General features: G+C 42.4%; 1 protein-coding gene across 1 annotated transcript; it reads left to right on the top strand.

Moving 5' to 3' along the window:
- Positions 1–24541: 24541 nt before the first annotated feature.
- LOC126266993 (uncharacterized) lies at positions 24542–58380 on the top strand. Its single transcript, XM_049971736.1, has 4 exons — positions 24542–24633; positions 50648–50718; positions 53487–53584; positions 56043–58380. The coding sequence occupies exons 1-4, from the start codon at positions 24610–24612 to the stop codon at positions 57785–57787; spliced, it is 1938 nt and encodes a 645-aa protein (XP_049827693.1). The 5' UTR covers positions 24542–24609; the 3' UTR covers positions 57788–58380.
- The last annotated feature ends 13709 nt before the right edge of the window (positions 58381–72089 follow it).

Here is a 72089-nt window from a genome sequence, read left to right as displayed (position 1 = left end):
TGCGCTGCTTCCTGGATTCGGGTAGGCGCGCCAACCCCGGATAGAATCCACTCGGCGGATTAATGACGAGGGCCGGTGTGCTGGCCAGCCTGTCTGTGGTTTTTAGGCGGTTTTCCGCATCCTCCTTGGTGAATACCGGGATGGCCCCCACGTCCCGCCTCAGTTACACGACTCGCAGACATTTGTAACACATTCACACTGTTTATGATTTATACTAGACGGAGACAGCTGGGGTACACTAATTCCATCTCAGGGCAGTATGGGGTGACGGCAGGAAGGGCATCCGGCCACACCTTAACATTAACCATGCCAAATCCGTACTTAACCCTGCCGACCCTGCGCAGAAAGGCAGTAGCGAAAGAAGAAGAAAGAAGCGCGTGATAGATACCTCCAAGTTTCATATAGAGATTGTATTTTTGTTCCACATGGAGTGCAATAAACTCTTTAAAATAATCGATCTGAACCGTGTTAAAATCTTTTATTTTGGATAAGAGGGGCCGAGACGCTGACAACACCGGTTGTAGTGCCCTCACTAATTCTACAGGCCCTAATTACTAATTAAGTTGTGGGAAGTTAGCACTAGCTATTGTAACTGATCAATTTACATATGAGTTAATATTGAAACCAAGTAATGAGTGAATAAAAATGTATATACAGCTTGTAACAGACATTGCACTTCTCCATAGAAAAAATTTATATTTAATTCCAATAAAGAAAGATAAATGGAATTTTACCAGCAACGTAATAATGCATCTTCACACAAAGCACTTGTGAACATAGCATTGTTCCACTTGCAAGAAGCCAGAAGAAGCACCTAAATCAGTGCTATAGATTTAAAAAATTATACGTTTCTCAAATTCTCTGAGTACTTCGTTATACTAGGGTGTTATCATTCCCTGTAAAAGCTCAGGATTTTGTAGACTCAGCTCCATTTGTAAATGAACTGTTAAAGCCATTTATTTCTAGTCACTTTAATTTTTATTTTATAATATGTCTTTGTCTATATCTCGCAAAATTATATTGCTGCCAAAGTAGGCAACCTCACGGAGTTCATAATAAACATCAGTAAAATGCATACAAATCTTTCCCACACATATTGTAAGAAGCATCTATTGTTTTCAGCGTGCTCACGGAGTGAGTATAAATGAGTCACTCTCTAAGATTTCTGTGTCATACAATTTTTAATTTTTAAATATAAATTTTGCACAGTAATAAATATCTTTCGAAACTGTTCTTCATATTTAGATATCAGATAATATTTATTAAGGTAAATTGATTATAAAGGAAGTATAAAATCAGTTTGATGTTTTAAGTTTACTTGGACTCCTTTGCAAAATTTTTTACTTGAGAGTAGTGACGTTAATTACATTTATTACTTTCTTTCATAGGCAATAAAAATTTTCAATACTTTTCTGAACGTACAAAATGAAAAATGGTAACGTTGTTTTACATCAGTAGCCAAATATTATGTTTAAAAAATGTGAGAAAAGGACGATGTCAACAAATTTTCAGCTAACGAAAGTCTTTAAATACGAAATATTAAACAAAATTGGAGAGAAAAGATAGTAATTGTTGTCCCATTATGGCTCCGACGCACCCGAAATTTGGTGGAAATGTTATTTTCAAATTCTGATATGTGTATAATAAGTTCATTGCAGTATGGAAGAATCGTACACAGGTTATAGCGCTATTCAGAGTAAGAAGTTATATCAATATAATATCGGTTCTACTTGAACTATCTGCACCTAACTTCAAATAAAAAAAGAAACTAACTGGGTAATGTAAACAAAAGTGCCGCATCGCTAAGATGTTGCAGACACACACCATCAACAAAAATGTTAAATTTGTGTCAGACATCTGAAATTTACCATAAACTAAATTTTTACGCCTAAAGATAGGTAGAACGATGCGCAGTTCCACGTACAGGGTGACACAGAAAAACGCGAACATTTCTACAATCCAATAAAACAAGAAGTGATGACGAAAAGAAATTGCATTCATAGTAACTGAAATTACAACTTTGCTATTTACGAAACATTGATGGCATTTATTATTTTTTTTTAAATTACGTTCTTTAGATGGTGTCCTCCTGTAGGAATACATTCGTGAAATCGCTGCAACATCTCAGCTGGGATACTGTGAATTGCATCCCGAATTCTCTGTTTTAAATCATCCAGGCGTCTTGGTCGACTCGTGTAGACTTTGCTCTTGAGGTAGCCCCACAAGTAAAATCACAAACGGATAAATCTGGCGATCTGAGGGGCCAGGGAATGTTATGGAATCATGAGATTACACAGTTGCCAAACAATTCTCGCACACATGCCACTGATTGCCAATACGGTGTGTGATGTCACTCCGTTCTGTTGAAACCGTGCTTACTGAACGTTTCAAAACTTGTTCAATGCAGGTGTAATGAAAGTTCGTAACATCTCCACGTAACAATTGGCACTGACAGTTACTGTATTTCACTGTTCATTTGCGAAAAAATAATGTCTGTTAATTCCATGTGATGAAACACTACACGATACTGTCACCTTACTAGCGTGTAAAGAGCGCTCATGAACGTCTTTAGGATTTGTGTTTGCCCAGTAGCGGTAGTCTGTTTATTCAATTAGCCTGTGAGATGAAAATGTGCCTTATGTAACATCCACAACTTGTTTAGAAATTCATCGGCATTGTTAATTATTGTTATCATTTGTTGACAGAATCCTAATCGTAACCAGTAATCGTTGCCCTTCAAATGTTGCACCATCTGTAGTTTCCACAGATGAAATTTTAAATCAAGATGAAGAATTCTGCAAACAATCTCCTGGGACATTCCAACCACTGCTCCTTGCTTACGAAATGAACGCCGTGGGCCCTGTAAGACAGACTCTCGTACAACATCAATGTTTGCTGGAGAACGCACACTTTTTGGTCGTCCTGTTGGTTTCTTCTTGAGGGCATATCCAGTGTCTTCAAAGTTATTACTCCAACATTTTATCGCGTGTTTCGACGGAACGCCCATCATGACGTCCTAAATTGTAAAAATGTCGAAATCCCTTCTGCGTACTACGGAACTATAACTCAGTTGCCCGTTCCACTGATCCGTGAGTACTGAAATGGCGGACTGGTTACTCGCTCAACTGTCACGAACCCACAGTGCTGCCACCTGCCCATGGCTCCCACTACTCATTTCAAACATTCCCGTTATTCTGTGTCACCATGTGCATGTGTACGTTATGAGGTTAAAAGGTGCGAAAGCTACGCATTGGTCAAGTCCAGGGTTGTTCCCAGCGCAGGCATGCTTAGCACAGAGGCCAAATAAATGCCGAGCGCGTAGCCGCGGCGTACGTGCAATGGACACCGGCAGTCGCGTAACGACTACGCAACGTCCGAACGAGCCGCGGCGGTGACGAAGGCAGAGTCCGTCCGCCGAGCGCATTCGCCACCTGCTCCCAGACCGCCGTCGCTAAGCCAAACACAGGCAGGCTGCGTCAGTAGAAAGTACGGGCGCCACAGACTACACCGATTGCAGTCATTACATGAAACAGTGACGACAGCTGTGGGATTACAAAGGCAGGGAGAAATTTTCTAGCCCCGGCACATACGGCCTTAATATGACGACTTCACTGATTTGTTATTTTCATTTTGTGGTAAGTTCCTATGGGCCAAATTGCTTATACACTACTTAATCTAACTTACACCAACTTTCGCCAAGGACAATAGACACACTCATGCCCGAGGGAGAGGGGGGGGGGTGGGGGGCTCGAACCTTCGACGGGGTGAGCCGCGTAAACCATGACAAGGCGCCTGAGACCACGCGACTACCCCGCCAAACTGTTTTTGTTATGTTGGTGCACGTTGCGCACATACGTTTTGTCACACGTCCATTTACCGTTGTATATTTGCGTCGAAGCTGAGCAACTAGAATACAGAAATATTTTTCTGTAAACATAGATGTAACCAACATGATAGAGAGTAAAGAAATGGACCGAAGAATTCAAAAGTGATCGTACTTCTTTTGCGTTCATCCATGTGAAGGACGCATCGGAAGAACAATCACGGGTGAAAACAGCGACGAATTATTCAAAACGAAAACTAGTGGCCGATTAAAACTTAGTCCCACACCATGATCCGAACCCGAAACCTTGTCTTCCGCCTGGAACGCTCTTTTCGATTAATTTATAATTTCTTTCGTTAATTACGGTTTTGGTCCAATCTTGTAGCGCAGGAATGACACAGTAGATCTTCAAAAATTGAAACTAAAAAAAAAATTGAAATAATTTGTCCAAAGGTTAGAAATAATACAGATCAGAGATATGACGCGTCTTTGAATGACACATTAAATCGTGGATTAAAAAAAAAGTATAGAGAATTGAAGATTTCAAGGTGCATCTAATTTTTCTCTAAACTATTTTGTTTCTCACTTTTAGACAAATTATTTAGCAAAACATTTGACTTTTCTTTAAATGTTTATTATTGCCCAAAATGTTAGCGGTCTACAACATTATGGAAATGTTGATACAAAGCTTAATGGTTATCGAGACATTATAATTTCTATTCCTCTTTAGTGAAATGGTGAAGATTATTTGTTTTAATTGGCTTGCAAGAAGAGAAAGCGGAATTATGTTAATGACGGGAGCAGATACGTAAATCAATGTTATCAACAACTGAGGGTTCACTGCTAACAGTTTGATGAATGAGCATGGGAATAAATATCAGTATTGCAGTGCCAGTGTTTGCTTTGCATTGCAGTGATTCCTTAAAAGATATCAGATTTTCAAAAAACTGAAACGAGAATAAATGCAGGTTCTTTTATTGACCATGTAATACGCATTGAAGGCTGCAACAATAGTGTCCCATCAATAGCATTACAGAATTAGCAACTCCCAACACAGTTAAAAACTGTAGAAACATTTGAAATCTGCTTAGACAAGAAGTAATGATGATATTAATTAAAAGCATTACAGATTTGAATCAGATGTACTTTATGTAACTTATACAGCAATAAAAGGAGAATACCTCCTTCTTTCCGTGCAGACAAGGAGGCGACAGAAAGAAAAATAAACATAAAGTTGAGCCACACACAGCATTTGTTTTTTAAAACGAATTCATAACAAAAACAATACAAAGATTTTACGTATACATCGGATATTTACTACGTTTGCTCGAAGTTTGGGATGTTCTAGATGCTCTTTTATAATGTTGTATTATAACATCCACCAAATCGTATACATTAAACAAATATCTTTTCTTTTTAAATCGCTGAAATATAAGTAAAATTTTGTATACACAAGATTTTTTTTTCTTTTGAGCAAGTTGTTTTAACTTAGGTATTCAGGCGCGGTCCGACTCAACCACCCTTCCCCCCACTCCCTCTCTGCCTTCTGCCATTGCCTCTTCTTCTATTTTCCACACTATACAGAAGCTCTTCCACCTACCTTGTGGGACTAGCACTCGCGGAGGAAAGAGAGTAGGGGAGATACGGTTTCTCCACAGCTTAGGGGATCTTTTCCAGAACAACCTTTTAGGCAACAGCGGAGAGTCGTGAGTCGTTGGTGAACACAACTGCCTTTGACATATTAGGTTGTGGGTTCCAGAATCACTTTAACAGCCAGGTTAATATGCCAGTAACTTTCATAATAATACACACCCCGCTGCATAGTGAAAATTAATTCTGGTATTCACCAGCGTATTGGAATTAAAGTTTCATCAAATGACCGAACCCATAGACTTGTCACAGAGAAGGCTGGATTACGTTTTAGACGAACATCTAAGTACAAGAAAGCTTTGTTCAGTAATAACTCCGCATTATTTGAATGCTGACCAAACACAATATGGAAAATAATTTCTCATGAATCTTTCGAAACTTTTAGGATGAACACGACTGACTCTTTGAGCGAATGAGCTGCTGCAGGACAAGTATACTACGAGGCTTCAAAGAGTAAGTTACACATTTAGTCCCATGCTAAAGGCCGTTACGCAACGATAGTGGAGCATTGTCAAAAGGGAAGAGGGGCTACGTGGTCCTGGTTACCTGCAGATACAGGTATGCTGAGGGACGGATAACAGGTGGCTCACAGTCCCGAGTTTTAAACGACGCTGCAACTGGACACGTACATCAAAGCCTAAATACGCGGGACAATGCGCTGCTCGTCTACACTCCGCGATTCTGGCGGTACACAGGCCAAATGCAAAGTCGCTTTCAGTCATAGTGAAATGGAACCAACAAGTTGACCGAGGCCGCACAGACATGGGTGACGCTGATGGGAACGAAGGCTATCGACCTCGACTACGGCCTACAATGTCTAGGCAGTCATGTGGAAGGTCTGCAGCAGTCGTGGATTTTCCGACAGTGGCGACGTCTGTCGTCGACGAACTGAACGAGCTGTGTTACGTTCCGAGCGTTGTTTATAGAGAATTGGTTCAAATGGCTCTGAGCACTATGGGACTTAACATCTGAGGTCATCAGTCCCCTAGAACATAGACCTACTTAAACCTAAATAACCTAAGGACATCACACACATCCATGCCCGAGGCAGGATTCGAACCTGAGACCGCAGCGGTCGCGCGGTTCCAGACTGTAACGCCTAAAACCGCACGGCCACTCCAGCCGGCAAACAGGTGTGAATGACGAAGAACGTACTAATAGATAATCTCTCTATGAAGGAGCGAGATTTGCGAGAGAAGTAGAGGCCTTCAGTTTTCGGTATTTTCAACGACCATTTTTTTCATATAGGGTCCCACAGCCGTATATTTGTTAAATAACATTTTACAATTTTTCCCCTCGGCTTTTTTTGACAAGTTGGCTCTTCTCTTTATTGTACACTGAAGGAAAAAAATGACAACACCGCGAACCTGCGACCATAGCAGTCGCGCGGTTCCGAACTGAAGAACCTAGAACCACTCGGTCACCGCGGCCATCTATAGGGAATGGATGACTTTGTTAAATTAGTTATATGTACATGTGCTTCCTGGAAGTGTAGTGCAGCATTCAATAAAATTCACTTGGCCATCTATAATGATGTGTGATGTGCTTTATTGGCCCGCATCTCGTGGTCGTGCGGTAGCGTTCGCGCTTCCCACGCCCGGGTTCCCGGAATCGATTCCCGGCGGGGTCAGGGATATTCTCTGCCTCGTGATGGCTGGGTGTTGCGTGATGTCCTTAGGATAGTTAGGTTTAAGTACTTCTAAGTTCTAGGGGACTGATGACCATAGATGTTAAGTCCCATAGTGCACAGAGCCTTTTGAACCATTTTTTTGCTTTTTTGAAATCCGCCCGTACATTGAATAACACCAGAAATGAAACAATGATTCAGTTAGAGAGTAAAACTCATTGATCCTTCGTCAAGAAAACAAATGTTGAAGAGTTTCTGCTTGTTTATTACCCTAGTGAGGAACAAAACAGTAATGGGTGAACTGTAAAATATTAGACACGTTTTCAGAATTAACTAATTGGGAAAGTAATCCTTCCTCAAGTCCATGAAATTGCTCACATTCTTTGGCAGTGGGACAATTTAAGCATTTCAGGTACAATTTCGACGACAATTCACCTACTCACAAAGATACTTTGACAGTGAAAATGGTTAAGGAGAAATTTGGAAATTTGTGGTAAGGTATTATGAGACCAAACTGCTGAGGTCATAGGTCCCTAAGGTTACACACTATTTAATCTAACTTAAACTAACTTACCCTAAGGACAACACACACACCCATGACCGAGGTAGGGCTCGAACTTCGGAAGGGAGGAGCCGCGCAGACCGCGGCAATGGTTAAGGATTTCAAATACCTAGACCTTGCTGTGTTTAGCAGAGGGTACTTCACCCTTCTCCTTTACCAGGGGTGAGTGGTTCGTGTGAAGAGCTATTGTTGGTAGGACTCCTTATGAGCTGGAATTTCTCTAATTGTATATTCATAGTCCTTTAGCGAGACGTACGCAGGAAAAGCAATATAGTAGTTGAGTCTTCTACGAGCGTGTACTCTCGGAACTTTTACAGTAAACCCCACGGTGATGCAGAACGCCTCTCTTGCAGCATTTGGCACTGGTTTTGTATAACGCTTTTGCGGTTACTGAATAAAAATACAATGAAACACGCTGCTCCTCTTTGTATCTCTCGTATTTCCTATATCAATCCTTTCTCGTACGGATCACAGACTAAAAAACAGTATTAAAGTATCAGTCGAATGAGAATTCTGTAAGCTACTTGCTTTGCTGGTGGACTCCACATTTCCTGAGGATTCTATCGTATAACTGTTATGGGTATTTGGAGCCACTTATCACTATATAATTATATTTTTTATTTTCATAATTATATTTTATGATCTTGGATGGGGTGTCTTTAAATACTGTGGGATACCATGACACTTTTAATTAATTTATACCGCAATAGCACTCGTACGGACATTGGCTCCCCCGAAGTACGTACGTTATAATATTTTTTAAACACAACACGCGGCTCAAAGCCTTCTAATAAATAGTTTGCGTGAGCGCTACTATTTAGAAAAGAAAATATGCGTACTCTTACTCAAACTGTAATTATTAATATGGGTCTCAGGGGTACTCGTTATTTATATACAAACTACACAAAGATTAACTGAGATATTGCGCAACTTACTGAATGGAACGATTTTCTATATTTCTTGTTCATTATTTGCAAGACAAAACTGGAGAGAATCTCATCTTCCGTTAGGCGGCCAAAATGAAACGTACTGAACTCATTCAGTGCTTTGGAAATCTGTCACTACTCTTTTTAACTTTAAAATTAATGAAAGGTCAAAATTGAGAAGTCTCTCGTATTTACATTTAATAACATCAATCGTCAGCGTAATGACCGACCAAATGCTTCTAGGGAAGAAGAGCTCCCTGCAACTCAAACTTCTGAAAAAAGCTTTATTAATTATAGTTGATGATTAATATCACGAGAGGTGCCAGCTAAGTCAATGATACACACTTTCTAACAACAATTATAAGTATATTTTACCGAATTACAACCAAACTTACATTAAATACCGTCCTACTATACAATGGCGACCTCCCGCTAGACGAAACGAAAACAGAAGAGAGCGTTCAATGGAAGCATTCTCTCTGATCTTCATGGCCTATGTTACACAGAGATTATACACAAAACTGTGTTTTGTTACTTACATCGATAGTTGTGCTATTATAATAATAATTTACAATCTTTACTATTTGTTATACATCGCACAGACGTACTTAGTCTTTAGATAATTTATTGTTCACGCGTCTAATAGCAAAAACTTCTTTTCCCTTTCTCCAAATGTCCATTTATGTGACGTACCGTCACAATTCTTCCAGTGGTGCTCCGTCTGCCATCTGCCATACTTGCGCTTAGCTTTTGTAGTCGTTCCACTTTAAATCGCTCCCTATGGATGTGACTACTTGGGGTGAGTGTTCTGCAGTCATGTTATCACACTACAGTGGGTCTTTCTGCCTAGTCATGCGCAGTGCGTTACATTTGTTTCTGTTGTGGGTCAACTATCAATCGTTATACCTATTTTCGATACTCTGAAGGTCTTCCTACATTTTACTACATTCATCTCCTCCGTATACAACAGCTTTATCCGTGAAAACCACATGGAACTTCCGATGTTATCCCTAGGTCATTTATAAATATTGTGAAAAGTAATGATCCATTAACACTGCCTTGTCGTATACTCGAAGCTATTTTTACACATAAAGACTTCTCTACGTTGAGAATGACATGCTTTGCCCGTTTGCTAGAAACTCTTCAGTGCGGTCACACAGCTTGTGTGATGCTCCGTAGGCTTGTAATTTGTTCATTAGGCGGCTGTGGCGGAATTGGCACGATCAGTGTGTTACTCTCGGTTCTTTGAAACTGTTGGTCTCGTTAATAGTAACAGAACTTCTAGTATTGTGGAAAGGTTACCAGATTGAAAGTGTTACTGTTGATGTTGAATAGATTTTTGTGAGAGGGTAAGCTAAACGAAACGTCCCAATTAATAACAAATAAATATCTTGGCAGGATCAGCTAAACGAAACGTAGCTGTTAATATTATCTCTCCTGTGGCAGGGTAAATTAAATGAATGAGCTGTATTTTTAACTAAATGCTTGATTCAAAAATTCAAATGGCTCCAGGCACTATGGGATTTAACATCTGAGGTGGTCAGACCCCTAGACGTAGAACTACTTAAACCTAACTAACCTAAGGACATCACACACATCCATGCCCGAGGGAGGATTCGAACCTGCGACCGTAACACCAGCACGGATCCAGACTCAAGCGCCTAGAACCGCTCCGTCACAACGGCCGTCTAAATGCTTGATTCTACTTTTGATTGTAAACAAGGGTTCCGGATGCGTAAGCGTAAAAAATTAACACAAGAAGACGGAAAATATTCTGTGCCCTGAAGGCGCACTGGAAGCTATCTGTCCGTCATTTGAAAAATAGAAAAATACTTGCACCACGGAACTGTCATGAGAAACAGAGTGTCTCACATTTGACTATGGTTGAGGGCCTTTGTTAATCCAATATCAATGTGTTGTAGGGTTGTCTACCGATATGGTACCAAATGGAATTATTTCACAATAGTCTACACATACGGGAGAAACTAAACACAACAAACAACGTATATGAATGACCTGCAAAATACTAGGAAACGCAGTTTATAACAGTGGTTACTTCGGGAGGTCGCGAATTAATCTAACTTAAATGATATTGCAAACATGTTTGCTTTACCCACAGTATTTGGAGAGGCTCTGTTCAGCGATTCTAGGTAGCTAATACATGTACTTGGCAAGCTGTCAAGTAAGTCGTGGTAACTCAATATTCATTGTAATGAAAGTTCAATCCCTAACAGGAAAAGAACTGAAAGAACAAAATTCCGAATCATGACTAAGATTGTAAGTAACTGTAACGTTATCGTAACGTTCCTGAATTTCACAAGATGCTAGTCTCATTTAAGTCCTAGCACCACGGCGAGAACACTTACGATTTGGCTTCAACGTCGGACGAATGCGAAAGCTCTCCGCTCTAACGATGAAGAACACTGAATACTGGTGTCTCACGGGAAATAATTCCGCCAAAAACACTCGTCAGCCAACCAGGGCTCGTGACTGTTTGCTGACTTATCAGAAAAGAGCAAATTTTACTCGCTGTTCCCCTCCTCTCGTCTTATGAGACTCAGAAAAATGCACATATTAGCGACCAATGAGAGCTCTATTATCGTCGTTAACAAATGAGACGAGAGGAAAAGCTCGCATCTCCCATTCGGATCGTTTCTGAAAATATCTAAACTGAACCAGAAAAATTCTCACTTTGCAGGTATTTTCTATTGGCACCGGCCAGTCAGGAGGGCACATGACCTTATCATCAGTCAGAAAACTTGTCTGCTCGCGGCTGTCTCCGATGTGTCTGGTGAGGGCGTTCCCCGTCGTCAATGAGTCGACTGCATCCCACAGCATAATGCACCGAATACTCAGTATGATGGGTCCCTGGCTTTTCTGAAGGAACGCACTACGGCCTGTTCACCAGTGTGTCGCCTGTATACATTACGTGAGAGTAGTGTACATTGTTGTAGGTACATGCAGCCCGCTTTGCCGAAGGAGGGACACGACTCAAGTGAGAGTTCGATCCGACGAAAAATACTGTTATTTCAATGTAATCTTACTTGCTTATCCCTCATCATGTTAAGAGGAACGTCGAATTACCTAAGTTTCATTAATAGGAGTTAGCTACTAGGCCGACAGAATTTACTACCGCTCTGCTTCTGCTTACATTGAGATTACTGGCAAAAATCGAATGTAAATGACTCTTAATGACAGCACGCGGATGTATCATTCGAAGTGCAAGCAGCGAGACATATACCAGCATTTTCCACGTCCCCTTCATTGCTATATCTCTCTGTTATCCGTTGAAATGCTGATTTTCTACATTAGCTGCCTTGGGGAAAGAGTAAGAAGTGCAGGCCCATATCGTTATCCATTAACGATGTAGACGTAAATAATAGTGTGAACAGTCAAGAACGGTGGAAAGATATCAGAGGGGTCTGATAGATACCTCTACCCATATCACAGTTCAAGTTAATGCAGGAAAAACTATTAATAGTCCTGAAGTTTTAATTGTCACCTCGAGAAACTCAGGCTACAACCATGAAACTTGATGTTGCTTCTCTAAATGTTCACCCTTCAATGCGACACATCTTTCCCAACGATGGATGGCTGGCCGTAGACACTGGTTGTAAAAGTCTGTTGTAGAAGTCACCTCATAGAGTAGGCTGTACTGAAGATGGTCCGGGTCTTCCCCTACACGATGTTTCGACACCATAGTTCAGCGTCTTCCTCATGGGTTCCCTGAGTCTCAGGAAGACGCGGACCACAGGCGATATACCCGATTCTGCGAGATAAGAAAGCATCAATGGGAAAGTCTAAGAAATTCTACTTTAGATATTCAAGTAACGTGCCATTTCTGTCAACTCGCCGTCAATTTAGAGCTACCTACCATGGAATGAATTCTTCATCCGAGTAAAGAGGAACATGTCACTAGGTGGCATGTCAGGAGAATACAGGGGGGACGGGAGGTGGGGGTGAAGCAAAATTTAATAGCGCAAAAGAAGTGGCATGTGTGACTGTGTCCTGTGCACAATGGGCTGTGGACTTGCGGAATAAAATTACCGTTTGGACAGCTCTTCGTCTTTACAGTCTCCTGTAAGCTCACCTGGAGATTTCCGTGGTACACTCCTTTGATTGTTTGCCTCTTACGAGAATAATCTGTTAGCATCACACCACGCCAGTACCACCCTCGCGGGGTAGCCGCGTAGTCTGAGACGCCTTGACACGGTCTGCATGGCTCCCCCTGTCGGAGGTTCGAGTTCTCCATCGGGTATGTGTGTGTGTGTTGTCCTTCACGTAAGTTAGTTTAGGCTACATTAAGTAGTGTGTAAGCCTAGCGACCGTTGACCTCAGCGATTTGGTCCCATAGGATCTTACTAAATTTCCAGTTTCCAGCCCCAGAAAACATACAGCATTGCCTTGAACGATGATGTCTTCACCTTTTTCGGTAGTGATTAACCTAAGTGTTTTCCTTTACTTGCTTTCTTTCTTTGTCCGCCTGCTTAGCTGGATGGTAACGTGCTACACGTCAAAAAATAATACAATTATCGTACTTTTCCAAGAAATACAGATTTAATCAGTTCCTTTTTATATAATCTCAGGCTTGGAAAAAGAGATTATATTTTGTCCGCAGTGAATAGTATCTATGATGTTGCATAAGCATGACGAGATAAAAGACAGTCTGATGAACTGGCATTTGTAGAGGCATAATTGTCCAGTTCATCTTTGTAGTACTGAGGCTATTCCAGACACGAGGAAAGCATGTCCAAAGCTACCCTCAAGGATAAAAGAAACACCTCAAGCAGCGACAATGAAGTTGTATGACTGTATGACAAATATCCTTTGCGTCAATACCAATCCATCCCATCAATCTTTACGATTCCTCATTGGCGAACGTTAATGATAACTGTAATTTGTCGCCTGATATCGAACTTCCATTCCAGTAGTGAACTACCTAGACGTAAGAAGTCAGAATAAATGTTAGTTGCCAGTTTAAAACAGAATATTAGTCGTTTTGGAGTGCTATAGATTCTGTAGAACTACCACCAGGCTGTCGTGTGGCTGACCTCAATCAGTTTAAGACTTGACAGAAGCTGGGGCTGCAACTATATGACGTTCTCTCTCAAACAGTTGATAAAAGCTCATTGAAATGAAATGCTGCTATTACACTACTGGCCGTGATCTGAGGTTATATGATATTGCAGTGCCTGTGTTATTCTGAATTACGATGCAAAGATCCTATGGACTGTTCTGTAAGATTTTGTGCTTCGCTTTTTCTACCCTTCCACCCCTAAAATCCCGCCCCTTCTACTAAATGAAAATGAGCTGCCACCTAAAACAAAACAAAATCAGAACCAGCATATCCTCTTGGTTATGAACATTATCTTGGACGTACCTAAACTTAGAAAACGATTCTGTTCTGTGGATGAAAATAAAATGTTGTCTGAAATTATGGTATTTCTTTATGAACATTCATCGGCAATATATTCCCATAGACAAATACCTCTTCGCCTGAAGATGCTTCTGATTATAACAAAACATACCGGATTCTCTCCGCCAAAGCATGTTTGTGTAATTGATGCGCATGCGAAGATATTGTGTAGTATCGTATCTCGGTTCTTAGTCGATAGTGTGATAATAGTGTAGCAAATGATTAATTAATTTTCTAAATTCGAACAACGCAATGCTATGAGTCTTACTGACAATTTCTATTAGTGAGGAGGTGGAATATCTGTGAACATGGCCAGATTGTTTGCTTTGTTTATTTTTATATCTACCAAATCATTAAAAATCTAACATTGGATTCAAATTTTGTATGCTTTTCTAATTAAATTAGTATGTAATAACTTGGGGAAAGGTTCCGTCTTCTGCTTTTAATTACGAACATACATGGATATTTGTTGCAGATTCATGTTTACAAAGAGATAATAAATTCACCTAGTATAAGCCGATCTCGGGGAAGATCAGTTCAGGTTCCGGAGAAATGTACGAAGGCTTGCAACACTGATAATAGGACTTATCATACAGAAGATAGACTAAGCAACGATAAAACCTAAGATTGCAGCTTTTCTACATTTCGAGAAAGTTTTTGACATTGTCAAGGGTAATACACTCTTTGAAATTCTGAAGGTATCAGGGGTAAAATATAGAGAGCTAAAGGCCAATCACAATTGAACACAAACGGACGAGGGTTTGGAAGGGATTCAGTGGTTGAGAAGGGAGTGAGAGACGTTTTTATTAGGCTACAAACGTCTCTCACTCTCACCGATGGTGTTCGATCTGTACACTGTACAAATAGTACATTTGAAGTTGGAATTAAAGTTAAGGGAGATGAAATAAGAGGCTTGCGACGAAATTGTAATTCTGTCAGACACGTAGAATAGTTAAACGGAATGGACACTGTCTTGAAAGGAAGATGCTGTTGTGGTCTTCAGTCCTAAAACTGGCTTGATGAAGTTCCGCACGCTTCTCCATCCTGTGCAAGCCTCTTCATCCCCAAATAACTACTGCCAGGTATATACTTTTTCAGCCTACTTACTGTATTAAGTTCAAATGGTTCAAATGGCTCTGAGCACCATGGGACTCAACTACTGAGGTCATAAGTCCATTAGAACTTAGAACTACTAAAAACCTAACTAACCTAAGGACATCACACACATCCATGCCCGAGGCAGGATTCGAACCTGCGACCGTAGCACTCGCGCGGCTCTGGACTGCGCGCCTAGAACCGCGATACCACCGCGGCCGGCTAATCTCTAAGTCTCCCTCTTCGATTTTTACCTGCTTCCCACTTCCTTCCAAAACTAGAATAGTGACCTCTTGACGTTTCCAAAAGCGTCCTATGAACCGATCCATTCTTTTAATGAAGTTACACCACAAATTTATACCCAATATTCTGTTCAGTACCTCCTCATTGGTTAGATGGTCTCCCCATCTAATCTTCAGTATTCTTCTCTAGCACAATTTCTAAAGCTGCTATTCTCTTCTTGTCTGATCTATTCATCGTCCAAGTTTCAGTTCCGTTCTAGACTACGCTCTAGACAGGTACCTTCAGAAAAGGCTTCCTAAGACTGAAATCGATGTTCGATATTAATGAGTTTCTCTTCTTCAGAAATGCTTTCCTCGCCATTTCCAGTCACGTTTTATATTCTCTCTACGTCGACCATTATAAGTTATTTTTCTCTCAAAGAAGTAAAACTCATCTACTACTTTAAGCCACTAGTTTCGTAATGTAATTCCCCCAGCAACGCCTGATTTAATTCGACTACAATGCCATTCTCCTTGTCTTGCTTTTGTTGCTGTCCATCTCAATCCTCCTTTATGATACTGTCCATTCCCATCAACAGCTCTTCCAAGTCCTTTGCTGTCCCTGACAGAATTACAATCTCATCGGCAAATCTCGAAGTTTTTATTTCCTCTACGTAAATTTTAATTCCTACCTCAAATTTTTCTTTTGTTTCCTTTACCGCTTGCTCAATGTACAGATAGAATAACATCGGAGATAGGTTACAACCCTGTCTCACGCCCTTCTTAACCACTACTTCTCTTTCATGTCCCTCGATTACTATAACTGCCATCTGGTTGCTATACAAGCTGTAAATAGCCTTTCACTCCCTATATTTTACCGCTGCTACCGTCAGACTTTCAAAGAGAATATTCCAGTCAAAATTGTCGGCAGCTTTCTCTATGTCTAGAAATGCTGTAAACGTAGGTTTGCCTTTCCTAATCCTACCTTCTAAGAGAAGTTGTAGAGTCAGTATTGCTTCGTGTCATCCTACATTTCTCTTCAATCCAAACTGATCTTCCGCTTGGTCGGCTTCTATCAATTCCTACGTTCTTCTGTAATCAATTTGTGTTAGTATTTTGCGACCATGACATATTAAACTGATAGTTCGGGAATTTCACGCCTGTCAGTACCTCCTGCACTCTTTGAAATTGCAATTGTTACAGTCTTCTTGGAGTCTGAGTTTACTTCACCTGTCTCATGCATCTTGCAGACCATATAGAATAATTTTGTCATGGCTGGTCTCCAAGGCTATCAGCAGTTCTGACGGAATGTCGTTTACACACTTACTCTTGGGGCCTTTTCAGTAGTCTGTCAGTTTCCTCTCGCAGTATTGTATCTCCCATCCCATGCTGTTCTACACCTTATTCCCGCTCTATAATATTGCTTTCAAGTTCACCTCCCTTATATACACTCTCTGTATACGAGTATTCCTCCCTTTCAACTTTTCCTTCTTCAGTTATGATTGATTTCCCATCTGAAGTCCGCCTGCTTAGCTGGGTGGTTACGCGCTTGCCTCCCTTACAGCGGGCCTGGGTTCGAATCCCAGTCGTCTTGGAGATTTTCTCCGCTCGTGGACTGGGTGTTGTGCTGTCGTCATCATCATCTCATCCTCACCACAGGCGCGCAAGTCGCCCAATGTGGCGTCGACTGAAATAAGACTTTCACTCGGCCGGCGAATTTCGCGGGATGGGGCCTCCCGGCCGACAATGCCATGCGTTTATTTGATATTCGTACAACTGCTTCTCTTCTCTACAAAGGTCTCTTTAATTTTCCTGTAGACAGTACCTACCTTACCCCTAGTGAAACATGCTTCTAACCTTACATTTGTCCTCTAGCCATTCCTGCTTAGCAAGTTTGCACTTCCTGTCATACTCATTTTTTTAGATGTTTGTATTTCCTTTCATCTACTTCATTTGTTGCATGTTTAAATTTTCTCCTTTTATAGTTAACATCTCCTGTGTTATCCAAGGATTTCTACTAGGACTAGTCTTTTTACCTATTTGATCTTCTCCTATTTCACTATTTTATCTCTTTCATTATTTTTAAAGCTAGTGTCTGCGATGATTAAATCATAGCTGGCCGGTGTGGCCGTGCGGCTCTAAGCGCTTCACTCTGGAAGCGCGTGACCGCTACGGTCGCAGGTTCGAAACCTGCCTCGGGCATGGATGTGTGTGATGTCCTTAGGTTAGTTAGGTTTAAGTGGTTCTAAGTTCTATGGGACTGCTGACCACAGATGTTAAGCCCCATAGTGCTCAGAGTCATTTGAACCATTTTTGACTAAATTATACTCTATGAAAAACTCTACCAGACGCCTTCCTTGTTCATTCCTTCTCTCCAGCCCATATTCACCATCTTTTGATCCTTCTCTTCCTTTACCTGTACCGAATCACAAATAAATTTTCGTCTGCCTTAACTGTAAGAATAATTTCTTTTATCTCCTTATATATTTCTTCATTCTCTTCATCATCTGCAGAGATAGGTTGTATACAAACTTGTACTGCCGTAGTGTGTGCTGGATTCGTTTTTATTTTGGCTACAATAATGCGTTCACTATACTGTTCTTATTAGCTTATCCGCATTCCTATTTTCTTACTCATTATTAAACCTACTCCTGCACTATGCCCATTTGATTTTGTTTTTGTAACCCCGAATGCACCCGAGCAGGAGGCTTGTCGCTCCTGCCACCAAACTTCATTAATTCCCACTAAAACTAACTTCTACCAAGCCACTTCCCTTTTTAAATTTTCTAACCTTCCTACTTGATTAACGGATCTAATATTCCATGCTCCGATCCACAGAACGCAAGTTTTGTTTCTCCTGACAAGGATATAAGATGAATATCAACAAAAGCAAAACATGTATAATGGAATATTGTCGAATTAAATCAGTTGGTGTTGAAGGAATCAGACAACGAAAGTAGAAATGAATTTTTCTCTTTGTGCAGCAAAATAAGTGATAATCACCAAAGAAGTAAGAATATAAAATATAGGCTGGTAATGGCAAGAAAAGCGTTTCTGAAGAAGAGTACTTTGTTACCATCGAATGTATATTTAAGTGTTCCCAAGTATTTTCTGAGGATACTTGTCTGAAATACGTCCTGGTATGGAACTGAAACGTGCATGATAAACAGTTCAGACAAGAAACGACTAGAAGCTTTAGAAATGGTGCTACAGAAGAAAACGGAAGATTAGATGGGGAGACTGTGCAGGAGGTACTGAACAGAATATTGGGTAGAAACGACATTTGTGGCGTAATCCGGACTGAAGACAATAACAACAGCATCAACAAAGACAACAGGGTAAGATTCAACAAAGTCTTTTGTGATCATCTAGATTAGGATAGTAAGTGAATGCTGATATTCAGGTTAAAATCCGAGGAAGAATTCGCAGTTTTGCTGCAAAGTTGTGATATGTTACATAACATAGACTTATGCATTAAGGTCATTTGCATAAATCAAACTTTTCAAAGAGGAGGATTTTATAATGTGGTTGGACTGTGAATTCTTCCAGAGTTCGGTAATATCATCGATTGTGTGAAAGACAGAGAATAAAAAATTATTCAAAGTATAATATTTAATAAAATTAATATCAAATTCCTCTAATAATTATTACATTGCTCAGTTTTAAGTATTATGACAAAAAATACAATGACCTTAAAGATATTCTAATTTAACGTTTTGCACCGATTGTAGAATCGAACGTGGCGTGGATGTAAAGATACATCAGTATTGTCAAAGCGAGCTAAGACTGTAGAGTTAGTTGCCAGAACACCTCTGTACTGTAAGGAGTGACATAAGCAGTGCTTCATGTTTTGTAAACCTATGATATAGCAGTGAAAAAAATGGCTCTGAGCAATATGGGACTTAACTTCTGAGGTCATCAGTCCCATAGAACTTACAACTACTTAAACCTAACTAACCATAGGACATCACACACATCCATGCCCGAGGCAGGATTCGTACCTGCGACCGTAGCGGTCGCGCGGTTCCTGTCTGTAGCGCCTAGAACCGCTCGGCCTATAGCAGTGAAATTTGTGTCACTGGGAAGCTATGTGTGCACAGTAATATGAAGCAGAAAATGTATGTGAGTGAACTTAAACTTGTGTGATGATCATTACATATAAACCGTTTATAATATACTCGTAAAATTAACAGCACACGTAATTTTCTGTAAGTAGGAAGAAAATCTTGAAATCATTCAAAGTAGTACATTTGTCCTTATGTCGGTCAATAAAAGGTTTACTTAATTTTTTAATTTTTCCTTAAGCAGGATGGACCTAAGCCAAGCTCTCTGGGATTCAGCTCACTGCAAATGTCAGTGCCTGTAAGCTAAATCCCAACTTGGTGGGATTGAAGATGGACCCCCAATTCAGAATGTGGGAGGGGGAATGGGAAGGGAGAGAGGGAGGAGAAGGGTGGAATAGGGAAAACCTCAGAAGCGTCTTGGCTGGAAATTGGGGAATCGGATTTGTTTTTTATTTATTTCCGCAGCGATTTATCCCACGTGAAAATGTGAAGACATATTCAATATCTAAGTAGCTATTCATGTCTTTCACTTGAAATTCGATGATATGCTTGAAATATACAGAATAGTTACCTACAACATGAAAGCAAAGTGTTGTTAATTTTTTAAATTTCTTTTCGCGTTCTGCCTCAACCCCAAGGTGGCAAACAGGCTGAGATTCAGTTTACTATTGTTTCCTGTTCTTATCTGGCAATCACTATGCAAGATGGTAGTACGGCGTAAGGGTTCTAATTGGAGATTTAAAGGAACGATATTACTATTTAAGACATTTGCCTTACACCAACGGAAGCTTTCCCAAAATCTTGATGGCAATTATTTTTTAATTTATTTCAAGGACAATTTTAATGTCATCTCCTGAATTTTTTAGTGATTTCTTCTCCTACCCAATCACCCTTGTCTGTTAGCAGCGTGATAGCTTCTTCATAAATACAAGGGTTGTCTAGAAAGTAAGTTCCGATCAGTCGCTAAATGGAAACCACTATGAAAATCAGAAACATCTTATTTGCAAGAGTTTGCTACACTTTCCAGATACTTCTCTGCATAGCCACCGCTCCTACTTTGACATTGGTGTAGCGTTATACCAAATTTCCAACACCATCGTCATAGAAGGCAGCCGCCTGTGCTTTCCTATAATTCTCCACGATGGTCTATAGCACATAGCCTGCGCCCAAGTGTTGTCTCCGTATCCAGCGTTTCATGTGAACAGAGATTATATTCAGGACGTGCCAATTAGGGATGTGTTGTGGGTGATCGAACACATTCCATGGAAAAGGCTGCAGGAGCGTCATCACTGCCCCTGCAGAGTGTGGCTGAGAATTGCCATGAAGAAGGCAATGCGAGGCAGGTGTGTTAGGTGGGCTACATTCATTAAGGCGTAGCCTCTCAGCGGCCCCTCCTACTTGACAGGGGACCTCGTTGTTCTAGGCACATTTCCTCGCTCACAGTGCGCTCACAACTGAAATGAGTGTCTTGATGTGATCGACGCTCATACTAGAGACGCTAACCAACACATCTGTGCAAAGCTTCATCGGGTTTTCACTGTTGTGTCCATTTCACGACGGATCGGAATGTACTTTTTGGACAACCCCCGTATGAGATAGGAAAATGGTTACTCTACGATAATATCAATGTAATATATTACGAGAATTGCGACAGGCTCTGGTTGTTGGTTTGGTGTCTTTTTCACTTTGCTTGGAACATAAGGGCCACCCGACGTTGACGACATTACATACAGACCACAAACCTCGTGAATAAAAAGAGTAGAGAACAGCATTTGTGATCCTTGAAAGAATAATCTTGGCATTCACCTGGTGACCTAGGTAAATTTAACCTACGTCAACTGATCATGACCAACAGGACATCTGTTAGTGGACATTAACATGGGGTGTGTCCACCCACTGCTTGAACTTCACTGCAGTCAATTTCCAGGAGATGTCTCAATGTCTGTGAAAGAATGGCTGCCGATTCTCCCTCAAGAGTCAAAACCAGAGAAGACAGTGATGTCGGGCGCCTGGGCCTCAAACAAAGTAAATATTCTAACTCATCACAAGCGTGTTCAATTCCGTTCACATGGCGACCTGGGAAAGCCGTCCATTTCAGGAATATTGTTATCCAGAAACCATTGCCTCACAGATGGTGCTTTGTGACAGAGTGCAGTGTCATGCTCATACAGTCATCGTCTCCGAATTGTTCCTCTTCTTTAAACGGTATTCGCATTTATCGTATTCTCAACAGCGGTAAAGATCCTATGGGAAAACCATTACCATACCGTAACTCCATCTCCTGCGTACTTCAATGACGTAGGAAAAGTTCTTAAAGTATTTGCGAAACGCAAACTCTTCCACCAGACCGAGAAAGATTATAGGTTGATCATTTGTTTCCAGGCACCAGTGTCCGGTGGACATGTCCTCAAGCAGTGACTAAAGAAACGCTTGGCTTGTGAGGAGCTGCTCGACTATAGTACCCCATCCTTTTTAATTCCCTACGCACGCCTATTGTGCTAGATGGACTGCAAGTAGCGTTTTAGAAGTCAAATATATTGCTCTGATTCCATGTGATATTTTACAACCACCTCCGCAATGCTGCACGTTTCCTGTCCGCCAGTGTATAAGGTCTGCGTGTTCTTTGTTTAGCTGTGGTTGTTCCTTCGCCTTTCTACTTCACAAACAGATCACCAATAGTCGACTTGCACAGCTTCAGAAGGACTGAAATGTACCTGTCAGATTTGCCACTCAAGCAAAATGGAAATGCCGTGTGGCTAGGACCTCCTGTGGTGTAGGCCGTTAGCCTGGTGCAAGTGTTTCGAGTTGACGCCACTTCGGCGACTTGCATGTCGATGGGGATGAAATGACGATGATAAGGACAACACAACACCCAGTCCCTGAGTGGAGAAAATCTCCGACCCAGCGGGGAATTGAACCCGAGCTGTTATGTATGACATTCCGTCGTGCTGACCACTCAGCTACCATGGGCGGACGTCACTCAGGTGACATGTAATGGTCTTGGGTTTTGGATCCTCTGCTGTTCTTAATATATATTAATGACTTGCCATTCTATATTCACGAAGATGCAAAGCTGGTACTTTTGCCAATGATACAAGTATAGCTATCACACCCCACAGTCAAGAATTAACTGGTGAAATTGTAAACGATGTTTTTCAGAAAATCATTAAGTGGTTCTCTGCAAATGGCCTCTCATTAAACTTTGACAAATCACAGTACATACAGTTCCACACAGTAAATGGAATGACCCCATTAATAAATAAAGACTTCGATCAGAAATCGGTAGCTAAGGTAGAATATTCAAAATTTCTAGGTGTATGCATTGATGAGGGGTTGAACTGGAAAAAACACACTGAGGATCTACTGAAACGTTTGAGTTCAGCTACTTATGCTATTAGGGTCATTGCAAATTTTGGCGATACACATCTGAGTAAATTAGCTTACCACGCCTATTTTCATTCTCTGCTTTCGTATGGCATCATATTCTGGGGTAACTCATCATTGAGTAAAAGAGTGTTCATTGCAAAAAAGCGTGTAATCAGAATAATTGCTGGAGCTCATCCAAGATCATCTGCAGACACTTATTTAAAGAGCTAAAAATCTTCACTGTAGCCTCACAATATTTATATTCACTTAAGAAATTTGTTATTAACAATCCGAACGAATTCAAAAGTAATAGCCGTGTACATGGCTACAACACAAGGAGAAAGGATGATCTTTAATACTCAAGGTTAAATCTAACTTTGGCTCAGAAGGGGGTAAACTATGCAGCCACGAAAGTCTCTTGTCACTTACCTAATAGCATCAAAAGTCTGACAGATAGCCATATAGCATTTAAAACGAAATTAAAAGAATTTCTTAATGGCAACTCCTTCTACTCATTAGATGAATTTTTGGATATATAGTAAGTGGGTTGTTGTTGTTGTGGTCTTCAGTCCTGAAACTGGTTTGATGCAACTCTCCATCCTACTCTATCCTGTGCAAGCTTCTTCATCTCCCAGTACCTACTGCAACCTACATCCTTCTGAATCTGCTTGGAGTATTCATCTCTTGGTCTCCCTCTACGATTTCTACCCTCCACGCTGCCGATCAATACTAAATTGGTGATCCCTTGATGCCTCAGAATATGCCTCACTAACCGATCCCTTCTCTTAGTCAAGTTGTGCCACAAATTTCTCTTCTCCCCAATCCTATTCAACACCTCCTCATTAGTTGTGTGATCTACCCATCTAATCTTCAGCATTATTCTGTAGCACCACATTTCGAAAGCTTCTATTCTCTTCTTGTCTAAACTATTTATGGTTCATGTTTCGCTTCCATACATGGATACACTCCACACAAATACTTTCAGAAACGACTTCCTGACACTTAAATCTATACTCGATGTTAACAAATTTCTCTTCTTCAGAAACGCTTTCCTTCCCATTGCCAGTCTACATTTTATGTCCTCTTTACTTCGACCATCATCAGTTATTTTGCTCCCCCAATAGCAAAACTCCTTTACTAAGTAAGTAGGGCATTCCCCCCCCCCCGCCCCCCCCCAAAAAAAATTTAGTGTCATGTAATATCTTGTATAGACACCTTTTATTAACCTGACACGTTCCACATCATTACGAAGTGTCGTATTCATGATCTATGGAACAAGCGCTAATCTAATCAAATTAGCCCACGTTCGAAGTTACTGAACTTAGTGGCAGACCAATTTTCCTGTTACTGGTTCTCTATTGATCCCACGATACTCCCACGCTCCTTCTCTACTAGCGGGTGCGCTTATGGTGACAGCTAGTAGTCGATTACATAGAAGTGTCCGGACACGTTTGACCAGCTAATGTATATACGAGTAGTTGGTCGTAACTTTCGGCTCTGGACCTGCCTAATAGTTTAGTGTCGTGCCCACTTCACCAACGACCTAGGTAAGACCACTCTGAATATGCGCAGTGAGCGTGCCGCTGGTCACCACGGCCGGCAGGAGGGCCCTCGACCTGCGGTCCGCAGGTCGGCCACGCAGGCGCCGCCTCCGCCGCCTCCGCCGCCTCCTGCCGGTGTTTTCCAGCGGCAGCAGTGGGGTGTGCTGGCCCGGGGAGAAAGTCGCCGGCCGCGGCCGCTGCCACTCTATATAAGCGCGCAGCGCGCCGGGCGCGCACCGATACTCGCTCGTCTTGCAGAGGCCCCCGGCGTCGGCCACGTGCTCCGGCTGCGCAGCGGAGAGCCGCTCTCACCACGCCATGGACAGCCTCCAGCGGTTTGCGGTCAGTACCTGAGTCTACATCTACATCTACACCTGCGTCTGCTTCTACATATATACCCTGCGAGCAACCTTTCTTGCTCCATTCGTGAATGGCCCAGGAAAAGAATGAATATCGGTAAATCTCCGTGGGGAGTTTTAATTTTTCTGATTTGTCGTAGGGTTTATTTCGTGCGACATATGTGGAAGGAATTGATATGTTGCCTGGCTCTTCTGTGAATGCACGCTCTCGCAGTTTCAACAGTGTAGCCTGAGAGTGGTGCAAAGCGCCTCTCTTGTAGCGTTTACCATTAGGGTCTGTATAGCATCTATTTCAGCTTCCGCCACCAGCAAAATGCGCTGCATCGCCCTGGGCTGGAGGATCGCAGTAGGACCTAGCAAAGATCCCCAGTAGCCAGTTTCGTTCACCATGATGTAAAACTGATTGAGGCAAGACTAAAGCCTAATGTAGCATCTGAGACAAGTTCGGATTGGGGTAGGATAAATCGTGGGAATGTAATTCTACAGCTAAATCTACGTCTACACTTCACAAATCACCTTGCAGTGCGTACGGAGAGATCTGCCGGCACCATTATTCTCCCGCACCCGCCCCTCCCTCCACCCCCACCCCAACTTTCTGCTCCATTCGCGAATTTATCATGTGGAGAATGACTATCGGTAAATCACCGAATGAGCTCTAATTTCTTCAGTTTTCTACACGTGTTCCTTACGTGAGACATACGTGGGAGGGAGTAATATGTTGCCTGTCTGTTCTCGGAATAACAAACTTCCGAGTCAAGCACTACGTCTCTTTTGTAGCGCCTGCCACTGTCGTTTGTTGAGCATTTAGTTTAGCTTCTTCAGCCACCAAAGCAAACAACATCTCCTCGAGCTGAAGGATTCCAACAGAGATCCCCGGAAGTCAGATTCAGTGATCAGCAGGAAACGTTGAATGAGGGAAATTTAAGATTGTAGGTACCGTCTACTACAGGGTCACTAGAGATGAAACACGAGCTCGGGTTGGGGAGTATGAAGCATCGGGAAGGGAGTCTACAACTAGATCTTCAGCTTAACTTAATATGCCTACCTTGCGGTTTGTATTTTTAGTAACTCCATCTTTCCCTCCATTTCCTCCTGTATTCGTGTATGATCCGTGGGAAGAAATACTGTAGCTAAATCTCCATGTGAACTTAAACTTTTCTGATTTTCTCGGCTTTGTCATTTCGGGAGAAGGAAGTAATGTGTTACTCGACTGTTTCTTGGAAGGTACGCTCTCGAAATTCCAGCAATAAACCTCGCTTTTCTTTTAGCTTCTACTACTGCTGTTTGCTTATCTCCTAGCTTAGCTTCAACCACACGTCCTCGGGTGGAAGGACTCGTCGATCACCAGGGAAATTAGGAGGAGGGAAGATTCAGCTTAACGTCCCGTCGATAGCGACATGATTCGAGATGCAGCAAAAGTTTGAAAAAAAATGTTTCGGCACCATAAGAGCTGCTGATGAAATAAATCTCTGCTAACTGCTGTTTTCGACCTTCAGGTATCATAAGCCAGTGAAGAAGCGTAGTTTCCACTTCATCTGATGCCACAGTATAAACTATCTGAAGGTGAACAGATAACAGAAATCGGTACATGTATGTAATCTGTGGCTCTTGGTGGTCCTGGAACAATGGTTTGTTTCACATATCTACACTCTGAGGGACACCCCCCACTCACAGTGGAGGAGAAGCTCGGATTGGTGAAAGAAAGATAGCGAAGGAAACTGACCGTATCTTGCTCGAAGTAACCATCGCAGCATTCACCTTAACTCTGTCCGAGAAGGCCTTGACAGGCCCAACGGTACCGACGAGCAGCCGTGTCATCCTGGTCCCAAAGCCATCATCTGATGCAGATATGGGGTGGCGTTCGGTCAGCTCACAGCTATCCCGGCGGTTTTAATCTTTCCTGACGAGTAGCCGCTACCTGCCAATGAAGTTGCTCCTCAGTTGGCCTCGCAAGGCAAGAGTGCACTGTGCTTGCCAACAGCACAAGGAAGACTTGGATGTTCATCCACCCAAGTGCCAGCTACTTCCGGCGTTGCTTAACTGCCATCTGCCTTAACCTGTATATAAAAACCACAGCAGGGAAAAGACAACGCCACTGTAAATTCCTACTCTACATCCTGTGCAGCGGTAGCACTCTCAGTCTAATGGATTACAGGAACTAGCCTTCTAACGCAAGCGGATCGTCGTCAGGAATCGATAAACAATGGATGTCACTTAACTTTGTCAAATTAGGTTACACTATATGGACTTATGATATAAGATTCAGGTAACCTGATACGATGGACATACTATCTTACAAGAATGAATGTCTCATTATGTTGCGTAGTATGCGGTATTTTGAAACTTTCTGGCTGATTACGACTATGTCCCGGACCGGGAACCGAACCCGATACCACGTATTCCATACAAAATACTTCTGTCGAGCAAGTAATGCGGGCACGACTCTCAGGTACAGTTCTGACGATAACTACCTTTTTCTTTTTTTTTAGCAAATTTCTAGTCTTCTAGTATCGAAGAAAGATAAGAATTATGTTCTTGAAGAAATAGGCTCTTTAAACTTGGAATTAGGAGTCAGCAGAGATTACTCCACCCGGAAAAAATAGCGTATTATGAACGCAACGATAGCATACAACGACCCACCCTTAATGATACCGCATCTGATGAACAATATAAGATCTCCCGAGAGCAGAAGCCTTTTCATCTCGATTGGAGAAACAGAGTAGAATATTGCTACAAGCTACAGACAATTTCATTGATGTATATTTCAAGACTGAGAGTGTTTGGTAACATCTATTTCTTGTATTACTGTGTTCCTGGAATATTCGCTGCTGTCATCAAGTAATGTTTGCGTGCAATTAGTATCTATATTTTTGGCATACAATATTAGAATGCTTGTAATATAGCAGACTGACGCAGTGGTTAGCAGACAAGAGTCGCATTCGGGAGGAAGATTGTTAAAATCTGTTTCCGACCATCCAGGTTTAGGTTTCCAGTGATTTTCCCAAATCGCTCCAGGAAAATGCCGGGATGGTTTCTTCGAAGGCACCTCGATGTCTGCTGGACGCTAGATCTCAATCTTGCTTCCTTCTTATATTGTTTGGAGGTTGCACATCTGATTCTGATCTCCCACTAGCAAAGTATTGTGCACTTACTTTATGACATTTTAATTATTTCCTACACAAATTGTTCCAGAAGGAAAAGGCAAATCGTTGCAAAATATGGCAAAGAAGGTACTGAGATCGCTATTGTTCCTATTGGTTCAGTGGTCAGAGTCTTCGACTATTAACTTACAAGCTCAGTATTTGATAATAACGCCTCTTGGATTTGTATTTAAAATATTTCGAAAATGGGGATCCAGGCTTCTGCTACAAAAAGTAACTCCCATTCTACTAACAGAATTTCACGAAAAGGCTAGAGGGACGAATGGAAGCTTAGAGCACTCTCTTCCTCTTCCAGTGGAAGAATCAGCTGTGATGAATGATGTTAGGGTACCCGTGACTGTTCATTACGTGACACATCCTTTTGTTTTAGTAGACACTATTACTGAAATAGGAACTCTAAACTGATTTTGTGATGCCTTCAGCTGACATTTTGTTTATTTGATATGTGATTGTACAATTGCAACATTACGGCATTTTCAAGTATCTATAATGGAGGCATTATACATTGGAAGCATTAACATAACTTAAGAATTTAAGGTAAGAACAAGTAATATCCCAAGGTATACCAGGAGGACTATAATTTACTTTCTAGACGATTCGTTAATGGTACACTTACGCCGTGTCATTGGAACAAAGACGTACATGGCATAATACAACATTAACGAATCTTCTGTAAAATATGATCATCCTAGTATGTTTCGGGATACAACTTGTTCTTATCTTAAATTCATAAGTGGTACTAATGCTCCCACTGTATAATGATTCAGTTTAAGATTCTTGAAAATGGCTTAATTCCAAAATTATACAATCGTACACCAAATAAACGAAATGGCCGCCGAAGGCATCACAAAATGTTTCATCGCAACTGTGGGTCCTGACGCAATAAAGATTACAAAATAGTATCGTTGCCACTAATACAGTAGTAATTCAGTTGCATTAGAGTTTAAGGAGATATTATTGAGTGAGGATAAGCGTTAAGGAAGGCCTTGGGCCCTAAATGTTATTTTCCAGAACTCGAAATGAGTAAAGTGTAGCAGTGGTAGAGATGCTGTACGCGTCTTTGGGCGGACCGCAGATGAAACCATCGCCCCACCAACTAAGCATACAAATAGGCTGACCCTGTAGACTGAATAATTCACATAAAACTGGCGTCAACAAGGTTCTTTAATTATGTCTTGGTCGTTGCCTTCCATGTCTTCTCAAAACGAGCCAGACTTCAGTCTTCGTTGACCTCAGTGTCAACAAGGCACTGAATTGGAACTTTCGTCACTTCCTTTTTCCAAATATCATTCCTTTGTGCAGTGTAAGGTCTTCCATCCATATGTAAAAAAAATGCGACATAAACAGCTGGCATGGGCAAAGTAATATTGAGCCACTACCCACCTCGGTCGCCCTGCAACTCCTTCATCCTCTTTGAGAACTAACCGACAGGCGAAAATTTTTTACATGGCTTCGCTAATACACTCCTGGCCATTTAAATCGCAATCCTTGAAAGCGGCATGCAGCGGACGTCAAAGTGGAGTGAAGTGTAATACTTCTTTGGATACGCAAATGAACATCGTTTAAGCATAATCGCATAAAGTACTTAGCAGAAACTACACCTACATTTCGTTTATAAGTAAAGATTACAAGTGAGTTTCTCATACAGAAATCGCATTAGAACGTTATTTGTTAGTGTGAAAGTAGTGTTATGTCTCGTGTAGGACGGAGAAATATTTACCAACTCGTATTTCGGCAGTGGTAGGACTGTGGCCTAAGGATACTGGGATTCATTTTTACACGTTGGTGCCGGACGTGATGATTGGAATCCCAATACTGTTATAAGAATATGGGATCGACTAGTTTTGGAGGGTCATATCCACCGCTATGCGGGATCTCAACGGCCTCTCGCGGCTACCGCTCGAAGGAGATACTATCCCCTTGTCCGTGAGGGGTCGAACAGCCACGCCACGCATTTTAGGAAACGGACTTATTTCTGGCAAGACAAGTATTTTCAGAAGAAATGCGACGACCTCTAGAGGACAACTGACTATCAGCACGGCGACCTTCTTTGCTGCTTCACTTACTGGCCAACGTAGAAACGAGAACCAACTGTGGTTCTTCCAACAATATTACCCACTGGAACGACACCCACTCAGGGTAGAGCATCACGATGGAAGTATCGACGGACAACGCCAGGTGACATTCATCATAGGGGCCCTGCACTTCGTGTGACGGTACAGGGTGCCGTTGGACAGCACTATCACAGGTGATCCGCGTACTCGGTAACTTGTACACCAGCTGTTATAAACGTGACATGGTATGGCCGGCGGCTTTACTCTTCTTTGTATGTTCCATGTAGTGTCCTAATTTACGTCGATAGATGGTGGTGGAGGTGGTTAGTGTTTAACGTCCCGTCGACAACGAGGTCATTAGAGACGGAGCGCAAGCTCGGGTTAGGGAAGGATTGGGAAGGAAATCAGCCGTGCCCTTTCAAAGGAACCATCCCGGCATTTGCCTGAAACGATTTAGGGAAATCACGGAAAACCTAAATCAGGATCGCTGGAGACGGGATTGAACCGTCGTCCTCCCGAATGCGAGTCCAGTGTGCTAACCACTGTGCCACCTCGCTCGGTACGTCGATAGAGAGTGTGTTCCGCTGTCGCCCTCGCCAGGACATTCTCACAGATCTCTCACCCATTGGACACTTGGTCAAGCGTTACCGAGAGAGCGGCACGGGTTTGAATCAGCATGGAATGACATACTGGTGACTGTCATTAACGCTCCAGCTCTATATCTACCCTATACCTACCTCTATACCTACCCTGGTAGCTCAACGTACTAAATTTCGCACCCTATCCAGCTACACGTACTGGTCCTGATGGGTCATTCAGTACCGACAGGTCGTCTTGTCATCCTCTGGAAATGATATCAATCAGATGACCCCATGCTCGGAACAGTGCACTAATGTTTTGGTCGTTGTCAGCTTTCCAGACCTTCGAGCAGTTATTCCTCAGCTGGCATCAAGAGGTTAAGTGCGACCGGTTGCAGTTCACCCTCCAAGGAAAACGTCGCTGGTAGTAGCGGAATTGAAACCGGATCCTCCACTTACCACCAAATTTCTCTGACCATATACACCTTCAAATCACCAGCAAATTTGTTCATCTACTCCTGCTGTTTTGAATAAATAATTTTGGATACTGGGTCGCGTCATTGTAACCACTAAAACAGATAAAATTTCGACGTTTCGACTGACTTGCTACGATCCTCTTTTAGTATTTACAGTGACGTGGTCCAATACCCAAAATAATTTTATCCAAAATAACACCTGCTGTGGAAGCCAACGAACCTATTTCTGAGTCACTCCTAAGAGTCGTTAGGCGTATTTTCTCTGGTATTCCGACAGATATTTTCATTTTGGTTTTTGAAACGTGCAGCTGGAATCACCCCACACAAATGCTGCTCGACACGTCTTTCTTAGAACGCCCAGCATGGACAGTTCTGTTTCAAACAAAATGCTTTTTACATCGGAATTACACGTTTCCGTTCCACAGAACGCTGCCACATTAGTGAGGTATTCGTTGTATCGACATGTATTAATTACGACAGCAAAACACGAAGAATAGCCAGTACTCAAGCAGCGTCTGAGCAGCGCTGCTGCATGGCGGTACCAGTCAGAGCAGGCCAGCCCAGTGCTGTAGCTACTGCAGTACTGGTTATTCTTCGTGATTTACTGTCCCTGTTAATACATATCGGTAAAACGTATATCACACTAATGTGTCAGATGCGTACGTAAAATTCAGATTTAAAATTCATTTTCTTTGTAACGGGACACGAACTGACTCTTTCCATTGATGGTGGGCATCGCACGAAAGACGTGATGAGCAGCATTTCTTTGGGCTGGCTCCAACTACAAGTTGCAAAAGAAAATTCCACATACCTGCCAAAACACCAGAGAAAATTCGCTGATGACTCGGAAGAAAGACACATTGTAATAGCACAATATAATTTCATTAATGTCTATCGGTATTGGTGTTGCTATTTTAATGGCGACAAGGAAAAATTACATACTGCGCCGCGGACTGAGAATAGATATGATGCATTTCGTTATGGACTTAACAGCGACGTATTGGAACCAGCCTGACGTTACCAACTGTACGACTGACATATAACGTATTCACCACGTGGGTACAGTAGTGGGAAAATTCAACTTCAGTCGTACTAACGAAGTTTTCCTCTGGGTGTAGGGTCACTAGTCTTGAGGTTGGTGCCTTTTTGCACCCTGTCCGCCTTTCTGCTAATTAATATATTAGAATTGAGTCAATAATGATTTGTGTACTCTGAATGGGCACATTAAGATTGTATTCCGTGTATCGTGATATTTAAATGTCACTGCCTCCGGAAGACTGATAGTCCTGATCGAAAATAACGTTCCTAATATTGATATAAACTAAATACTCAGAATCTGTTTTCTTTAGAAATCAGCATTCCTTACCATACATCCGTACACCCTGTACAAAAAGTTGAATGTAAATGAATCTACTGAATAACTTCACTGCAGGCAAAAAAAAGTAAGAATAAAAAAATAAATTAAATTAAATTTTCTCTCAGACATTGAAGTCTCTAATTTATCTACGATAACGTTGGAAGCTGAAAAAGTGAATTAAAGTTTGTGCTGCAGCTGGGACTCGAACCCAGGTCTTATTGCTTATTAGGCAGATATGCTGATCAGTACACCTTACAGCATTATAGTCAACATAGCTGCACGAACTACTCAGGTGAAATACCCTCCCTAACACAAACTCTAATTCACATCTCCCCTTATATAGTCGCTATTACCATGGCTCTCCGACATTGGAATAGCACCCCAGCATTGGACGTAATGGGGAAGTGCTGTATTACATGTAGAGCCTTAAATGTCTCAGGGAAAATTTAATTTAAGATCTATACGGCCACATGTAATACAGCACTTCCCCCATTACGTCCACTACTGGGGTACTATTCCAATGATGGAGAGCCCTGGTAATGGTGACAATATAAGGGGAGATGTGAATTAGAGTTTGTGTTGGGGAGGGTATTTGACTTGAGTAGTTCGTGCAGCTATATTGACCATGATGCTGTGGTGGTGTAATGGTCAGTATATCTGCCAAGTAACCAAGAAGACCCGGGTTCAAGTATTAACTGCAGCACGAATTTTAATTCACTTCTTCCAACGTTATCGTAAAAAAATGGTGCACCTTATTAGAGTTCTCCAGATCAGTCAATATTTAGAATTGCAACAGTGCATACCGAGTACGTGATATGATTACATTTTCAGATCAACAGCACGGGCGGTTGAGATACCAGGCAGGGAACCCATACTGCAACAGGCGCTAACGATGGCATCCATTCGATCGCACAGATGGCGAATACTGTCCTAGGATACGTTATGAGACGCCTGCTGCAGCTGTTCTCGTCATTCTGTAAGATTCGTTGGATGACGAGTCGCACGAATCACTTCTACTCTCGTCATATCTCACACGCGCTCGACTGAAGACGACTCCGGAGATCATGGTGGCCGGGCAAGGTGCTACATGTCTTGCAGAGCACGCTGAGTTTCACGAACACTGCTCGGGAGAACATTATCCTGTTGGAATAACGCATCACCTTCCTGTTGCAAGAACGGCAAAAGAACGGGTCTAACAACCGAGCGCTGGTTAGCGCCCCCTCCAGCAGCTCCAAAGGTGAAGGAGAGTTGTAGCTTATCGCACGCCAAATCATAAGGTCTGGCGTGGGGCCACTGTATCTGGGACGATTGGACTTTACGCGACAGCGCTCATCACAGCTACGTCGTACGTTCAAACGACCATCAGTAGCGTGCAGGCAGAGTCTGATTCATCACTGAAGACCACGGCCAATTTTTCCATCTTTCACATTATCCTGTGACGGTATCTGTCGAGCCGTGCACATCGATGCTGTGGCAAGAGTGGAAGACGGGCTAGAGGTCTGCGTGCGTGTGGCCCCACCCCTAATAACCAGGACAACAGTTCGTATTGACACGTCTGGCTATTGACCCGTCTGGCCCTCTTACCTGTACCGTGGTGGCTGTACGACCTGTTACTGCTGCCTTTACAGTACCACGATCCTGGCGGGTGTCTGTGCTGCGTGGACATCCAGAACCACGTCTATAGGTGTAATAATGTGCACGTGACCAGTGATACCAGCATCGTTGCACAAATAACGCAGAACGTCCAACTTGTGTGACAATTTTCCGAAATGTAAAAGTACCATCCCACCACTCGAAGACCACAATTTGACCCCTTTCATAATCGCTCAGTTGGCTGTAGGAAGCACGAGTGGGTCTCCGTGGCATGGCAGCCTGCTTGCTTGACACGTTTGCACCACAATGAGCTTTCTGGATGTGAGCAGTCCCTGTTAAGGAATAAATACACAGGACACTCTGGTAGTTATGGCACCACGCTACCTGTTGGCGGACGAGACGGAAACCATCTACACTACTGGCCATTAAAATTGCTACACCAAGAAGAAATGCAGATTATAAACGGATATTCTTTGGAAAAATATATTATACTAGAACTGACATGTAATAACATTTTCACGCAATTTGGGTGCATAGATCCTGAGAAATCAGTACCCAGGACAACCACCCCTGGCCGTAATAACGGCCTTCATACGCCTGGGCATTGAGTCAAACAGAGCTTGGATGGCGTGTACAGGTATAGCTGCCCATGCAGCTTCAACACGATACCCCAGTTCATCAAGACTAGTGACTGGCGTATTGTGACGAGCCAGTTGCTCGGCCACCATTGACCAGACTTTTCAATTGGTGAGAGGTCTGGTGAATGTGCTGGCCAGGGCAGCAGTCGAACATTTTCTGTATCCAGAAACGCCCTTACAGGACGTGCAACATGCGGTCGTGCATTATCCTGCTGAAATGTAGTGTTTCGCAGGGATCGAATCAAGGGTAGAGCCACGGGTCGTAACGCATCTGATATGTAACGTCCACTGTTCAAAGTGCCGTCAATGCCGTCAATGACCGAGACGTGTAACCAATGGCACCCCATACCATCACGCAGGGTGATACGCCAGTATGGCGATCCAATGTGCGTTCACCACGATGTCGCCAAACACGGATGCGACCATCACGATGCTGTAAACAGAACCGGGATCCATCCGAGAAAATGACGTTTTGACATTCGTGCACCAAGGTTCGTCGTTGAGTACACCATCGAAGGCGCTCCTGTCTGTGATGCAGCGTCAAGGGGAATCGCACCCATGGTCTCCGAGCTGATAGTCCATGCTGCTCCAAACATCGTCGAACTGTTCGTGCAGATAGTTGTTGTCTTGAAAACGTCACCATGTGTTGATTCAGGGATCGAGACGTGGCTCCACGATCCGTTACACCCATGCAGATAAGATGCCTCTCATCTCGACTGCTAGTGATACGAGGCCGTTCTGATCCATCACGGCGTTCCGTTTTACCCTCCTGACCTCACCGATTCCATATTCTGCTAACAGTCATTGCATCTCGACGAACGCGAGCAGCAATGTCGCGATACCATAAACCGCAATCGCAATAGGCTACAATCTGACCTTTATTAAAGTCTGAAACGGGATGGTACGCATTTCTCCTCCTTACACGAGGCATCACAACAACGTTTCAGCAGGCAACGCCGGTCAACTGCTGTCTTTTTTATGGGAAATCGGTTGGAAACTTTCCACATGTTAGCATGTTGCAGGTGTCGCCACCGGCGCCAGCCTTGTGTGAATGCTCTGAATAGCTAGTCATTTTCATATCACATCATCTTCTTCCTGTCGGTTAAATTTCGCGTCTGTAGCACGTCTACGTCGTGGTGTAGCAATTTTAATGGCCAGGAGTGCACTATCCCCCTTGTCGCATATGCCGTCATCGGATAAAAATCGGTGTATTAAATGTTTTCACTTAGTGTATTGTGAAATGCGGCATCTGATAGTCATAGGCCAAATTTCGCGCAAGAATGGTTCTGTCATTCGTCAATTAACAATGATCCGCTTTTTATTCTCTTGTTATCTGTACTGTGTTACATATGTCGTCGATGGTGTCTTACGGCTCTGATGCTGGTGACACTGATATTCTCAAGGACGATAAGGGAATCTCGGGCAGCCGAAGACGACGTTATTAGTGACGAACCACTAATTCGGGTAGCACACTTCGCCTTAATCGATAGTGAATATCAGAAAAAACCGAAATCGGTATGGTCACACGGGAATCCAAACTTTACTTCCTTCCGAATTGAAGTCTGTTATGTTTACGACTGTAACATTCTAAGTGTGTTACTTGCAGTAATCAGCGCATTTCATAAGAAACCCACATCTAGTTTACAAGTCCACGCGCCGATGAGCATAATGGCACCTCGCGACGCTTCCGCGTCGCCGTGACAACACGCTGGAAGCTAATCAGGCCGCCGCAGACACAAAGGGGCAGCGAAATTCGCTTTCGCCGCGCCTCTTTAGCGGTCGCTGGCGCAACACACTACGCACGCGGCTGTCATCTGCCGCCATTTAGGCGCGCGCCTGCTCCGAGGCGCCGCCTTCCGCTTCCGGTACCTGCGCCACCTACCCCATTGTCGCCTAGCCGAACTACGCCGTCGAGTGTGCATGTAGGTGCCGCATTTTTGTGCATACTGCCATGTACTACGTGCTGGGATGACACTGATCTCGCACTGGCTCCCGACTATTGTGTATCACGAAACGGTACCATTATCGATGCCCTTACTATACATCGATTATAGCAGCACATTCCTGCTACTTGCGATGTCACTGATGTACAAGAAGCTTTTGGACGTCAACGTTTCTCGCCAGTGATTGGGAACTCCCAAGTACAATGCGCGTGCTTTCGAAGCGTTGGAGTGATTCAGTCGGTGGCTAGTACACTCATGCTCATAAATTAAGGATAATTGCAGAATGTGGTGCCACAAAACGTAGCACTACACAAAACTGGCGCTAGTAGCATAGACACATAGCGAACACACACGACACAAGTCCACGGTATTGGTGATAAGTTGAGAAAACCGTCCCGAAACACATGTGCTACAAAACACCACTGTTTCCTACGCATGTACCCCGACACCAATATGGGATATGATCATCAAGCACACGTACACATGCCGCACAACGGGTTGGCATACTCTGGATCAGGTGGTCGAGCAGCTGCTGGAGTACAGCCTCCCATTCTTGCACCAGTGCCTGTAGGAGTTCATGAAGTGTCGTAGGGATTTGAAGACGTGCACCGATACGTCGACCGAGAACATCCCAGACGTGTTCGATGGTGTTTAGGTCTGGAGAACAGGCAGGCCACTCCATTCTCCTGATATCTTCTGTTTCAAGGCAATCCTCCGTGATGGCAGCTCGGTGGGGCCGTGCGTTATCATCCATAAGGAGGAAGGTGTTACCCACTGCACCCCTGAAAAGGCGGACATACTGGTGCAAAATGACGTCCCGATACACCTGACGTGTTACAGCTCCTCTATCAAAGACATGCAGGGGTGTTCGTGCACCAGTCATAATCCCACCCAACACCATCTAACCACGACCTCGATACAGGTCCTTTTCAAGGACATTAAGGGGTTGGTATCTGGTTCCTGGTTCAAGCCAGATGAAAACCCGGCGACAATCACTTTTCAGACTGTACCTGGACTCGTCCGTGAACATAAACTGCGACCACTGTCCAATGACGTACTGTGTTCTTGACAGCAGGCTTTACGGGCTCTCTTGTGACCAAGAGTCAGTGGAATGCACCTTGCAGGTCTCCGGGCGAATAAACCATGTCTGTTGAGTCGTCTGTAGACTGTGGGTCTGAGACAACTGTTCCACTGACTGCAGTGAGGTCCCGAGAAAGGCTACCTGCAGTACTCCGTTGCCGTCCGCGGGCACTCATGGTGAGATATCGGTCTTCTTGTGGTGTTGTACAATGTGGACGTCCCGTACTGTAGCTCCTCGCCGCGTTTCCTGTCTGCTGGAATCGTTGCCACAATCTTGAGGTCACACTTTCTGGAACACGGACGGCCCGTGCTACGACCTGCTGTGTTTGACCAGCCTCCAGTCGCCCTAGTATTCTACCCCTCATAACGCCATCAATATGTGTTCTTTGAGCCATTTTCAACACACAGTCACCTCTGAAAGCGTCTGCACACTTACTCGCTGCACAATATTCTAACATGCACCAACACACCTTTGCGTATGTGGACTGCTGCCAGCGCCACCGTGCGACGACCGCAGGTCAAATGCACCACATGGTGATTTAAACCCGCAAACCGCCCACCGGAACGTTGTTTCACCATGTATCAGCTTTATCCTTAATTTATGAGCATGAGTGTAGTTAAAGTAAAGATCTTGCTTCGGCCGGGAAACGTGAACAGACAATTAATTTTGTACAATAAAGAATTTGAAACCTATCAGAATAACTATTTAAGTCATGTTGGTGACTGAAAATTCATCGGGAATACGAGGGCTATTCGGAAAGTAAAGACTGATCGGGTGCGAAATGGAAACCATAGTAAACATCCGATAAAGCTTTGCACAGATGTGTCTCCAGATTGCCCGTCGATCGTATCACGTCACTCTTTTCAGTTCTGAGAGCACAGTGAGCACGTAAAGATGACTAGAAAATAGTACCGCCCCCAAGTATGATGGCCTGCGGAGAGATTTCGCTTGATGTTATGCATCACGTATAACACGAATGTCATGTGTTTCCTTCTTCATGACAACTCTTGGCCGCACCCTGCAAGAGCAACGAAGATGCTCCTGCAGCTTTTTAGATGGGATGTATTTGGTCACTCACAATGCTACCTGTAATTAGCTCCCCTAAATTTCCCCACGACTCACATGAATCGATGGCTATAGAGACAACATTTAGGGACGGATAACGAGAGGTAGACCAGCGTAGAGACTTGGCGGAAAGCACAGGTGGTTGGCTTCTATGACGAGGGTATTGGAAAGTTTGTACAACGTTGCGACAGATGTCTAAGTCAGAGTAGCGACAATTTGTATATGGAGAAATAGCTGGAAAGCGTAGCTAACTGTTCTAAATAAAACATTTTTGATTTTCAAAGTGGTTTCCATTTCGCAACCGGTCGGATCTCACTTCCCCAAGAGCCCACGCAATTTTGTAGATCTAATTTTAACAATCGTGTATTTTGAGTAGTATGAAGATTGCAAAGTGTTATGTTTATCGAAGGCGTTTGTATCACATTCAAACTATTTTTCTTGTAGCGACGTCTGTGAATGTTAGATATCAGAAGAAATCTGAAACAATTTCGGGTGAAGTAACTAAATATTTATGGTAGTCTTGACGTGAACTACATGACAGGAACTGACTTTTGTGGGTGAGCAGGATGAGTGTTGTTGGACTGTGAGAGATGGGGCCCATAAATTTGCTCCCTGTGAAATAAAGTTGTGTGCCTTCCACCATTTCATAAAAATCTTTAGATACAGTTGCCCATAAATACAGGTTGGTTTAGTTCAGTTCAATAGCCACCCCCGTATCTTACGTAAGAAACCATTTTCACTTGTCCGATTGTCGTAGACTTGCGTGAGAGAGGGGGTGGGGGAAGGAGGGATGGTTACAAGTCAGTATTCTATCAGGTCAAGAAAGATGTGGCTTCATTAACTTCCTGTCTGATCAGAGTCATTAAGTATTAAATGCGGTCTGATAGTATGACACTTTCTCGAAGAACATTTAAACGAGAATCATAAAATAATTAGATAATACATACAGACGCTATGTGTATATAAGTTCTAGAAATCCTCATTGCTAGAAGCAGGCGTTATTATGACAAAAATTTCAGTATTTCGAATTTCTTCGGTGTATCCCTAATCAACAGGATACAACATTGGTATAAAAAGAAGAAAGAAAAATGAACAAACTCTCCTACAGGACACCATGTGACACTAATGACAGAAGCAATTAGCGGACAGGAAACTGGGAGCACGGCAGTTGAAGAATCGCCGCCATTGCTAGTGAGAAACAAAGAACGTTTCTGCAAACAAATCAGAAAAATTGTATTACTCACAACTTAAACCTCTTTAACAGCCTTTACGGCTAAACGTGTGTTCTGTATAGTGTCGTACGGGAAAATATATTTATTTGTCAAAAGTCTGTCTCACTTACTCATTTGTTCAGGAGTCCATTCTGTTCCCGTAACTTTCTGGGAGAGAAAATAATAAGAAGGCTAAATCTTTTCGAAATACATATCTGGTGTTGCAGCAGAGGGTCACTGTAGCTAAGATTTTCTTGTTAATAGAATATAACAGTCTCTGATAACTCTATTCAATGTATATAACTCCGTTACAATTGCTTCCGTGTGAAATATATACGGTGTTCACAAATTAAGTCCCCTAACTGACGATGGAGCCGACAAGAAATATATTTTGTCAGGCAACTAGGTGTTGGAAGCGCATATTAAGTAAGCGCTAATACGATCAAGCTGAAGGAGACAAACAAAAAATATCTTTTTCAAACATTTACCAAAGTTGATAAGAGGTACGTAGCGTTGTGGCGTCCTGATATTCGAATGATAGGACTCCAACGCACTTGGCAGAACCAGTATAAGCAGCATTAATCTGTACTATCGGAAATCGGTGGATCTGCCAGTAAAAACTTATTCATTGGTCCTTATAACATTGAACTTCTACCTCTGGTCTAAAAATGAATACCAAAGTGTATTCTTCTCGTGTGAAGGAACTCGTTGCAAGAATTTCTTGCAAAAAACCAGACGTATACAGGCTACGTCACATACTCTCCATCGAACGCGCTCTGCTACTTCGATACCGATTCTGAAATAATATTAATGGTGTGCATTTTGAAATTTTATTGTAACACAGATCACAACAATATAGGACTCAGTCACACCAATCGCCCCCCTGAGTACTTCGTAGTCCGCTATTGCCTTTCCGACACCCTCTTGCTTAACTAAATATATTTGTTGTTGTCTCCGTCATTATATCTGTCAGTTTGGGCACTGAATTTCGGGAACACCCTTTATAATATAGACAAACACTTATTTCCCACCGTTGCTACAAATCTAATATACCAAAAAACTTCTCTTCTTCCTTTCGCGTCCTATGAATTGATTACTACATAATAATTTGAGCTCCTCTCCTCACGAATATCACAGTATCGTATTTGACGGCTGCAGTGACTATTTCTATTTATACCTTCAGTTTATCCTTGAATGTTACATAATAGGAATATGTCGATATCACACTCCCTGAACATACTTTCACCTGAAATTTTTATTCAGTATTGAGCGGTGAATAAAGGCTTTTATACACTCTAGGGATGTTATAACGTCACACTTGTTGTTGCATACATGTCAGTTTCTAGTACTCTTTGCAAGAATAGGAATCTAATCAGTTTCAACAAATAAAGAAGAATAACAACCAAAGACAAAACGCTCTGCCATGATAAAGTAGATTAAAGAAACAGAGGCGTCTAAACTTTGTTTATACTGCATACAGACATATCATAGGAACACGGCCATCGACCGTGGCACCAAAGTTAAGCAACATCCGCCCCGGCTAGAAGTTGGATGGGTGACCGCATGGAAACACCGCATACCGCTGTCTCAGGGGAACGGCGTTGAATTGAAAAACTTCTCGAAGCCATACGACATTGTATCAGTGCTACTCTTACGCCTAACGTATAGACAATCCTTCTTACAGCTGTGTTGTCTTCAGCCTACACAGCAGGCGAACAAGTGTTTAGTGTCAACTCTCTGCAAAGCGAATGATGGAATGATCCCACTTGTTACGTCCGCCGCCGGTAGCTGAGTGGTCAGCGCGACAGAAGGTAAATTCTAGGGGCCCGGTTCTATTCCTGGCTGGGTGAGAGGTTTTCTCTGCTCAGGGACTGGACGTTGTGTTGTCGTGATCATCACCATTTCATCTCCATCGACGCGCAAGTCGCCGAAGTGGCGTCAAATCGAAAGGCTCGCATCCGGTGAACGGTCAACCAGACGGGAGGCCCTAGTCACACAACGTTTACAGTTACCGCTTGTTGCCACTGTTTGTCATCTGCAGGTTGAATCTAAGAATGATTTCGTACCCCTTGGATCAGGTTAGACATTCCGTCTTCCTTTTTTTCCGAATTGAGTTATGGTAAAAATATGAGCCCGGCAAGGAGTCACAGTATCACCTAATCTACTCTCAGAAGTTCTAGAGAAGGAAGGAAACTAGGAAGGTGTGATAATGGAACGTACCCGAGTCACCATCGTTTCTCTGATGCCCTGTTCCTGTTTGCCTCTAGTGCAAATAAACGTAAATGAAGAATACGGGGCCAGCCGCGGTGGTCTCGAGGTTCTAGGCGCTTCCGTCCGGAACCGTGCGACTGCTACGGTCGAGGGTTCGAATCCTGCCTCGGGCAGGATGTCCTTAGGTTAGTTAGGTTTAGGTAGTTCTAAGTTCTAGGGGACTAATGACCACAGCAGTTGAGTCCCATAGTGCTCAGAGCCATTTTTTTGAAACAATACGGAGAACCAGTTCGAAAATAGACACAACAGTCAGTTAACAATAAAGTTAAAACGGCATCTAAGCAATGTATCGGAGAGAAAATAGCAACACCACAAATTAACAGTGAAGTAGTAGAGCCAAGTGACATGTTCGTTTTTAAGGCAGTAGAAGGCTGTTCTTACGGAGAGCAAATGAAATAAACAGACGTGGCAAAATGTCCGACGAACTTTTGTTAAACAGAATATAGTCTTCGATATCATGCTAATGGTAGTCCATATTTGAGAACAAAAAATTAAAAGTTTTTATTGGTGTTCAGGATATTATTCTAGGACAAAATACTAGATTTATTATTCAAGAAAATAGTGGTGCATCTAAGAAATGCCCAATCAGAACTCAAACACGTTTCTTGTCGTACTAATAATATTTTTTCAAGGATTCCTTTGATGACTTTCATGTATAAATCGATAGCAGAAATGCATAAATATATTTAGTATGTACCAAAAAAATGCCATTTTCTTAATCTGAAAAAATTGTGCTATGTCTTTATGAAACTGCAGTTCACTTTTGTATGAAACAGAGGTTTATTTTGCGTTTAGTGCCCCGCACAAAATGTAAAACTATGATATTAAGGCAATTCGCGTCTGAAACAATTGTACTGTATTTTATTCGTCATCTAACGTAGATTGCTTGCTATGTGATAACCTTGCCATTGACGATAGCACAAGCTTTGGAGCTATGGGCCGTTTCACTATTTGAACTTCGTCAGCTTTCCCGCCATTCCTTGTTTTTTACTTCACTCTCTTCTTCCTGTTGCCGTAGCCGAATAGTGACATTGAGCTTAAAAAATAAATAAAATAAATAAAAAAAGGAGAGAGAGAGAGAGAGAGAGAGAGAGAGAGAGAGAGAGAGAGAGAGAGAATTGCGTTGTTGTGAGGAAGTAATCAATCACTTGTTCGTTCGATAGTGTACGGTGTATTAGCATGTTACAGCATATTACAAGTACAGTCTACTTGATAATTACAAAATCAAGTTCAAATCGCCTTAATAGGGTATAGAAGAAGATCCACTATCCACTACCAGTCGCAACTGAAGATGATTTATTTGAGCACTCAAAAGACAAACGGCAGAATGAAGTAGAAGACAGATGTATTAGTTAAATAGAGACGAAAATATCAGTGTAATATAGGAAAATGCGGAGAACCGCATAAAAGCAGACAAAAGACTGGTGGCTTAAAAAAATATTTAATCATTAATACTGTTTGAAGAACGACGTTGTTTCACAAGATTATTTGTTCAAATGAGTGTTTTATCAACCACTACTCCTTAGTTTTGAGTCTTCACTGATTCTCAAGTGCAAGTGAAAATGCAGCCTTACTGTTCGTCTAAAACGGAACTAAGACTTGGGCTGCATATAATAATAGTGTGTGGAAGATACGTAGAAGTCAACTGTACTTTTACGAGCAAAACTTCCAGTTACTTGGTGACAAAATATTTCTGCCTCTGGCGCCAGAAACGAAGCGACGCATGCTTTCTACAGAACAGGAGACGAACACAGAGGAATCTCCCGTGTATCATCTAGATACGAGCGAAACCGTTTGCGGTAGCGGCGCTTTCCCGCTACGTTGGCGGAAAGATGAGAGGGGCAGATGCGGGGAAAAGGCAGCCCGCTTTGCCGCCAGCCCCCGCCACACCCCGCCCTTGACCGTGAGCTTCGCGCCGGCAGCCGCCGCGGCGCCCACCCTGGGCGCAGACCGGTCCAGCGGACTTTCTCCAGCCGGGGTGCAAGCCACTTTCTCCAGCCGCCGCGTACGCCCGCCTATAAGGCCTGGGAGGCGGAGAAAGCAGAGGCGCCAAGTGCGGCGGGTGTCGTGGGCGCTGCGGGAGCAGCCAGCGGCCGTAACTCTTGCAGCCCGACACAGGAGGGCCGCGGGCGGCTCCTAGTGCGGTGGCGAAACCGCTGCGGATCTTACTGCCACAGCTCGCTTCACATTCCTGATGACACATAATATTTAGTGGTGCAGGTCTTGACAGCAGGCAAAGAGACTCGAAGGGAGTCTTACGAGGACCGTTCAATAAGTAACGCTACTTTTTTTTTTTTTCCTCAGAGCAGGTTGATTTTATTCACGATTCCAAGGCACCATATTATTTCCCACTCTACAAAACCCTATTTTTCAACATGATCTCCGTTCAGTGTGATGGCCTTACACCACCTTACTGGGAGGGCCTGTACGCCCGTGTGGTGTCGCTCCACTGGAAGAAAAAAGCGAGTGGCCAAATCATTCGCTCGAATTGTACAGAATGTTTTTAAACCAGTCGTGAAAAATTGTGGCCCAGTGACATGGCGCTTTGTCCTCCATAAAAATTACGTCGTTGTGTGGGAACATATATCCATGAATTGGTGCAACTGGTCCCCAAGTAACTTAACATAAAGATTTCCAGTCGATGATTAGTTCACTAGGGGCAGAGAACGCAAACCATTTGATGTAAAGACAGCCCACACCATTAAGGAGCCACTTCCACATTGCGTAGTGCTTTGTCGACAACTTGCGACCGAGGCTTCGTGGGGTATCCACCACAGTAAAACCCTACGATCAGCTTCTACTGAAATCGGGACTCATCCGACCAGACCACGACTTTCCAGGGGTCTAGGGTCCAACCGACGTGGTCACGAGCCCAAGAGAGACGGTGGAGACACTGCAAACGAGGTCGTGTTCTCAGCAAAGTCACTCGCATCGGTCGTCTGCGGCCACAGCCCATTAACGCCACATTTCGCAGCGCTGTCCTAACGGATACGTTCACCGTACTTTCCACGTCGATTTCTGCCGTTATCTCAAGCAGTGTTGTTGTCTGTGAGCACTGACAACTCTACACAAACGCCACTACTCTCGGTCGTTAAGTGAAGACCGTCGGCTACTGTGTTGTCCGTGGTGAGAATTGATGCCTGAAATTTTGTATTCTCGGCACACTCTTGACATTGTGGATCTCGGATTACTGAATTCATAACGACTTCCGAAACGGAATGTCCCATACAACTAGCTCGAAGAAGCCCTCCGCGTCCAAAGTTTGTTAATTCTCATCGTGTACTCGCAATCATGCCGGAAACCTTTTCACGTGAATCCCGTGAATACAAATGACAGCGCCACCAATACACTGCCCTTTTATATCTTGTGTACGCAATACTATCGCCATCTTTATATATGCGTTGTCATCCCACGACTTTTGTCACCTCAGTCTATATGAACTAACGTGAAGGCAAGGAATTAGTGTGGCATTCGTGTCTTTGCGACCTGACTGAGGCAAATGTAGAAACGTGAACTACGGCGACATTATTACTAAATGGGACCAAACAAGACCAAAGTGCTGTCGTTCTTTTCTTGGCTGCCTATGGACAAAAACCGGTAGACATACATCGGAGAACGGAGAATGTGTATGGGGCAGCATGGCTGTCGCCTATCTTCGTTGTGGAACAGTGGGCCAAGGCATGCTGCTGCTTCATGATAACGCACGTCCCAGTGTCGTAAATATCGTAACGCAGAAGTTACGCCAACTCAAGCGGGAGACACCCTCGAGCATTCGCGCAATAGTCATGAGCTCTTCCCAGGCGATTATCACGCCTTCGGTCCCGTAAAAATGCGGTTCTTGTCGGACGGGGATGTGCGGCAGGCAGTTGCAGAATTCTTCACGCAGCAGTACACGGTGTTTTACGAAACGTATACTCATATCTTCAATCTGGCGCATTGGTGGATGATTAATTCAGTGCTCACGGTGACTTTGCCTGGTTGGCATATCGATTCTGAACTGTACGGCGTTCGATCGGATACTTTTTTTCCATCCCCTCTTGTATAAGCTGTACAAAGGCCTTGCGCAGTGGATGCACCGGTTCCCGTCAGATCGCCCAAGTTAAGCGCTGTCGGGCGTGGCCGGTATTTGGATGGGTGACCATCCGGGCCGCCATGCGCTGTTGCCATTTTTCGGGGTGCACTCAGCTTCGTGACGCCAATTGAGGAGCTACTCGACCGAATAGTAGCGGCTCCGGTCAAAGAAAACCATCGTAACGAGCGGGAGAGCGGTGTGCTGACCATACGCCCCTCTTATCCGGAACCTCAGCTGCGGATGGTCCCAGTGGGCCACTTGTGGCCTGTAGACGGAGTTCAGTGCAGCTTATATAAGCTATATCTGCCAGTTTTAAGTTGCACAGTTTATTGCCAGTGAGTGTTAATGTGACTGCTTCTTTTCTCACTACTTAAGACCAGACTGAGTTATAAAGTTTATTATTGGGTCATGAACATCCATAAAACAAGGCGTAGCTTCAATAATTCTGGACTTAATCTATCTTCCCATTTTTGTAGACCAGTTATTAATGCAGTAGGCTACTTACAAAGCAAACACGCCAAGCATATATTCAGGAGAAATGAGGTCATTTTGATCAGAATGCAGGAGAAAACATACACGCCTCAACTGCTACACGTGCACAGCGAATCGCTATTGACGACCCTTTTACTGACACTGATTCGACATCAGTGACAAGCAATGGTACAAACCGATAATAACTGGCGTCACAGTAGTATAAAAATAATATTTCAGAACACGGTTAGCTGTCATTTGACTCAATCTTGTAAACAGTGCTTAGAGCATCTGCGGTTTTTGTACTTTAGTGAAAGAAATTACAGGTGGAGGGAGTAATTTTAGTTTAAATATACTATCTTACATTAAGAATAGTATCCAAAATCCAGATATGTAGGCCATTGCAGCGAGGCATCAATTACAGCATCTAACTCAAGCTTCTTCCTGAGAGGGGGTTGTCATCTGCCAATCGAGTAACTGATTATTATTTATGAAACATTCAGTGTTTGTGTGGAACGCATAAGATCTACTTTATAATTCACAACGCTGATCTGTAGTATCACCTGAAATATTCTTGGTCAGCAGCATTTCCTATCCGATCAATAAACTTCCTCCTCGATAACAGTACATCCATTGCCACTCACTTTTATAGAAGGCATCGAAGGAGGAATAAAAACCACTAACATACAGAAATAAATAGCATGTTAAGGACATTTGATAATGACAAGCTTTTATCTCGTAAACCATCCTAAATAGAGCATACATCTATTGGTATTTGGTACTGACCGCTACAACCATGACACTCGGTAGAATACGAAGAAAAGAAAATTATATGTTTGTAGATTTGTTACCACAAGGTGTTTCTCTTTCTTTCTTCAACAGAATGGACATTGTAGAAAATAAATGTTTTAACTTTTCCATTTGGGACGAACCTCGACATTCGTCATACAGTGACGCGTTGTTTATGGTTTTTTGGTTTTCCTCTCCTGGGGACAGAAAAATAGCTTATTTTTTCCAAGGCTGTTTAGCTTGGGAAATTTTTCCTCCGAAGTCCCTTTAATTGGTTCAAAAATGGTTCAAATGGCTCTGAGCACTATGGGACTCAACTACTGTGGTCATTAGTCCCCTAGAACTTAGAACTACTTAAACCTAACTAACCTAAGGACATCACACACATCCATGCCCGAGGCAGGATTCGAACCTGCCACCGTAGCAGTCGCGCGGTTCCGGACTGCGCGCCTAGAACCGCGGCCGGCCCTTTAATTGGTACTGGGTCTTTAATACTTCTAATTATAATTGCTGTAAACATGGACTCTTTTTCCAGTTGAAGAAGTAGGGCATCAGTGATGATGAATGTTGTAAATGTAGGCCAAGGTAGGACTTATTAGTCTGCAGTGGCTTGAGCAAACCTGGTGACATGGAAGACTTGTCTGCAACGAATAACCGTACCATTCTGGTTGCTGAACACTGGACTCATGAAGTGTAAAATTCTCTGTAATCAGTATTAGATTGTAGTTTTTATTGCATTTTATTTTAATGCTCTTTGAACTCGGATAAATAAATAAATCAGCATTAGTGTTGTTGTCCTGCTGTTTGTATGCTGCGCCTCTATTTTTGCTAACTAGAAGTAACACAGAAGAGTAGTGGACTCGAGAATGATGTTACAACTGTTCTGCTGCAGTCGCACCGCGACTTGCGTGCACCTTGGCCAAGATTTCTTTACACATGCGAAGATAAGTGCCGTTACAGATTTGTGGAAATATGGCTTCGTTTCCTTTAAACTTTCTAAGCAGATGTACAGACGGAAAAAGAGGAATTGAAAGTACGACTTGCAAATGAGAGAAATCTGCCTCGCAGCGTAACTGGGATGTAATGAAGTGTACTTACCTGCGCTGGAGGTCAATTAGGACTCGCCGTAGTAGAGAGCACATAAATTCTTTGCTTCACCGACCTTCCTCTCACAGCAGCAAAAACAATCTAGAACTAAAGTGGTAAATCGTTTTCGCCGGTTCTCATAATACTGCAGCACATAAAATTTATGCCTGCTTCATTCTTTTCTAGGAAAACGCAAAGTAAAACCTCCGTCCGTCTTAAATATTTCCTACTGTCTTCCCAAACCACGTCAGTCATAAGATGAATCATGTTTTAAAATGCCTAGGTGTAAATTCTTGAATGTTCTCTTGCAACCCGATGCAAATACTGACGATGTGTTAACTAAGGAACAAATACTATTTGCTTTTCGAACACAAGTTTGTAGCCAAATAAAATTACAGGAGATGTAAATTCGCTAGCAAACCCCTAGACATCGCCCGGCCGCGGTGGTCTCGCGGTTCTAAGCGCGCAGTCCGGAACCATGCAACTGCTACGGTCGCAGGTTCGAATACTGCCTCGGGCATGGATGTGTGTGATGTCTTTAGGTTAGTTGGTTTAAGTAGTTCTAAGTTCTAGGCGACTAATGACCACAGCAGTTGAGTCCCATAGGGCTCAGAGCCATTTTTTGAACCCCTAGACATTAAGGGTCGCTGAAGCTACATTTCGTGAAAATTCTTGGGGATTTCGAAGTGATCTGTCTTAAAGTTAGCGTGGGATCAGTCTGACTACTCTCTCCTAGTATTTACAGTTACTGAGTAACATTCTTCGTACTTGGTGTACAGGGATCTATCGTAACGTAAGCCAATGTTTTCTTCGATGTCTGTTCTCTTCAATTTGTCTGTTTAGAGCTCGTGCAGACTAGGAAGAACGGTAATACTGTCTGTTTTCTATGCTTTTCGTAATGTCTCCTAATCATGTTATTTGAAGGACTTTATTCTATATATGTTGTACTTCGCCTTAAAGAGAACCTCACTGCAAAATTCCCGTTGAGCCGCATAGCATTACAGTTTCGAAGCCTTTATCATGCACCTGCGTTTCTTTTACAGACTGGCTACCTCAGATTCTCTTGGATACATTTGCCACGTTAGTTTTACAGATGTACTTGGTGTTTAAAGCAAAGCATGTCCTCTTGCTGCACACAGCGGAATTCATATAAGGTTCGACAAGCTAGTAATTGCCTGTCCCCCCCCTGTTCGTGATGCTCACAGCAACAGGATTTTCCCAGGTGGTTTGGTCATGCGAGTTCTCGGATCAGCATTCACAGAGGCTGTATTATAGTCCTTAGTAATGTAAACAAATATTCGACGGAGGTCATGACCTGCTTGCAAGTGCATTAGGGTCTTTGTTGCTGGAAACCCGACCTTCTGGGAAATTTCTTTCGTAGTATTACTTAAGAAATAATTACGGTTTATAGCTGAAAATAACTGGATGGTGCATTACCGCAGGGGGTGAATTTCTTTTATAGTATTACTTAAGAAATAATTACGGGATATAGCCGACAACAACTGGACGGTTCATTACCGCAGAGTATTCCTGCTTACAATAAGTGCAAGTAAATGTGGTGTGTTGGAACGAGACTGGATCCAAGCAATCCGACTATCGTGGGGAGTGTACTCATAATTAGCTCTCCCAGATGCCTCTCCACTTTCCAGTTGCTCTCCTCTTACCCATCTATCACCACAGAAGCCCACATACGAAAATACTTGCAGTTTAGTTCATGAGTCTTGAGCTCTTACCTCAGTTGGGAAATTACAGCCTGAGATGGTTTCCCGGTCCCGCAAACAGTTTTAACATGCTTCATATGATCCACATAATTGTAATCCCCCGTCACTAAAATATTTCCTCTGCTTATTCCTTCTTAATCGCTTGAAGAGAGCAACTATTCGCGTTATAACTTCTTAACTGCTTGTTACGAGTAACAGGCAACTGTTTGGCTTTCTCATCTTTCCTTTGACAAAGTTTGTAAGAAATGGATATCCATCAAAATGACACATATTGTTTTAAGAAACGTGTGCAAGAAATAAGTAGTTCGTTTTGCCATTTCACTTGGAATTTCGAGAACAGGCTGAGCGCCCAAACTTGTGTTATTGTCAGTGTTACACTAGTAATTTATCGCCTTCTCCTGACTAAAGGTGTCCACTTCTGGTGTTACAGGTTGTTCTCGTGGCACTACTGGTGCAGGTAGCGCTGACGAGGGCGCGAGCCATCGGCGGATCAGCCAATACGTAAGTACGGCGCTGACTGCTGACTGCTGACTGGGGACGACGCAAGACTGCAGCAGGACGCACGTGGACCGAAACTCTGGTGACACTGACTCTGATTATCCATTTCTGATGCTCTTAACTGACCCAATAAACGCTGTCTACAAGGGAAATTCTCTCAGAGACTCCAGTGTTGTGAAAACTATCCCTGTAATCGGGAGCAAACTAACATTTTTCTCCACGATATACGACGGGGCGTTCTGGCAGTGATGCAGTACATCTTTTTACCTTGGCCAACTTTAGTTTCTTGGCCAATTCTGGTTTTAAAAATTGTAATCTTGTTTACGATATCCTTAAATATTCCCCAATCATCTTTTATATTTCCCATAACTCCAGCTAGATGGCAGCGCTATGACAAGTCTTCAAATCGGCGCCTGTAGCTCAGGTGCATTCCAAGCAAAGAGCAGCTGTTCAACTTATTTTGGCGGAAAAACAGGACCATCACGAATACCCACAGGCATTTACAGAATGTCTACGTATACTGAACACTGGATAAAAGTACGACAAGTTGTTAGGAGACTCGTGCGTCGTCAACAGAATAAAGATTAAAAAATCTGGCTGGTCTCCCTCGCGCAGGCTGGCCGCACACAGCTGTGACTCCTGCACTGTTGCAAAGTGCAGGCTCTCTCATGCAAAGTGATTGACGAACAACAATCAAGCAGCGCGGTGCTTGGCGTAACGTCTATGTTGGTGGTGGTCGCACACCTGTCCACGAGTTAGTGCATTCGAAGGTTTGTACCGGTTGGGCTCTAGCGTTCCTGAAAGCCTAACCGAGGAGCCTAAAGAAGAAAGATGGAACATCTGTGCCCAACTGCTTGCCCGTTAACTGGCTGAAGGTGAGGACTTTCTGCCGAACATTGATACAGGGAATGAAACACGAATTCAGCACTTTGAGTCTGAAACAAAATTACAAACAATGGAGCGCACACCTCGCAACGCCTCCTTGGATGAATAAATTCGAAAAGACATCCTCAGCTGGTAAAATCATGACTACTAAACTCTGGAAATCAGGAGGGGTTGCTCTGTTCAGTGCCATTTCTCATGGTCAACGGATCAATTCCAAAGTCTATTATGTGGTTCTTAAGAAACGGAAGATAGGATCATAGCGTTTTCGTGACCACAGAAACGTGAACGCACTTCTATTTCTACCCGCCCGATAACTCAAGGCCACACAAAGAGATCACAAAACTTCAGCAGACTGTTTTTCCTCATCTGCCTTAGAGCCCAGATCTCGTACCTTCTGTTTTCCACCTCTTGGACCCCACTAAAGTCTGGATCCTGTGGGAAGCACAAGCAATGATAGGGACGTTATTGACGTAACAAGAAGTTGGCTGAGACGCACACCATTGCGGTGGTACAGTGACGTCATACAGGATCTCATATTAAGGTGTTATAAGGCCACGGAAATGCAGATACATTAGGTCAAAAGATACAGATTTGTATCCAAAGAATTGGGTACCAACATCGTGTATTTAAATCATCAATAAAAGGTTCCTTCTTTGAGAAAAAAATATTGCATTTCTTATCTAACGAACCTCGTAGTTTGCAACATCACAATATTTGTTTAAGACATGCAAGCGTAATACACACAAGACGTGTCGAAACAATCGTTCGTTTGACACTAAAATACACAAGACATCTTGTAAGCGGGAATGTTTCCACTTGTAAAGTGTCATCTCTGACTAATTAGGAACACAAAAACGCCCCCTTCAGTATCTTCTACTGCGTAATCCACAGCGAAGGTACATACCATACCGGTCATCGCAGCCTGTGTAGAAAAAAGTAATTGTATATATCTCAGCTGCATACGTCGAATAGTATTAAATGAAAAAAAAAGATATAGAAAACTCTCAGTCCTTTACTTTATCGAACGACATCTACTGACTCTAGAACAGTTCGTTCACAGACTGTCTCGAACTATAGCTAAGTTTCCCACTAAACATGGATTTTATTTACATGTTTCACCTACGTTCATAGTTACCCCCAATTAAATAAATGATATGAATGTCATTTTATATTTTTTGTTGAACCATCGAATAATTCATAATGCACTCTAAGTACTACAATAAACCATTACGCAGGCTCTGGACTAACCGTTCATCTCTTACCCTGTTCATTTTCTATTTCAGAAATAAATGTAATAGAATTTGCTTTCTTAGTTAAATATTGTTAATGATGTTCATTGTATTGCTTTACAAAAAATTTTGTTGACAACAATTACGACAGTTATACCTACGTTGATCAAAATCATATCACATTCTTTAACAGAATGTAGAGCATTAGCACATATGTGTTTTCAGTTTCCACATTACAACGAAAGATACTTCACTAAAGTTTTTTCCGTCTCCAGCTGTTATCGATACATAGTTTGTCGTGTCTTCATACTGGAATACTGACTTTCCCTTTACTTGGTTCATTACTGAACGTCCTGGTGGTCAATTTGATTGTTAATCAAAGCTCTCTCTTTTATCCGCAGTGTATTTTGTTTGCTTGTATGACTATGGACTACAATAACGTTTGTGTGTAGAATAAGAATAATAGCGAAAAATTAAAAATGTGAAAATCTGAAATAATTTTTTCTGCTTATATAATCAAAATAGTTTATAGTTGGCACAATTCATGTACTGTACTTTAATTAATTACTAGTCAACGTGAAAGACGATCCGGTGTTGGACAGATTTGTAATCTTCGAGAGCTTGGAGCGCTTCTCTACAGTACTGCGCCTTTTTCAGGTCCTCTGTTGCTATCCAGAGGAGAGGCGACTACGATGGTGGAGGGTCTTTCGGGGGCAGCGGTTTTGGAGGAGGCGGAGGAGGCTACGGAGGTGGAGGTAAGTGCGCTACTGTTGCTTCGACGAATTCTCTAATTACTTGCTTAGTAAACTGAAGCCCAGTTATTGTTAAACCTCCAACAATATCCTGAAATATGTCGTCAAAAGTATCCAAAAACCAATCTCAAATGTAATAACTGTAGATATTTATCAATATTCTTACATATAGTTACGCTCCGGTCGTTTGAAGAATGGATGCCTTCAAGAACAATCGTTCATATCCAGTCGTATTTACACTAAGATCATCAAAATACTTTTCGAAGCCTAGAACAGTCTCTGGACTGCAGCCACATTCCTGGATACTCATTATTTTCATTATATGTTCATCATTGATTCCAGTATTCGTCCTCATTGATAGACAGGAATATCGAAAGGATTTTCGGAGGAAGGCGAGAGCCTAATGTCGAAAATAGAATTTTTGCTCGAAGCTTATTGAAAAGCATGTATGTCTGTCTCATATTTCACATGTGTATTTGCCTAATGAAATATATTGCACTACCGTCATTCAATGGCCAAGGATAAAGTGCTTTGAGAAACTATGTGGTATACTCTCCACGTCCATTCGATTACAACTAAAACTCAGTAAAATAGAATCGAATGCCCAAAATCAGAGCTGATCAGCCCCAGAATCATCATCACCAAAAGGGTGTGTAAATCAAAGTCCATTGTGTGTACATTATTGGATCACAGAGCAAATTGTCACTCTGTTATCGATAGTAGGGTGCGACTTGCTGGGCCAGTGAAAGACTTGCGATCCATGAAACACATTTGAGATTAGGTGTATATACACTAAAACGAAAGTAGCCACTAGAAAATTACACCATCTAGGAATGACTAACAGATCAAATACAATGATGAAGTTATACTTTACAGACTAACAGCAACATTCCACATTTCATATCAATACATTGATTTAATTAAAAACTTGGATACATAGTATTCATGTCCACAATTATATCTCTTTAATAGTTCGTTATGAAACAACTTTCGGCTTTTTAGATCATCATCAGATAAATTAATACTAAACACATAGTCCACACAACGTCAGCGAGAGTTGATAGCTATACAAAGATTGTTGTAAAAAGGTATGTGACACTTTATGGTTATATCGATACAAAACATAAGCATAATGATAGGCCGAAAGAGTCTCTGAAAAAATAAATCTTATGTTACAATATATTCTAATATTAAAAATATATGCCTGTATAAGCCCAATATGTTTTACAAGTGAGTAATGGTACAGATTACTATGTTATATAGACAAACTGGAGAATTTGATGAACAGGTCGAAACAAAGACGAGGTGTCGAGGGGCGAAAGGCGTCTGTGGAATGTGGGTGTCGATCAGTTGTACCACACTTATTGTCTAATGGAGGGAGAAATAATAACTGGTTGGTGCTACTTAAGTAAGTCTGAGTGATGGAACTGTGTTTGGTGATGAAGAACCAAGTCAGGATTCTTTGATTGGTGTTCATCGATGGCCAGAATTTTCAGTAATGTTAGTTTCTAGCGGTTAGTTCATCTATGGATAGCATATTTAATATCATATGAATGACGTTCATTCAAAGCGTGTTCGGCAAAGGTGGAAATTTTACGTTTTCTGTCTCCAACTCCTTTCATGCCCACTCAGTCTAGTAGTTACAGACCTACCTAATTGGTCTGCATACTATTTCCCACAAAGATTGCTGTAAATTCTATAAATTCCACTCTGTTCCAAGAGTGGAATCTTATCTCTACTGTTGAGCAGAAAGTGGGCAACAGTATTCCTACTGTAAAAATATTTAGTACATTTCCTGGATTTTAGTTTCCTGACGAGTACCTGAGAAGTCCAACTCAGAATAGCATGGGGGCCATTTCTTATCCTTGTAGTTTTGTGCCGTCTAAGTAGGATAAAGAAGAGCTGTTATCCTCTGTCTCTTCTTACTGGTGAGCATGTTGTCAGTTAGGGAAGGACTATGTTGTATGCTATTTCTTTAATTATTTAAAATTCATTTTTAAAATCCCTTCCTCCTCACTCCCCCTCCTTTTCTCGGCCTGTTCATCGCGTTAAGCAGTTTGTCCTTATAACATAGTTGTCTGCCCTATTACTCACTTTTAAAACATATGTCGCTTATACATTCATATACGTTAATATATGAATACACTGTAATATAATATTCATTTGTTCAGAGTCATTTTGGGTATTACATTATGTTCGTATTTTGTATCGATATAGTCATGTCACATATCTTCCTATCACACTCTTTGTACAACTGTGAACTCTCGCTGAAATTGTGTGGACTGTCTGTTTGGTATTAAGTTATCTGACGGTGGACAAAGAAGTCGAAAGCCGGTTCATATGGAGCTTTTAAATATCACTGTGAAACATTAATGCTGTTATTTAAGATTGTAATATATTTTCTTTCTCCCAAGAACCGACGGAATATTCCATCAGCATTGATTTAAATTTCTTTTAACAGGTGCTGACTTAGGTGGCGGTTTCGGCAGCAGTGGTGGAGGTGATGTAGGAGGAGGTTACAGCTATGGAGGTGGAGGTGGCGGTGGAGGTGGCGGCGGCGGTTTCGGCGGTCATTCTGGAGGAGGTGCTGACTTAAGTGGGTCTTATGGGGCACCAGCCGTCGGCGATGTTGGAGGATACGGGGGCGGTGACGTAGGAGGAGGCCAAGCAGGCTACGGTGGTGGTGGAGGCTTCGGAGGTAGTGCAGGAGGAGCAGATCTCGGAGGCGGACATGGAGACTTCGGCGGTGGTGGCGGCTACGGAGGCGGAGGAGCTGGCTATGGAGGCGGCCTTGGCGACTTCGGTGGCGGTGGAGGTGGAGGTGGCGGCTATGGAGGCGGTCACGGAGATTTAGGTGGTGGTGGAGGAGGTGGTTATGGAAGTGGCCATGGAGACTTCGGTGGTGGAGGCGGTGGGTTCGGTGGAGGCGGTGGCGGAGGAGCAGGCTTTGGGGGAGACCATGGAGGCTACGGCGGTGGCGGTGGATTTAGTGGTGGTGACCTTGGTGGAGGTGGAGGATATGGCGGTGGAGATGTAGGAGGTGGTGGCGATCACCATGGACCATCTGCTGGGGGCGGCATCGGCGGAGGTGCGGCGATAGGAGGAGGGTATTCGGCAGGTGGTGCAGAACATGTTCATGAGAAGCCTACACCTCATGGTTACTGGAAGAAGAAGCTTATCTGGAAACCAGACTGGCAGAAAGTGTGGAAGACGGGTAAGAAACAGATATGGAAACCTGCATGGAAGAAGTACTGGAAACCTGTGTGGAAGGAAATTCAAGTACCTGCCTGGAAGGAGATCAAGGTCCCAGACTGGAAGAAGGTATGGAAACCAGTCTGGGTCCCCACACAGGTGCCAGCATGGAAGGAGATCAAAGTTCCAGCCTGGAAGAAAGTATGGAAACCAATTTGGGTACCAACACAGGTGCCAGGATGGAAAGATATTCAAGTTCCTGACTGGAAGAAAGTTTGGAAACCAGTATGGAAGCCGATACAAATACCTGCCTGGAAACACATAAAAGTAGAGGCCTGGAAGAAAGTATGGATCCCTAAGTTGATTAAGGTGTATGTTCCAGGAGAGAAATCTCATGGAACAGATGAACATGGCTGGGAATATACATCCCATGGACTATGGAAGAAGAAGCTTATATGGAAACCAATCTGGGTGAAATACTGGAAACCAGGGAAAAAGCAAGTCTGGCTTCCTTCCAAAAAGCTGGTCTGGAAAGAGGAATGGAAGCAAATTTGGAGAACAGAGAAGAAACAGATCTGGGTGCCGTCAAAGAAGTTGGTTTGGAAGCCCGAATGGATAAAGATATGGAAACCGGGTAAGAAGCAGATATGGGTGCCATCAAAGAAACTCGTTTGGAAGGAGGAATGGAAACAAATATGGCGGCCAGACAAGAAGCAGATCTGGGTCCCATCGAAGAAGCTTGAATGGAAGGAAGCGTGGAAGAAGATCTGGGTCCCAGCGTGGAAGAAAATCTGGGTGCCTGCGTGGAAGAAAGTATGGAAGCCTGTATGGATCCATGAGTGGATTGTACTGCCGGAGCCTCATCCGCCTCATCATGAGGACTGGGATAGAAAGGACAAGGCAGTGACGGGCTCGCAACAGCAGCAGCCGCAGCAAGTGAAACAGCAGAGTCCTCAGCTGACGCAGCGAAAACAGGAAACCAGATCCGGAGGCTTCCAATTCCCTAGGGCGTGACAGTCGATCTAATCAATCTACCAGGAAAATAACAGCTGTCAAGTGTAAGACATTACTGATCCACTGTTCCCCATCCGAGGGAAGAAGAGTTGTAACTACTGTAAAAAGTGATCACCATCTTGTCATTATCGCTGACAGTCGTCTGCCATTGGCCAAGAACCATTTCTCCCTAGTCTGAGCCGAATGCGAAGATGATGTATAGCCGACGAATCGTGTTATGCCCTTGTAATCTGGGAACAGATCTGAGGGTGAAGACATTTCAGTACAATTTTTGTGGTCTGCCATAGGAGAGACACTGGATCAGAAAAGCAAGCACAGTAAAGAGAGGCCGTCGTCGTACCATTCAGCTATATAGCCTTTTATGTATTAATGTACTAATGTACTGAACTTTTGTACAGAAATATTCCAAAGCTACTAGAATATGTTATTTAATATAAACTGCGTGTGTTCACGTGCAGCCAAATAGTGTGATATGGACAAATGAGCACGCGTGCTTTGTATGACTGATTGTTAATATTGATGTTTATATTTGTACATTGTTATGTTGTTGATTTTGTACGTTGTATAATAAACTTGAAAATTATAACTCGTAATATTTTTGTCTTTTTACATATTATACACTTAGTAGGCTTGCTAACAGGTATGTTGCGTTCGCGAATTAGTACTGGCGCCGAAGAATATGGTGGTCCCGAACATAACAGTACTTCAATTTGCTAATTATGTCAGTGATTCCAGTATCATAGAGCCTAGTTTCGATACCATGGTGCAGTGATGACGCCAGAGGTCGGCGAGATGTGTAAGCAACTGATCGGATAGTGAGAATCTGAACATATCCTGTTGCGTATATGATTTTTGTCCATAAACTTTGAGATGCAAGAGAACAGGTTTTATTCCTATAGCGTGGATAATTCTAGTTAACTTCGTACTTTTGCAGAACGTCTAACGATCAGAAACTGTATGCGACCACTTCTCTTCCTCTTTCCGGTCAGTTTTGGATGATGAACATTTCGTGTACATTTGGAACACTGTGTAGACTGTGGCGTGAAATGTGCAACGAACTTCACAAGAATAGATTTCTGAAATCGTAAGTCAAAAACAAAACAAAAAAAACGTAGTTGAAGGTTTTAATGCATGGAAAAGAGGCAAGCTTTATGCAACATTGTAGACCACATAGCTGATGATGACAATGGTGATAATGATGGTTACGATAATCATGATCATGGTGATAATAAGGAAAAAGTTATTTCGTGACAGGACATTTTCTAAAACGCGAGTTCGCTGTATTTTGTAAATTCATTTCCAATATTCGAGATTATAAAAACAACTACAGTTTTGTCTGAGCAATGAAAGATTGAAGCGTTGATTATTGATCACGTCAAACTGGTCCGAGCTTTTAGAAAATTCACTGAAATATATATCGGAACAACATAATTTTCAGATTAGGACAGTAATATTCAACATACATTTATGGAACACAAGCCTTATTTTAAAATGTTTTATATCATTCCTGCTTCCTCAGTTGGTTGACTGTGTGCGCCAGTGGTCTACTAGAGAAGTCCTGTCCACGCGATTGCTTCAATTCTTCACTAATGGCAGTAATGTGTTTCAGGAATTGACATTAATTACTGTTGATATCAGCATTACTTCCTGTACACTGGTTTGGTTGCTCAATACATTCGAAACGCTAGGCAGATTCAGAAGGTACAAGCGTAAGTAGAAAATTCGCAGTCTACATATCGCGGAGGTACATTTCGGGCAAGTCATCGACCTCGTTCTTTGTCTTACAGAAACAACCTTATGCACACTCATTAGACTTACGTATTTTTCACTTGTATCTCAGCAACAAATTAATAAAGATGCTAACCTTGGTTTCTCGTAGTAAGGCATAGGTTGAGACTGGCTATAGCATTTCAAATTTTCCTAATTAGGAGCGCTCTCACCTCTCATTTCTATCTTGTTGTGATATGGCAGAAAGAATCCGAGATCAACAACAGGGTGAGTTAAAAATATCCGCTAAGGGAGAGAAGTAAAAAAGCATTTAATGGCTTTACTAACACCAGCAAACACAAAAATAGATATGTGCCTGTACAGTACACTAAGATTACGTGCTATTGATTGGTACAGTATTAGCGCAACTATGAAATGAACTTGTTTCCCTCACCCTTACGCCCACCACGCAGTTCGGTCTACGGTTTTATAAAGGTCTGTCTTGTCGGAACTGGAGCTCGTGTTCTCCTTCTAGGGCTCCTCTCGTGTGCGACGTGAGTGAAAAAGAGTTGTACAAGGGGCCATGCTTCGTACTACTCCACCGGGTATACGTCGAGAGCAAATGAGAAAGAGACATAATCTACTTCGTCTTAGCAACACAATAACAACAGCGGTGCAGTCCCGATTTCAACCAAAGCTTTTTTCTTATGCATGAACCAGGCATTTAAACTTTCGCGGTCAAAACATGGTGGGACACCTCTGTAATAAAAGTGGAGACTATTACAAATGTCCTGTGAGCACTCTGAGAAAAAAAATAAAAATAAAATAATTGTCAATCCTCAATCCTGCATTTGCTTGCCTATTTCAACTGAAGCATATCTCTTCCTTTAGTCAAGCCATAGACTTCCTTGCTCTCCAGTTCTATTCAGTACCTCCACATTAATGACACTCTCTACTCGTTTAATATTGAGCTTTTTTAAGTACCACCAGCTTCCAGAAGCTTATATTTTCTTCCTGTATGAACTGCTTATCGTCCACGTTTCAGTTCCGTAGAAAGCTACACACTTTGCATAATTTAATTCCCTCAGCATTCCAGATATAATTCCATTCCATTCCATTTCCCTGGCTTCTTTTTCTCAGTGTCCGCCTCATATCCTCGTTTCCATACAGTTCAGCTGCACTTCCAAGTCCCTTCCTGTGACTGGTGGAATTGAAGCGTCAGCTGCAAACCTCAGAATTCTTTTCTCTTCTCCCTTCACTTTATTTCTTTCTCCAAATGTTTCTGTAATTTCCTTTACTGCTCGCTCAATGTACAAACAAAATAATATCGGGGACAGGCTACAAATATGTCTCATTCCCTATTTCAACCACTGCTTCACTTTCAAGTTATTCGACTCTTATAAATGCTATCTGAGTTCTGTAATAATTGTAAATAACGTTTGGTTCCCTGCATTTTCCTTCTGCAACCTTCAGTATTTCAAAGAGTGTATTCTATTCAACATTGTCACTGGATTTCTCTAAGTCTACAAAAACTACAAAAACGTAGTTGCTTGGTTACTATTGCCTCGCCTGTTACAATATTTCTCCAGAAACCAAACTGACCTTTTCGATGGCGGCTTCTGTAAATAATTCGTGTCAGTATTTTGCAATAATAAGTTATTAAACTGATATTTCAGTAATGTTCATACCTGTCCGAACGTGATCTTTGGAACTGAAAGTATTGCATTCTTCTTGAAGTCTGATGATGTTTGGGCTGCAAATGGCTCTGAGCACTATGGGACTTAACTTCTGTGGTCATCAGTGCCATAGAACTTACAACTATTTAAACCTAACTAACCATAGGTCATCACACACATCCATGCCCGAGGCAGGATTCGAACCTACGACCGTAGCGGTCGCTCGGCTCCAGACTGTGGCGCCTAGAACCGCACGTCCACTCCGGTCGGCTTTGGGCTGCAACTTGCACATAATTTGGAATGGTTTTGTCATGACTGGCTCTCCTAAGAACAACAGCAGTCCTGAGGGAACGTCGTCTATTCCAGGGACATTGTCTCGGCTTAGATCTTTCAGTGCTCTATCGAATTCTTCTCGCAGTATCATTTTTCCCAACTCATCTTCATCTGCTTCCTCTTCTCTTTCTATAATTTTACCTTCAAATTTTGTTCCAGCCCATCCACACTGACGGAAAGGAATCACAACACCAGAAAATAATTAACTCAAAGTCATAAAATATCGGGAATACATTCGTCTAGGTAATATAAGTAAGTGAGTAGCACTGCAAGATCGTACGTTGATGTAGGCTCGAGACAAGCCATTGCAAATGTGAAATGGTAGTACATTGATAACAAGTATTACCTTCAGAATATTGTCTGCAAACAGCCAAACGTGCATCCGCTCTCTTGTACACGTGTTGGATGTCAGTTTGTGGGATGGAGTACCATGCCTGTTGCACTTGGTCGGTCAGCACGAAGACGGTTAATGCTGTTCGTGGATGACGCTGGAGTTGTCGTCCGACTTTGCCGCACCTGTGCTCTATGGGAGACATATCTGGTGATGGTGCAGCCCAAGGCACCAAGGCAACATGTCGACACTCTGTTGGGCATATTGGGTTAAAACAGCGTTATGTTGGCGAACGTTATTCAGTTGGAAAACCCCCCTGGAATGCTGTTCATGAACGGGAGCACAACAGGTCGAATTACCAGATTGACGCACAAATTGGCAGTCATGGTACGAGGGATAACCGCGAGAGTGCTCCTGTTATCGTACGAAATCATACCCAGATGATAGCTCCAAGTGTAAGTCCAGCGTGTCTACAACGCAAACAGGTTGGCTGCAAGCCCTCAACTGGTCTCCTCGTAACCGACACACGGCCATCGTTGGTACCGAGGCAGAACCAGCTTTCTTCAGAAAACACGACATACGTTCAGCCTGCCCTCCAATGAGCTCTCCCTTGACACCACTTAAGTCACAAATGGCGGGAGTTGGGGGTCAGTGGAATACACGCTACGGGGCGTCTGGCTCGGAGCTGTACTTTTGAAGTAACCGACAGTTCGTTATGCCGGTGTGGTGCCAACTGCTGCTCAGGTTGCCGCTACAGATGCAGTAGGATGCACAGCCATACGCCGAACACACCCGTTGTATTACGCACGTGGCCGTCCGGAGCCCACTCTTCTTCTGAGCGTACATTCTCGTGGCCACCACTGGAAGTAATCACGTACAGTGGCTACATTCCGGCTAAGTCTTCCTACAGTATCGCAGAAGGTGCATTCGGCTACTCATGGCCCTATTACAAGATCTCATTTACACAGGAGTTTATAACGGCGTCTTTGCCGCCTTAAAGACATTATTGACGAACATCAGCTCACCACGTCCTGTATCAGAAGTAACTAAAGCTCACTATTACGGTGTGTATTTAAAGCAACCCTGATCTGAACCCTCATAGTGGCGCTCCTAGCGTTACTCTCGTAAGACTGGTGCGAAACATGAATAGACATCATCTTTCAGATGTAAAAGCACGCCTACCAACTTTCGTTTAAGTCGCAGAACTTCGTCTTGTTCTTGCGGTTTTCTTTCCTTTAGTGGATATATTCCTCCCACTGTCAGCTTTCCCTTCTCTGCTTAGTACAGTTTTTGATTCTGAGCTCATAGTATCACGTAGCTACTTCTGTTATTTCCAAATGCCTCTTTAATTTTCTTGTATGCGGTGCCTATATTTCCCCTAGTTATATTTGCTTCTATAGACTTACATTTGTAGTCTAGTCGTCGTGCATAGCGATTTACACTTTTTGTCGATCTCCTTTTTTAGACATTGGTATTCACTTTCGCCTGCTTCTTTTGCTGCACTTTCATATTTTCACCTTCCATCGGTCAAATTCAATGTCTCTCGCAATAGCCAAAGGTTTCTACTAGGCGTTGTCTTTTTACCTATTTCATATTATGCTGGCTTCACTATTTCACCTCTCAAAGTTACACATTCAACTGGTGCGATATTCCTTTCCCCAGTTTCAGTCAGTCGTTGCGTAAAGCTCCACTTTAAACTCTCAAAGACATTTAGTTCTTTCAACTTGTCCAGGTACACCTCCTTAATTTTCTGGTTTGCTGAAGAATCTTCAATTCTAGACTACACTTCGCAACAAATGAACTGAGATGAGAATACGAATTTGCCCCTGAAAAAGTCTTATAGTATAAAGCCTGACTTCGAAATCTCTGTCTTAGCGTTATATAATAAATGTGGAACCCTCCATTATGTCCAGACCTCTTCGAAGAATACAACATTCTTTCAAGATTCTTAAACGAAGCAATGATTAAAATATGCTCTGTGCAATATTCTACCTGGAGACATCTTTTAAACCTTTTCTGCAGTCTGTATTCTCCTACTGTTTTCCATACTCTTCCTCTTCTTACTACTGAATTCCAGTCACCTATCAACATTAAATTTTAATTATGTGAATCTTAATTATTCGTTAATTATTTTAATATTTCTACTAATGTGAAAAAGATGCATGAATTTGCGGTTGTGTTCTCTATATTGTCATCTGGTACACTCCTTATACCAAAGCCAAATCACTGCTGTCTGTCTGAAAGGGGCGTAGGTTTCTATAAATGGCTACGCTGAACATTATGATAAGGAATGGGCTAAGCAGAAGACTTTACCGCAGGCATCACATGAAATACCGTAAGCGCCTACATACGCTACATATGTTCATCGCTCGAAAAAATGTGAAAGAATCAGATTCATCCAAAGAAAGAGCACAAGCTGAATATGATACCTTTTTCAGCATCATGACTGATATAACATTAAAGGAATTAGCAGTTTTGGAGCATAAAGATACCATATTCAGTTGTTTAATGCTTACATTTTAGAAAAGGTGGAAGTAAGGCTATAAAGATAAAAACAAAGACAAAAATTCAATACATTTATAGAAATTCGTGAGTCTTTGAAGATTAACACTTAGAGCAGGTGCCGCGGCAACTACGTACGAATCGTCATTTCTACACAGGGGACGATGTTCCTCTAGGTGAGGCATCAAAGCACCACTACACCGCTGCTGACGTAAGTAAAAAGTTTTAGCCTTGCCACTAGTTTACGCCTATTCCTTCTAAATTTCAGAACTACCAACAAACACATAAACAAATGTAGTTTTCGTTTCTATCTGCTTATTAAAGTAATATAGTCGTGACATTCCTGTCTTTTCCGTCTACGCTGTGCTTTCCGTCCTGGCAGCATTAAATAGGCAAAACAAATGTAACTTTACATCCAAAGTAACGTACTCTTATGTCCAAAGTAATGGAATGATGAACGGTCAAGAAACAGGTAATTTCTTATAATTATATGTTGAAAAGCAGTGTAAAAGCGAATGATACACATTAGAAATTAGAAACGTTTGCTTAAAGGAAATATGCATTTACTAATGAACATACATGAGTAGGATTAAATAAGGTGTTTGAACCTCTGAGATTGAACAACAGAAAAGAAAGTTACACAGAAACGAATACAAAGAGCACATCACAGCGTATGATGAAAATGATAAAATAAGTGCGCCGGCCGCGGTGGTCTCGCGGTTCTAGGCGCGCATTCCGGAACCGTGCGACTGCTACGGTCGCAGGTTCGAATCCTGTCTCGGGAATGGATGTGTGTGATGTCCTTAGGTTAGTTAGGTTTAAGTAGTTCTAAGTTCAAGGGGACTAATGACCACAGCAGTCGAGTCCCATAGTGATCAGAGCCATTTTTTAATAAAATAAGTGTTACTAAAATTTCATACTTTCTTTGTCTATAAAAAAAACCCTGCAAACCTCTTCAGGTCACACAAACTCCAGAAATAAGATCATCCATAACGAAAAAAATATGGTAGAGGCTGGCATCTATGATAGAACGAAACAAAATTTTCGTTTATTGCTCACAAGGGAAATTCCCCACTGCTCCTCCCTCTGATTTAGTGGTAAATCTGAACACGAAAATAAGAAGGCTTGCTGAACTGCAAAAAAAAGGCGAAATAGAAACAGTGAACGGTCCAAGCCCAAGATATACAACATCGAGTGACTTACCGGAACAAGTTGAGTGATAATTGAGTTCGACTGTAAAGCGGTAGATCCGTGTTCAAACATCCCTCGTGCCCCCCCCCCCCCTTTCTTTTTTCACAAATTTATGAGCTGTCCATCCGGTCTCCTTCTGTATTCTAGGCAAGGTTCATCCTACACATTGGTCATAGAAATGGTTTGTTCAAATGGCTGTAAGCAGTATGGGACTTAACATCTCAGGTCATCAGATCCTTAGACTTAGAACTACTTAAACTTCACTAACCTAAGAACATCATTCGCATCCAAGCCTGAGGCAGAATTTGAACCTGCGACCGTAGCAGCAGCGCGATTCCGGACTGAAGCGCCTAGAGCCGCTCCTCCACAGCGGCCGGCATTCGTCATACAATATGAGTCACGCGGTAAGAACATACTACCGCCGCAAGCAAATGTGATACATAGTGAGAGCAGTCAGTGCCGTACAGACGTCTCAAAAATATGAAAACAACGAATAAACAAGTGTGAACTATGTTACAACGAAGGAAGAGTCAAAAGTCTCAAACCGAACGCAAGAGGCATAACATCTGGTACTTGTGTAAAACAACTAGGAGGTAGCTCACGGACGTTACACCACAATACAGATACAGACTTGAATACAGCCAAAAGACACGTCAACAATCGGTCGGACAACTCATGATTTTGTGGGAGAAAAGGTGGAGATATGAAGCATATCTGAACTCGAATTTACCTCTTCGGAGTCCAACACCGTAATCAGATGACCACGACGCCTCGCTCAGGGGAAGTTAGTCGATGTTGCACGTCTTGATCTTGGAAGTTTACTTTTTCTGTTATGCCTCTTTTTCACAGTTCAGTAGACCTTTTTCCTGCTTTCGTGCTTGATCTATGTTTAGTTTCTGACGGGCTATTCAATGGGCCATCCTTCCACTAAACCTGTGGGAGTTTCAGTGGGGAATTTCCCTAGTGAGTACAAAATAATCCGATATTTCGGTGACATATGGTCTGAATAGATAAATGCCTACTGTTGGAACTAGCATGTCGCGAAGATATTCATGTAGAAACGTGAAGTATGTCAAGATACACTACCATTTCCAAAACTGAAAAAAAATACGTTTCTGATGATTAATATCATTTTAAAAGAAAGGGAAACAAAGGATACCTGATAGTACCTCACTGTTAACCATAAGACACTGTCCTAATATTAAGGAACAAGGCATGCCAAGTACCTTTGCCGTTTCTGCTCGTAAATGCATAAATCAACACAAAGTTGCTAAGCCTAGCATCCAAACAAAAATTTCTCAATATTAAGGAACAAGGCATGCCAAGTACCTTTGCCGTTTCTGCTCGTAAATGCATAAATCAAGACAAAGTTGAAAAAGCCTAGCATTCAAACAAAAATTTCTCACTAATGAAATGTCAGCACACTGAGGATACTTCCTAATACCATGTCGGACCGCCTTCTGCCATGCACATTGCAGCAGCTCGACATGGCATGGACTGAAGTCGCTGGAAGTCCCCTCCAGAAATATTGAGCCATGCTGCCTCTATAGCCTTCCGTAATTGCCAAAGTGTTGCGGTGCAGGAATTTGTGCTCGAACTGACCTTCCGATTATGTCCCATAACTGTTCAACGGGATTCACGTCGGGCGGTCTGGATGACCAAATAACTAGCTCTAACTGTCAAGAACGTTCATCAAACGAACCACGAACAATTGTGGCTCACTGACATGGCGTATTGCCATTCATAAAAATTCCACTATTGTTCAGGAAGTCTGTCAATGGCTGCAAATGGTCTTCAAGTAGCCGAAGATAACCACTTCCAGTGAACGATCGGTTCAGTTGGATCAGAGAACCCAGTCCATTCCATGTAAACACAGCCCACACCATTATGGAGGCACTACGGTCTTGCGCTGTGCTTTGTTTATAACTTGGATCCAAGGCTCCCTGGGGCTCTGCGCCATACTCGAGAACCCTACCACCAGCTCTTACCAACTGAACTCGGGACTCATCTGACCAGGCTACGATTTTTCAGTTGTCAAGGGTCCAGCCGATGTGGTCACGAGACCAGGAGAGCCGCTGCAGACGGTGTCGTGCTGTTAGCAAAGGCGTTCGCATAGGTCGTCTGTGCAGTTGCCCATTAATACCAAATTTCGCCTCACGTCCTAACGGATAAGTTCGTCGTACGTCCCACACTGATTTCAGGCAGAGTTGTCTGTCTGTTAACACTGACAACTCTACGCAAACTCCACAGCTCTCGGACGTTAAGTGAAGGGCGTTGGCCACTGCGTTGTCCTTGGAGAGAGCTAATATCTATTATGTTGTATTCTCTAACGATTCCCAAAATGGAATGTCCCAAGGGTCTAGTTCCAATTACCGTTCCGCGTTTAAAATCTGTTAATTCTTGTCGTCCAGCCATAATCTCTTCGGAAACCTTTTCACAGTAATCACCTGAATATCAGTGACAGCTCTGCCATTCCACTGTCCTTTTATACCTCGTGTACGCGATTCTACAGCCATATGCAAATGTGCACATCGTTATCCCATGACTTTTGTCACCCCAGTTTCTATTACTGGTACAAAGAAAAATATGACCCTAATCTCGGAAAAAATGAAATCGTCGAAGCAATAAAAGTGATTTTAAAACATTAATAGCTCTCCTTATTGCCTTCGTTTCCACTACAGTAATATGACGGTCAATTAGGAAGCAACTTGTCTTCACCACTCTCTGTTTATTTAACTAAGAAAAGTGAAAAACCTGTTTACCGTCTTTGAATCAAAAATACTTCTGTAAAGAAACACGTAGCCCATAGAGGATATATGCTACGTTGGGCTACAATTATTTCTTGGAATTACGGTGGCTTTGTTATTTTCTCCTACTGTCATAGGTATGTAACATCATCAATTTCCGTCAAGTAGTGGAAAAGATAAGCTCATTGTAAGATACTTGCTTCTAGAACGTGCCCAACGTAAATTATAAGAAAGACTTGGAAATCAAGAATGGTAATACTCAAATTACTGGAGAAAAACGTTATCAGCATTAATCTGAAAGTTCGGAAATTTACCTGGCATCATAAATTTGATTGGTTATGATGCGTCGACTATGTGAAAACTGCACATTTATTTCTTACCCTAGACGTCCGTTAGTTGTTGCATACGTGAACTGTATTACAGTCTGAATGTGAAGCGAATAGCATGTCCATAACGTAATACCGTTAGATTGTCCACACGAGCTGACAACAGTTCTATTTGGTTGATTGAAACCCAGAAGCACTATGTACAAGCTTACAGTTTATCCAGCAGCTTACCACAGTAAGTATGTATACTGGTCTCCATTAAAATTGTGACATCAGAAAGGATAGCAAATAACACAATTTTTCTTATTGTACATTCGGTGTCCGCCAAAAAAGCTATGAGAGTGATTTTAGCACTGGCGTACAAATGCAAACAATGTAATAACTGCAGTGGAAGTAACAACTGCGAACAGTTTTATGCACTCGGGAAGTCAACTGTGAGCATGTGAGTGGGAAGTGTGTCAACGTTGTTGAGTCACAATCCACAACGGAGCAACAAGTGTTCAAGACGTTCACCGAATGTTCTGAGAAAGAGAAAAGTTTCACCAGCACAGCACTCCCAAACAAAAAGAACGACGCCCAGACGTCTGTCGCGACTTGATTGAAATGCAATACAAGGACAATTCTTTACTGAAAAAATCGACACGTGTTACGAGACGAGACTTGGTGCTATCTGTATGGTACTATTATAAATGAAGCAAGTGCAGAATTTTACATGAAAGATCACCAACTTTTCAATTCCCTCGTTATAGAAGACAGCCGCCAGTGCTTTTCGACAATTTTGTACTCTTGACTGCATCTCGTTGTCTGTGTCAAAATATTGTCTTCATAGGCAACGGTTCATTTGAGCAGAGAACCTCAGGGGTACCCAATTACGGGCTGCACTGTCAGTGATCAAACACTTCCCATCGAAAACGCTGCAGGAGCATCTTTAGTGCCCCTGCAGAGTGCGGCCGAGAATTGTCGAACCGCATAACAGTTATGTGTATTGCATAGCATCAGGCGAACTCTTTCGCCGGGTCCTCATACTTGGTGGGAGACGCTAATATCTAGCCATCTTTACGCTCTCAATATGGGCTCAGAACTGAACATAGCGACATGATGGGGTCGACAGACGTACTAGACACAGCGCCCAACGCAACTGTGCAAAGCTTCATCAGATTTTTCACTGTATTTTCCATTTCGCGACCGATCGCTCCTTACTTTCTGAATAATCCTCGTACATTGTTTCAGGAGTAGGTACTCGTTAACACCTTCAAGAGATACAATTATGTCTAAATTGTCTTCTAATTTACAGATTCTCAGTATGTTCTACCATTCACATAAACGATTTATCTATACGTAATGTACCCAGAATTCTTCTGTGACAACATAACTTTATTGCTATAGTCATTACCTTCTTTTTAATATACTGCTTTCGTTTGGAAGCCTAGTTTCGAGAAAAAATTATGCAGAGTAATGATCTGACATCATCATCATTTGAGGAGATGGTGCAGCACCAGTGTGTGGTGGTGAGTGACTAAAAGGCATATCCTTGGAAGATGCCAAATAACGAAAGGCCGACGGCTCTATTGACAGTTGACATGTGGTTACGAAGTCAGGAACTGTCCCAAAGAAGGACAAGTTATGGACGCTCCTCAGGTTGGGTGTAGTAAAGCTTTTCGAGCAGGTCGTCAAGAAATTCATGGAACAACTGAATTCGCACTATCATTGTTACATTAAGGTTTGACATGCTATGCTGCCCTGTCGCATGGTTCGCTGAGTACCTTTATTTAATAAAGAAATTTTAAATTTCTCGTTTATGACCCGGATCCGTTGGGGACATTTTTTTTTCAATAGCCATAAGGCGTAAACTGGCGTAGGCAACTAACATATTTACAAACTTAAATGTCCTTGTCAGTTTACATCGAAGTGTGAAACATACTAGTGCCGAGTAAACATATAAGTGTTCATCATTGGGAACTAACATATGTCACTACAGTGTAATGGCATGGGATCATTATACGATGCATTCACACACAACTTAGAGTGCAAGATACACGGTGACAATTCTAGTTGAAGCGTCATTATTGACAACCGCCGTCTAAGCAGAAGCTCAATAGGGAAACGCGGCGTTCAACGGTATGATGTGCCCTTGTCAGTGCCAGTGTTTTCTCGTCAACTACTGGATACACAGAAAATGAGATGGGCCCTTGAATTCATTACTCATTTTTGCGTTGCTTCCACACCTTCAGAGGTGAGTAGAAAGGTGCTGTGCACTTTCAGATGTTTTTATCAGATGTCTGGCTGCCTGCATCATGTAGCATCTCCGCTCACATGAGTGCCCCACAAACCACTTTATCATTTCAAACTGATTGAAAGACCACGAGGTTCGCATACAAGTACGAGATCAATAACTTCACATAGAAACTTACACAAGGTCTTTTTCTGTTGTAGTGCCATTGCTCGTAAATGTTATCTTTGTAGTACTTGGGTCAAAGAATACTTGCAGTAGTTATCTGCAATAAACAAGATACACTGTCTCCTTTTCCTTTCCTTATAAAACCTTTTTTTAAGCTTTATATCTGTAATTCTCACGGGTAACGTAGCGGCCCGGCACTTACACGTAAAACAATAGAACATGAACTTCAATACTCCTGATTCCATTGTTCTATTCTTGCACTTCATGAATTGTCACATGATCAAGCACGAACCGGATGCGACAAGCAAACACAAAGCAAAAACCCACCGCGATCGTGAAATATAACAATAACTCAAGATGAAACTTCTATTGAACAGTTCGTCTTACATCAAGCACTATGGCACTGTACCCTCTCATATACTATGAAATTTAAAAAAATTTCTAATAAAACCAACGCATTATATGTCTCAATTAAGGGATTACAAGACATACTTCTTGTGTAACAACATATTGAAATATCACTTTCAAGCTTGCAAAGCTTAAAATTAATGTGATTATTTTCTTATTCTCTCTATATAACACATTACACGGACAAAAGTACAATCCAGTGCATCTTACTCCCATAGTTAAAGCAACGTCTATAGTAGTCACTACTGGTCATATCACTCCAGCACACAAATCTGACGTTTGCCATTCCCACTAGTACCTGTGACGTAGGAAAACTACTTTTCACAGAAGGTCAGAAATAAATGTCTATTCCCATTTAGTACTTAAACAAACTATCTACAAATCATTCGTTCACGATAAATAAATTCTGTCTTCCTTGGGTCAAATGTGCACAATTTTAAATGTACCAAGTAAATCAGTATTCTTGTTAACCAGTTATGAATTCTTTTCATTCTGCTTAACTTTGTTCTTAATTTACCAGTAGTTCTCGTAACTATGCACAATAAGAGGAACATTACAAATATTTATGGCTTGTTAGCTTGTAGTGAGCAATCTTCAACATATTCAAACATCAGACAAGACTTACTGTACTCAATACATATAGATAATAGATTATAAAAATAAAACAACACGATAAGAGAAAA

The sequence above is a fragment of the Schistocerca gregaria genome, chromosome 4 (genome assembly GCF_023897955.1).
Source record: "Schistocerca gregaria isolate iqSchGreg1 chromosome 4, iqSchGreg1.2, whole genome shotgun sequence".
In the NCBI taxonomy this organism is placed as follows: Eukaryota; Metazoa; Arthropoda; class Insecta; order Orthoptera; family Acrididae; genus Schistocerca; species Schistocerca gregaria.
This window is presented reverse-complemented; position numbering and strand designations above follow the sequence as displayed.

Bases quoted from the DNA above. Each gene is read 5' to 3' on its own strand.
- LOC126266993 (XM_049971736.1), top strand. From the start codon at position 24,610: ATGGACAGCCTCCAGCGGTTTGCG. The intron at 50,719-53,486 runs GTAAGTACGGCG...CGCCTTTTTCAG, and splicing joins ATCGGCGGATCAGCCAATAC to GTCCTCTGTTGCTATCCAGA. The intron at 53,585-56,042 runs GTAAGTGCGCTA...TTCTTTTAACAG, and splicing joins AGGAGGCTACGGAGGTGGAG to GTGCTGACTTAGGTGGCGGT.